Source organism: Leptosomus discolor, chromosome 5 (genome assembly GCF_034619465.1).
Source record: "Leptosomus discolor isolate bLepDis1 chromosome 5, bLepDis1.hap2, whole genome shotgun sequence".
NCBI lineage: Eukaryota > Metazoa > Chordata > Aves > Leptosomiformes > Leptosomidae > Leptosomus > Leptosomus discolor.
In genome coordinates this window covers 55,736,773-55,808,861 of record NC_141395.1, presented here as the reverse complement: position 1 = coordinate 55,808,861, position 72,089 = coordinate 55,736,773, and the positions used below count along the sequence as shown (strand labels likewise).

The 72,089-nt window shown below is 39.1% G+C and overlaps 1 protein-coding gene across 1 annotated transcript; it reads left to right on the top strand.

The window, feature by feature from the left end:
• The first annotated feature begins 16,838 nt into the window (after nt 1-16,838).
• Nucleotides 16,839-55,549, top strand: TRIQK (triple QxxK/R motif containing). Its single transcript, XM_009961939.2, has 3 exons — nt 16,839-16,899; nt 45,705-45,790; nt 55,436-55,549. The coding sequence occupies exons 1-3, from the start codon at nt 16,839-16,841 to the stop codon at nt 55,547-55,549; spliced, it is 261 nt and encodes an 86-aa protein (XP_009960241.1).
• The last annotated feature ends 16,540 nt before the right edge of the window (nt 55,550-72,089 follow it).

Genomic DNA, 72,089 nt, shown 5'->3' with positions numbered 1-72,089 from the left:
GGTTGTAAACCCTTACCACGGGCTCTCCTCGGCGAGGGCTGTGTTCGAGGCCTGGCCTGAGCTGACAAGCCTGCGATGCGTCCGTGTGAGGACACACCATGGCTTTCCTTCATGAGCTCAGCTCCTCATGTGCTGCCCACCGGTGCAGCGTGGTTGCGGGTGGGTGTGCGTGGAAGCCCGTCCGTGTGGGGTTTCTGGGTGTCTGGGAGCTAGACAAACAGCTGCTCTGTGTGTGTGGGTGGGTGGGTGCGGGTGCCGTGTGTAGGCTGACCCCCCACACGCAGTGAGAGCTGGATGTGTTTGAGCTGCTGTATGTGTGGTGTGTAATGGGGCTGTACGTGGTCAGCCGGCTGTGCGTATGCAGTAAATCTGATACGGCCCGGGCTTGCTGAGCTGGCTATGTTTACCTTGCAGGCGTGATGTATTCCGGGTACATTGGACTCCTTTGTGTTTTCTGCAGAGTGCTGTCATGCTTATGCTCAGAAAATCCTGGGCAGAAAAAATGGGAGTCGCAACATTTCTGAAAGTGAAGTGTTGGCAGGGATTTCTGCCAGCGTATTTATGTGGCTCTCAAACTGCCCCGCCTTACGTCAGCGTACATAGGAGGACAGAGCATACCAGAAAGCCTGTTTAAAAGCGCTTGTGGTATAACTGGGCTGTATGTATAACATACGTAGTCACACACAGTAATTCAATTGCATGTCATAGGGCTCAAGTTCTTTGCTGTTGGGAACCAGGCTCGTTCCTAAAGAGCTAGTTGTAATGCAGGGGTACCTGTTACTAAAGACGTATTGACTTCCAGCATTTGCTACTGATGCATGACTTATGTAGTGGAAAACTGTAGAAAGTGGTGTTTAAGGGATACACAAAAATCTACAAGTGTGGGGAAAATCGAACCATTTCTTAAGTAGTGCTATTTGGCATGTTTTTCCTGGCTGAATCGCTTCACCTCTTGGTACAAAACAGGCTAGGGACGAACTTCATTGTTCAAAAAATAGCTTGTCTGCTCACTAAGGAAAAATTTGGCAGATACTTTTATTGGCATGATTATCTTTGGTCGTGAATTAGCACAATTTACCCGACTAGGACTTGTTTTCTGTCTTTGTAGAAGCCGTAAAGATCTAAGTCTACTTCAGGTCAGTACTGTAAGTGTGAGCATAGAGAAAACAAAGAAGAAATATTGACTTTGAAGTAAATTAATTGCACCAATACACACAGTTGACTTTTTTTTTTTTTAGGAAAGGTCAATTGCTCACTGTTTCCTGTTATTTTGCTCCAATATGTAAATCCTTTTTGTAATTGATTTTATAATTTATAATTCTATGATTTATGTATAGTCTTCTAGCTGAACCTGTTTGAGCACAGGTAGATGAGCCCAAGTAGATTACCTCAAGAGGTCTCTTCCAACGTCAACAATCCTGTAGTACTGTGAGTTTGATATATTAGTTTAACCAAGTAGAGATTACAACAATGTACAATAGCCTTCTTAGTCTGTCTAAAATTGTGGTTTGTATCTGCAAAAGCAGTATAGACAATATGCAGTTGTTTCAGCATAGGTATGGGAGGCCTTCAGATAAGTTTGTTTAAAACAGAGATTCCTATTGGCATTGGTAAAACTCTTCTTACAATTAACTTTAAATCTTGTATCAATATACATAGAAACACATATATGTGTTTCAATTCCATAAAACCAGGACTATCCCTTCCATTTCAGATGCAAGCAGCTGAGTTCCTGAATTCAATTACTGCATCACATTGAGTGAACAGGATTTTTCCATACGTGTTTACTTAAAAACAGACTTTAGCAAAAGATAATACGCAACAAGATACCTACCTTTCTTAGTAAAATCAAGAATAAAGGCAGTTCTTTTATTAGTGTTTTTTTTTTTTTTTTATTTTGATAAACTTGAGGTATACAAAGTAAGTTTATATGCATTGGAATATTCACATGCACTTCTGCCAGTTCCCTCATGTCGTAGCTTTTTCAAGCTAATGTTACAAAATGGGGTTATATGTTAAAAAGCCCTAAATCAGTTTAATATCACCTAGCTGAGAGATGATATTAAGACAGCTGAGTCACTCTAAGTACTTATTCATAAGTAAATTTTTATGTTTACATGTTATGAGATATGTAAAGAGAATGAAACATAGACTATTCTAAGGTGTAGACAAAGAAGCTAATGATTTCAGTGTACAGTAGAAGTCATCTCAATCCCCCTGACTCTCTTACAGTACTACTGTTGTAATGGAGTTACTTCTGGGAAACAGGACTGTGAAAGTATATGTTTTCTGACGCAAACTCTGCTTTAATTTTTTCTGCTTTTGTAGATTTTTTCATTTGCTTGCAGGTTTTACTTTATTGAGGAGAAAATGTGAAGAGATTTACAGAATGCGTACAAGCTGATAAATTTTTTAAAGTAAAAAATGAAGTACTTTTGAGTGAATGGCTATGTTCATTTCAAATGAAGTCTGCAATGATTAAATATTAAAATGATCGATGGCTTAAATTAATATAAAAACTTTTCAGGAGATTATTACAAAGATTAACATTTTTAATGTTTTAATACTTCCATAGTTTATCAATCACAGGCACAGTGAAACTGTTTTTAGTTACCACACTGATGATCTCATATATCATTGCAATATTATGCACAACATAAACATCATGGTGTTGTTGGTAGAGGAGATGAAGAAACACAATTTTATGTTATGGCTCTTTAATAATCAGTTTTAGTCTTGAAGTATTTTTTGACACACAGAATAAGCAGGTAAGAATTTTTTTTTTCCCTTTGGAAAGATGATGAGAAGGAAAGATTGTTCCAGAAAAACAGTGCTGTTTGCCATTTAGGAATGAACTATGTTTCATGTAGTGACAAACACTGGTACTGCTACAGAAGAAGAAAAAGCGCTTGCCTGTGTTTTTTCCAAGTAGAACTTGCCTTAATGCAGCTTGACTATCCCAAAATTATCTGCAACAGCCTACAGCCTATGATTCCTGATACATTTTTATTCATTAGAATTGTGTTTGAAGGTCATGGGAAAATGTCAAAGCACCCCAGGTGCTTTTGTATCACTAGCTGTGCATAGATACCCCTGTAATTCAGTGGGTTGAGTAAACACTTACTCCAGGCATTCTTGACATGGACAGTGCTAATCCCTTTGTTTCCCGTTTCTTCTGCATCGTTTTAGCAGCAAGGCTAAAAATCAGCATTAGTGATTTTTAGTTTTGATTTTACCTCTGTAACCACATATTGCAGTGATACAATGGAGCTTTATACAATAGTTTATCGTGTCCCAGGACTTTTTGCAGTGTTAAATATGACAATTCATACGTCAACAAAATATTGTTTATTCATGTTTTGAGGTGGTTGTTGGCATCCTCCTTCATCCAATATATTTTTCCATCAAAAACAAGACAGAATTGGAAAGACGTGGTGTGATGAATTAACCAATGTAAACTACTGAATAGCAGGTGTAACAAAGGATGGGAGACAGTCAGGAGAGGAAGGGTGAAATAGAAATCCAGGAATAGATGTTGAGCTGGTGAATTGAAGAAATGAGTCAAGACTGTTCTGATAGGAGAAGCTTACAGTGGAGAAGTCACTTATACCAGAAAGGGCAGGTATGAGAGGGAAAGAGCAAAGGTTAGCACTAGGTTAACGTTGAGGATGGTATTGGGAAGTTAAAATCCAGAGGGCAAACTGAAGCATGCCATTTTGTACACAAGTTTGTTGTCAGCTACTAATGCTGTTCATTCTTAAGTAAGACAATAAAAGATAGGGTTACATCGCCTGTAGTTGGTTGCCTGCAGCCAGAAAGCCGAGTTTATCCTCACGTATTTTGATTTAAATAAAGTAAATAGTGGAACAAAGTAACCTTTTATGTTGTGAACTGTTTTTTGTAGTGGGGAAACAGATTGGGTTGGAAATGTAGTAGATTTGAAAGTTTCAATTGTTTTCTCTCTGGCTGTGCTGTGTGCTGTAAATGAAGAAAAGGTTAAGTCTACCCATGATAATTCCCTCTCATGTTTACATTATCAATCAGCCTTTGTAGCTTTTTGTGCTTTTATCTATTGTGTTTTCATTGTAATCTTTACATATGAAGTTCTCAATTCTACAAACTCTTATGCTCAAATTTATGCACAAATGGCTCTGACAGATGTGCTCTGGAAGCCTTAGATGCTGTGGTTTGAGATGCTGCCAGCTGGTCACCTTCTCCCCACCCCTCAGATTGCAGTCTGTACGGAAGAGCCAGCAATACCTGCACTTTGCTTCGCTTCCCTCGCTTTGACTCACGTTTCTTTTTGGGTGGCTTGCGCTGATGCATAGGCTGGGAATGAGGTCCCGGGTCCTGGGGGCAGACCATACCCCCGTTGTTCCCTTTCTTACAGGCTGCTCACCCCTTGCAGGGAGGTGATTAAACACCCAGGGTCAGCAACGTCTTAAAGCCTCTCAGATACCCAAAGTTTGTTTATGAGACTCCCTAGTAGTTTCCAAGTGGAACACATTTTAAATTTTCTATTTTAAATTACCTATGTTTTCAACTTGTTACTGTACCGAGTCAGTGTGGAGGACATTTCAGTACTTGGCTTTACCATGCCACCATCGCTACTTAAACTCTCACCTCATGGTTTTGTCTGCTCTTAAAAGTGATCATGCCTAAAAGCTCATAATAAAAACCATAGATCTTTCTTCCATAGTATGTATGCCATAGAAATTGTCCAATAGGCAGTTTTAGTCTTGCACTCCATGTGCGGAGCTAGTTACACTGCCTCCAATTAAGATTAAATCACTTTACTGCTCAGTTTTACTTACATTCTTGCCAAAAGGAAACAGTTAACCTGAAGCGGTGTATTACTTCTTTTGTTTTTGTGTGTTCGCTGTCAGACTGAAAATAGACTATTCGTATAGCTAACATTTAAATTTTATTAGGTCCTTGAATTACTGTTAATCAACTAAAATTAATATTAAAATTAGGACTGTATAGTAACAATAAAATGAATAAAGAGCTGGTGAGCTGCCAGCACTCAGGAGTAATGGCTGGAGCCACTGTCAATGGATGAGAGCTTGTGGGGACTTCTCCAAGCGTTTGTGTCAGTGTGATGCTTTTTGCTGTTTTAGTCAATTGTCTGTGTGTAAACCTAAAAGCAATAGTGACAAAGGATAGATGGTTCAGTGACTGCTGGATTGATGAAAAAGGGATGAAGTTATAGCATGGCTGAGATCATGGTAACGTGAGTCTGTTAAAATGCCGTTTGTCTGCAAATGTGACGAGGAAAAAAGGAATGCTGGATGTGGGTGCAGAATGGAAGATTTTTATCTTGTAAAGCCATGACTGCAGGAACACTTTGGCTACAGGAGCTTTCTCACAAACCCCAAGGGGATTCAAGAGCAGGTCAGTGTCAAGAAGGGGTGATGCTGCCTAGTAGAGGTTGGGGGAGACGTAGGAGGGTGGTTTAAATACATTTGATAAGACCATTTCTGGAATGTTATGTCCAGTTCTATTTCTGTGAAAAACATCCTAGAAAATTTGGAAGCATGATGAAGGTCCTGGAAGACACAGACTCAGTTCTGTTAATGGTACTATGTTTTGTAGATGGGCCTGAGAGTGGGTTTAAGCTTGCCGTGGTGTTTCTGACCACATATCTACCTTACCTCACCCATGCTGGACCTCAACAAGCTCTATTAGCTAGCTATCCCACTTGGCTGCTGCAGAGGCCCTCCTACGTACACAGTGTTGAGTGTCCTAGGCAAGGCTATGCTGTATCCGTGAATTTGTCATTTTTTCCTATTACAGAGGGCATGGAAAGCATTCTTTAGAATTTTTGACATGCCATTTAATTTATGAATGAATCTTTCCGTAATTTGGAATGAAAAGGTTAACAAAGCATTCTTAGATTGCTCTTTACTTTTTTATTCTGAAAGATAGGGTAATTGAAAGCATTGATTATTTTGGTATCTTTCTGAGTATATAAAGCAGCAGACAACAGGCTAAATAGGAAGATGGTATTCTGGAAAAAAATATTATAGAGACAAAACCTATTTAAAAAAGCTTCAAACTATTTTCATTTGAAGTACACCAGTGGGGTTAAATAATATTAGTAACTTCTGTTAGAGAAACATCATAATAATTTAAAACAAAAGGTCCCAGCACACTTGCTAATATCATTTATGGCTTCAGTAAAATACAGCTGAAATGATTTACAAAGTTAAGCTTCTGGATGAATTCTTCCAGTTCCACATGGGAAGAGAGCCTGTTTATCTTCATGCATGTTTATATAGACCCATGGAAATTATGATCTAAATGTGGGTACCGTACTAAAACATAGCCATATATGCAGAGTAAAGAATTTAAAGCACTTCCATTCTGTTTTTTATTGCACACAAGTAATGTATGTTGTGTAGGCTCAGTTCCATTCTGTATCCTGACCATAGAAGGACTCCATAGAGTATGTACTGTACCTTGGGGAGACCTTCAAGGGAAGGGAATGGTGTGTGTAGGAAGAAGCTCAGGACAATGGCTCTCTGACCAAATTTGTCTCTTGTCTGGTTTTGAGCCTTCAGACTTAAGCACTGTCAGTGCTGGAAATAGTGAAGAGCTGGAAAGATGTTTCCCCTGTACTATATTGATAATACATTCCCATTAACTCAGCTTATTAAAAAAAAAAATCAGTATGGAAACAACTGGGCTGGCTGTAAAGCTGAGTGCATGGGATATAGTATTTCGAAAGTTAAAAGCAGAAGCAATTTAGCTAAAGTCCTTTTCAGAGTTGACCCAGCTCTCCTTAAGCTTCTTAAGCTTAGTTACAGGGTTGTACAGATTTTGGTACAGTAGTGGTCAGACTGAGCAGTTGTAGCAGGAAGAGAACAGACCTGCAGTTTCTTGTGGTGTTGGTGTTGAATCTGTTTGTTCTTATGAAAACCAGTCTGAACTCATTTTACTGTATGCTTTAGCAGGTGGACTTTTTTTGTTGTACGCAGTCTACAGGGCTAGATTTCAGGCAGTATATCCCCCTCCTCCTAATGAAACTTCATGGCAGTGCTGAAGCGTACATTCTGCTTTGACTCTAGCCACAGTCATGTGCAAACTCCTAGTGCTTAGGGAGATGCAGTCAGGAAACTAGAGCAAACTGAGTGGGTTGTCATCTGCCATTTTATCTCGGGCTAGAGTTTCTGAAGAAATGCTTGCAAGCTGATAGCTACTCGTTGAATGATCCCTTTTAGGAGTATTGTAACTATTCCATTTTATTCCTAAGTAGTTTGAGGTGTTGGAATCTCTCATCAGAGGTATCTTTTAGCCCAACCTTTCAACGTGTCAGAACCCAGGATCTAAAAATGTGCCATCGCCAAAAGCAGCAACCCATGAAAAAGGTTTAATTTTGTATTTCACTAATATTTTTATTAAACTACTCTATTAAAATAGAATTTCACGCGTACTGTATGACTTGAAACATCCAAAGGAGTAGTTTTTCTCAAGGTGTTAGTCTCACTTGGTGTCATCCTTTCCTTTGGCATTCTCCTGGACAATGAACCCTGCAGCAAAATTTCTTCCTTGTGACACATGCACACTGTTCAGGCGCAATGGGAATAGATGGGGCCATAGTCTCCCCCCATCCTGTGGTCATACAGGGAAAGCCTTGAAAAGAACCCAAGCAGACATTTGCACGAATGGTTGCACCTATGACATTCGGACATTCACACGACTTTCTGCTGTTTCAGCTGGTACTTTTCTGCTGGTTGATGATTTTTCCTTTTGCTCCCTTTTCATCCCAGTTGCATTCCACACTTGTCTCCTCTGCCTTAAAATGAGGCAAGTAAACAGTTTACCATATTTTCTGATGGCTATCAAAGCTTATTTTTTTCACTTAACGCATATAAAAATTTTAGCTGATTTTGAGCCTTTAATTCAATTTTTGTTCAAGATTCAGATTTTTGATAGATATCAATGATCTTACATTCCGGTTTTGCCCAAATAGTACATAAAGCTCCTCAGGAGATGGTATCATGTATGCTATTACTTTACTCCTTATCTTAAAAATCATTGCCTTTAATGGGATCTATAGGTAGGTTTCAGGAGAGCCAAGTCTCGAGCAATTTAGATATAATCTGCAGAGTGTGCTTGGCCTATTGTTTTAAACTAATTTGGAAACTAGTGAGCTGATGTCATTTAAGCCATATTGAACTCTTCACCCAATTATGGCCTAATCCTTCAAAGCCAATAGAGTAGGACTTGGTTTTGAAAATGCTGCTGCTAACATCTATGGGTCTGTTCACTAAGCCTGACTATTAAGCTTATTATTAAGTGCTGTAGGACTGGACTTTACATTTGATATGGTAACACAAAGTTATCTACTGCTTTATCCACTGGTTTTTACCTCAGACAACTTTAAGAAAAAAAATTATAAAAATGATGTATTGTGTTAAGGCTAAGGAAATGCATGTCAACTTTATCTTCTGATCTTTATGGGGAAGATTAACTGGTTATTCTGTCTTTAATCAGTTATTGAAACAGAGGAAAACATAAATGGCAAAACTACCAAATTAAAACTCCTTACACTTAATGTTTCTTTTGCCTGGTGACTAGAATAGGTTTTTTTTTTTTTAAACTGAGTTAGTTTCCTGAATGCCTAATACAGCATGTGAGACAACAAAACTGGCATAAAATTATTTTTTTCATTCTTAGATCAATTAATCTAATACTTATCGAGCTGCAGTAGTTTCAGAGAAAGGAAATAAACCCACATTCATTCTGAACACTGGATGGAAAGATTACCTCTTAAGTCCTTTTGAACACCAAGTTTAGTAATGAAACTAATAATTCAGTTTTGCTGAAGTGTTATGATTAGGTCTATGTGTACTGAAGTGTTATTTGCTGCTGTCATTTCTAGCCTGCTTTCAACTTTTGCATTCTTGCTCAAGGTATGAAGTGAGGCAGTCATTAGACTATAATCGTGGTGACCAGTTTTAGCAATTACTATGACTTGAAGTCATGTGTGATGGGTCATCATCTTATACTACAGTGAAATATGTAACAGAAGGGCACATTGCACTGCCTCATGGCTTCGTGCCTGTATGGCTCATTTGTGGCTGTTTTCTTCTGGTATTCAGTTATTAGGTTGATTGTCAAGCAGGGATGGACTATTTGCTGAGAGCTGGTTTTCTTCTTGAGTGATAGACAATTTTCAATGCAAATAGAGTCAAAATAGATGGGATATCAATATTAGAATTAATGGGGAAAAATTAAGCTGAAACTTAGCCTAACATACTTTAAAAAGCATTTTTTTTAAAAAACATGGTGAGTGAAAAGGAATAATTCCAGCAGTTTCAAATTGTCTTGTTTTGATATATTACTTCAAAGAAGCTATTTAAATTTTGAAATAATTCACTCAAAAATTTTATATTCTTAATGGTCCAACAGAATGCAAGTGAAAAAAGGGCACAATAGAAACAAATACGGAATTACTTACTGTTCCAATTTTTTTTGTGTGTGAATAACTTCCAAAGTTAGAAGATTTATTCTCACCGAAGGTCATTATCCCATTTTGCGATATTGAAAACGTCGTGAAGCAGACTTTCTGTGTTCTGGATGGTTGTGAACTGTAGTTTAAGATGGATGTGTTAAAGGGAAGTCTAATTACTCTGTAAATATTTCTTCTCACTTAAGGAAGAAATAAGAATTTTATTTCAGTCAAAAATGAGCCTAAGCTTAAAGTCTACAAATGAGGAATTAACAAGTGCATGTAATTAAAGCACCCGGGCTTATAGCAAGCTATGACTTGTGGCAGTCCCAGGAAATGAGTAGCATCTGGAAAAAATGGAATTTTTTGTCACTTCCCAAAACTAAAGGGAGGAGAGAGTAGAGGAATTATTTTCTGATTTAAAGAAGGGAAAGAAGTTGCTCTTCCCCTGCTCTAACACCTGGCAGGGCAAATCAAAGTTTCTGAAGTTTTGGAATAAGACCTCGGTGAAAACACATGGTGTTCTATTAAATTCAATAATTGTAACTTCTGAACATATTGGAAGTGAAGTGCTTAGGCAGACTTAGCTGATTTTGAAATTTAAGGTCTATGACCTCTAGCTTTATACCTGTAACTTAAATTATTCCCTACTTCATCAAAGGAAATGAGTGCTGAAGGAGTGTGTGTTGGGGATCAAAGAGGGAATAAAACTGCCTGGATTTAACTGAACCACAAAATGTTTGCTGCTGCCACTTCAGTTACTGAGATGGAGCAAAAGGGTCGTTGCTTTTGACTCTATGAACTCTTAACTCACGAGGCAGAGAGTGTGTGCTTCATTTCTGTCTTGTGCAGTCATGGTGGTGGTGGCAGTGTCCTCCATACTTACCCTCAGACCACCAAGGTGACTGTACAGGATCTGCCATCGCTCCCACGGAGGCTGTACTCATCATTGATGGATGTACCTCTGGGCACTGGGGTGGTCTACATGCCCATTCTCTACCCTCCCTTTTTAGCCCTGATATCTATGATAGTCCCCCCCCCCAAAAGTTTAAACAGATTTGGTTATTTTGAAGAATGTTATTCTGAAATACTGCATATGGTGTCATTTATTGTGTAATTTTCCCTTTAGCAGAGATTACTTTTTCCTCTGGGAAATACTACATTTTGAACTGTTTGGCAAGGCAAAATCAAACCACATGTATGCTTTCTTCCTTCATGAACTTCTTTAAGGATATTTTCTTGACACACCAGTGCTGTCATATATTCATAAAAATGAAAATAAAAGTTCATCTTTGAACGTTTGGAATTTTAAATTTGATCAGATGAAGATCTGTCTTCATATTAAAATGAATATGTTTCACAGATGGTATAGCTCTACTTGGCTCTGAAGTGAGCAGAGAATTTGGTTCTGAAGACAAATTACAAATCCTAATAATGAAAAGTAAATGTAAGGTGCATAGAATCACTACAAATAGGAATATTCTTCTGCAAAATGTCGTACTGTTTTTATAACAAGTATGACAATTGCTAAACAGATAGCTTCTGTATAAGTCATGTTTTTATATGTGAGTTTTGGCCTAGTGCATTTTGATTCTTCCTGTAGTAGCTGTGACAAACTGTACTCTACTGGGAATGGAAGGAACCTTTGATATTTTAATAGCCTCTTTTTGCTTAAAAAAAAACAAATTTATGTAAGTTAGAAGTATTTTTAAAAAATTTTAGTCAGGTTTTTCACTTTTTTTTCCTGGCTGTCCTGAATACATTTAATGATAATCTTTTCAACTCTTCAGATGTTTAAAAACATTTTACATCTAGCAAAACTAAGTAGACTTTGCTAGAGGAGCAAATGCAAATATTAGGGCCTAAATGATCCCACCAAATTTTAGGTACTATGGGGAGGTTTAGGAGCATAGTAAGAAAGCAAGATTGCCAAAGGCAATTTGGATTCCTTACCATTGCTTTTCTTTCCTCATTCACTGTAAAGGGAGTGGAAGTGGCCTCCTGCATAACTTGGGTGTCTCACCTTCCCGAAATTAGGTGGAACTAATCTGGTTTGTTGATGAAATTTATTTTTCATAATGCATTGCTTCAGGATTGTGAAACATTCAGGAGAATATGCTGAGCATTCATATGGACTATTACCTGTGTACTGATTTTGTTAAATAAATTTAGAGGTAATTTCATGGGTTTTGTAGGCACTGTATGACTAACAAACAACAGAGCAGCTCCTTTCCCTAGAGTGCAAAGGGCACTTACTGGAGGTAACAATGTGCATTTTGTTCTTAGTGCTTACATGAGGCTACGAAGCAGCCTAATATATGTCAGAATAAAAGCTGTAATTCCTAGATAGTTTTAATCTTGTGATATGTTATAGTGTTGTCCTCATGTAGAAAGTTGAAATTATTTTAGCAATATTTGTTCCAACTGGAGTTATGGATCCTATGTGTTTTGATTCATTTTCCCAAACTTAACTGAATTTAAATCACCTCTGCTGCTTTTAAGGTTAAATTAAGTAAGGAAATGGTAAATTCCTTTTATTAAAAGAAAATGAAATAAATCCTCAAAGAAAGTAGAGCTATATCCTGCAAGAAGCACCATGGGCAGGTGCTCTTTCCTTTGAAATAATAGTCTCATCCTTTGAGAGAGACTTTGCAGAGGAATAGTGAAGACTACTGTAAGACTTACCAATAGAACAGGAACGTCTTTTTTATTTTTTTTTTTTTTGTTTGTTTGTTTGTATGGGTTTTTAAAGTAGTAGTAGTAGTAAAGATTTTTAAATTCTTTCTCTTGGCTAAAGTATGGTTAAAGTATTCAGCTGCATTATTCTTGCAATTTTGGCTGCAGGTTACTTCCACTGCTGTGGTCTGTACGGACAGACCTTAGTTGCTGTACTTCAGCGGTACACCAAAAAAAGCCAAGGAAAATAACCAACAGCAGAGATTTACAAAAATACCTACATGCAGACAGCTTCCCACTTGAAATGCAGTGCTACCAGTTCTTTGGAAGTGAGGCCCAGTGGAATGATTTATACTTGATATAAAGAGTATGTATACTTGATGTATACAGAGGCTCTGATGTGCTCCTTGGATTTTACCCAAGGAGGATAAAAGACTATTTTTGCTCTGTTTAATATCCATTATTTATTAAACTATGAGCTATGGAGTTGACGGGTAAAAGACCAATTCTTTCACTGGCATCAGTAAGCTTTTAATCATATTAAAAAAATATTTGGGTTATGAGTTCAAATTATCAGCTTGCATTGCATCTCACAAAACAAAGCAACAAAAAAAGGATTTTCAAGTTAGATAGTAATTTGCAATTAAGGATAAAGTACTTCTGTATATATGCAGATATTCACTGTGCATTCACCTGCATTTTCAATTACAGCTGAAGACTTGGTCCACTGCTTTCACATTTTGTAGTGGTTCTTTTCTATCTTGAACTTTTACTTGCTTTTCTCTCAACTGACTAGCTATATTTCAGCTACAAAACCAGTAATTTCATTGATTATTTTTATTTAACACGCCCCTTATTAATATTTAGGCAGCTTATTGTTGAAATGTACAGACATACTATCAAATATCACCACTAAGAAAGTTTGTACGCATGCACATATGTTGATCTTTGAGCGTTCACTGGTTCATACTTAAAGCCTTATCACTGTTATTAATCATTTGTATTGTGCCATAAATGCACAGAGTGCAATCTTTGTGCTATATAGTTGCTGTACTTATTTTTTTATTAATATTTCTAAAGTAATTCACAGTATGTTTCTATTTCATTAAAGTAACTGCTTTAAATTTTTTTTGGTTGATACAAGCTGTGTATGCATCAAGAATAGTGAGTTGGGATTTAAACACTCTTGTGGCTAGACCTTGCATGGACATTCAGAACTGTTTTTTATCTCACAAAATGCTATTCACAGTTGGAGGTGATAATAGGCAATTTATTGTGTGTATTAATTATTATCAGTCGCTATCAGCTTATGAATAAAAGAGGAGGAAAAGAAAAATCATGTGTTCTTCTGAGGGTGGAAACCTTCAAAGGTGAATTACTAGAGGAGAAGAGAAAGAGAAAAAACAGTGAAGGGAACCACAAAAACAAAGACATCTTTTGACCTTGTAGTATCTCTGAAATAGCAAATTAACAAAAAAATCGTTCCACTGGGCCTCACTTAATTTTCTTAAAACTATCTTTTGTAAAAGCTTGAAAGTTGAGGAAGGCTCATGTTGCCTTCAAATGATCTGAAATTACTCTTGAAGTATTTTTAGTAGCCTGTAAAAAGAGCAGTGACAAGCTCCTTTACGTGTTTTTTAAAATGGTTAAGCAGTTATTAAAATTCCAGGGACCTGAAGGCTGCTTGGGGTGCACACAGCACATCGCGCTGCCTATTGCTTCAGTTTGTCAAAGAAATATAGGAAAAGCCAGCTCCTTCACTTGCTGACATACGAGGCAGTGGAGTGCCCAGATAGCTGGGAAAGACTTGAGTGCAAATGTGCAAATTTTGTTTACAGTAAAGTTAAGCTGACCAATTCATCTAGGATGATCACTGCTGTTTTAAATAAGGGAAAGGTGCTTTTCAAATTGTTTCATGACTCATAAAGGTTCCAGGTTTTTTCTTTATGGAAATCTGATCAGAATGTTATGTTGGAAACCACTCCTACAGCAAGGTTCATAAATAATAAATATTATCTCTTATTAATCCATATTTTAGTTTAACTCTGGCTCGTGGCAAGTTGCTTCCTCAGGGAATGCAGGATTCTTTACAAGAGAAGGTGATGAGACACAGTCCCTGAGGGATTAAATTGTGAAAACAATCTCAGTTTCATACATGCTAATATAGATCTGTTATTCCCTTTCCACATCTATCACAACACATTCTAAATTGTGGCTGATCTTTTATGCAAATAGCTGTCTTATTAGACATTGCGGCTGTATGTGCTAATGTCTCCATGGGTTTCTTTGGCGTTTGCTATCTAACCATCAAAGCAGTGGAAATGAATGATGATCACGGCATCCCTTTGAAGAACAAAGAGGAGTCGAGGTTCTAGATGTGGTAGTCGGTGACACTGAGCCACACGGGCAAATGCGAGCATCTCTGTGGCTCGTATTAAGTCAGGAAATAATTTTTGCCCATGTTTTCTTCCTGTGTTTTGTTGGCACTGCTAAAACTGTGAACATCTTTCACAACCGGCGTTTTGTTACAAAACATTAGTAGGCTATTGAAATTGCAAAAGGCAAGTCAAAACAGTTGTCTTAACATTAAAAAGCCGAGAACTGGTTTTGCAGTGTAAAAATGTATCTCCTCAACTAGCTGAAAGTTGAAATGGTACTTTTATTTTGCACTCTCATTATTATGATGTGAACATTATGTGAGGAATACAACTCAGTTGAGAGTATAGCTGGGAAGCATAATAGAGGGGAAAAAAACCCAGTGGATTACAGTTCACTGCCTATGTGTTTGACATAAAATGGGAGTATTCTGTGAATTAAACCAAAGTAATGTGTGGAAACATTAGCACACTACAATTGAGTTTTCAGTACGGATTAAAAAATAATGGCAGTCTTTTATACCTTGTTATTATTCCTGAATACCTTTAAAAAAGGTTGCTGATTTTTGAGCACCAAAGTTCATTTTATGCCCTGTGTCCCACACTTCAAATTAAGGAGCCTGGATTTGTCACTTGACATTAAATACCAATTCTTGTAGGATAGATATATACAAAAGGAGAAACTTTTGGTTTTAAAATGCACAAATAACTGGTGGGAGCATTCCTGCAGCTATACTTTAAACCTCGTTCAAAGCTATCAAGCAAATAATGGTGGATGTTTAAGGTTGGGATGCTGACAGTAGCCCATTCAGCAGTGCCTTGGCGTGCATTTTGGCCCGTGGTTTGGCATCACGGTACCTTCGAGGGCAGTGCTTCCCAGACAGCATGCCTTGGCAGAGCTCGGGAAAGCTTGTCTTGCTGTAACGCAGCTGGTTATGCCTAACACAAAAGTAAAACTCATGCAGATGCTCCAAGGCCACGTGCACAATCTGCAGATGGTCTGTGGCTACCTGGGACGGTTCAGCCGAAGTTTGCCCTTGGCACTGTGCTCGCTAGGGCTGGTTGGGAAAAGGCAAGTGTTGGCTGTTGTGCACCTTCCGTGCTCGAATGGTAAATCTGACATTTCTGGGAAACGTCAGTCCTCTTGTGAGCACAGGGGTTGGTGTTGGGATACTTGTGTCGTAGAGGTGGTCAAATGGGGAGGCTTATCATTGCTGTGGTGAGTGATGTCTTCAGCCCAGCCAAAATGGTTGAAAACCGCTGTTTTGAACAACAAGCGTGACTATAAAACCCAGGTATTTTTTGGCTATGGAAAAAGAGGCGCAATGAGCAAGTTTGTAGAAACTTACAGTATCTTTTGAGTGGCAGTCCTGTGAGGGGATGAATAAGGGACCGTAAGGATTTGCACATTAAATGGGTGTATTTCAAGTTTGCTAGAACACTACTCAGATGATGCTTGCTCAGTTACATGGATGGTGCGGGAGCACCAAAGTACCAAAAAGAGCATCTTTGGATGAATGATAGCGCAGTTCTCTGTGCAATGCTAGTGTCTCCTGGTTGTGCTGTACAATGTGAGCAGCCCATTCAAAAAAAAAAAGCCCATTAGGTTGTTACCTAAATGCATTGAAGGTGATTTAAACTCTCAATACTTTGGTTGAGAGGTGTAAAATGGACACAGCCCCAGCTCTCGTTTTTATTCTCCACTTTCTTTTCATTTGCAGATCTCTAGAGCCTGTGGCAGGAAGGTAGGAGAGTGTGGGGTTGCTGTGTTTTAGGTATCTGTTCCTCTCTTTTGCTCAAGGTGGCTGGAGGGCTATATCTGCAGGTGGGTTTCCTGAGCAGTTACATCTGTGGGTGCACACATGCCTAGTCCTGCCTCAGACTCCTGGTGTAGTGTAAATGTGTTTGCCAACAATAGAAGCAGCTCACAATAGTAAATTCGCTCGCTGGTTTACCAAAGAAAAAAATTATATAGGGATGTAATTCAGTGGTATCAAATGCTGAATTACAGTGCAATCAGTTTAAATCCCCCTTTTTTTTCCCTTTTTTTATTCAAGCTAACAGGCATTCCGTGATGTTAATAACCCATGCAATGGCAAAAAAGGTGTGTTTAGAATTTATCTAATAGTCTTCAGAATAGTGATGATTAACTCCGGTGTCTCATTGTACTCTGGGAAGGCTTATGTCTTTGTGTATAATCATGTAAATGTTGCTTGTTGCAGTTTTTTTCTGATGTTGTAAGTCATTGATTTCCTTAGTAACTTATTTAGGAATAATGCTTTTTTTTTTTTTTTTTTCTGATACTGACAGTGATTTTTGAATTGAAAACGATGGGTAGAAAAGATGCCTCTACAGCAAGGACTCCTGTTGACCAATACAGGAAACAAATAGGTAAGAGATCTGAAGAAAAGTTCGTGTGCTTGAAAAAAATCTCTGTGGTTTTGTGGGTTTTTTTTTTCAACCAGACCAGTTTGTGTAACAAAATGTATTATTCCTTTTCAAAAGCTTTGTTTTGCTTATGAGTGGTGCAAAATAATACACGCTCCAGGGAAACATTTTTTTGTATGCTGTTGACTAATTCATTCAGTAAAACTTTTTTTGAAGAAAGTGTTTTGAGTAACTTTAGATAAATTCCATGTTCTGTGTTTGGAAATACTAGTGAGATACTGCAGTGCAGAGGCTCCACAATGTTTCTGAACTATTGGAACTTTCCTGATTTTCTTGTTTGTCTCCAGTTTAAAATAAGGGCATTTCTAATAAAAAAACCTCTCCCTGCTTTGTAACAATTTTTGATACAGTGAATGATACAGACTTTACCTTGAATAACTGCATTTGTTCTTACGCTACTGCAATACTTTTAACATTTTAATAATTTATTTTTCTAGGTTTTTTTCCCTTATGTATGTAGGTAACTTGTACACCAAGTAACCTGCATGTGCACATAAACAAATGCACACAGGTACGCTCACAGATAACTACACAGACTCAAATCCCTATTTCTTTGCTTAAATGCAAAGTTAAGTGACTTATTTTTGAAATCCATATATGAGGATTCTGTCTGTCTAGGTGTTTAACGTTGTAAAACAGATATAATGTTTTAAAAGTACATATATAAAATGAAGTACCTGAAACTATACTCAGTTATTTAAGTAAAAGACTTTGTTTTACAGTTGCTAAGCATCCACATCTGTGTTTAAATATGCAGAAAAATAGTAAGTGTCTGGGTAAAAAAAGGCTGTTTATGATGTATATTCTCATAGCGAAAGAGCTAGGCGTATGCAGACAACATTATTTTTGTTATATCTTATATTTTTTTAGCACTGCCTTATTTAATATAACTGTTTTAATGGTCTTTTCTTCATTTAAAGTTGAAAGTAAAGGACTATTTTGTATTTTATTTTTTTTTAGATAGTTCTATGTGGAATGCTTTACATTTCCTGATCTTGCACAGTTTGTGTGACTGGCTTCCTAAGTTCGTTCTCTGAGATAGAAACGTAGCTGAAAACTTCCAAGTACTTTACAGATGGGAAGCAGATACACTGGAAAAATGTTTAAATAGATGGGCTCTCTGCTTTTGTGTGATTTAGGTTACGTGTAGAAAACTTTGCAAGGAAACTATTACCCAGCAGAAGATGACACCACAAATATTTCACCCAAATTGTTTTGGTGAGAAGTGGGAGCCCTGCAGCTCATCTTCAAGACAACTTGTTCTGCGTAACTGAGTGTTTGGAGAGAGGGTGATTGCGTCAGCTTTCTGGCATTTTCTCCACATGTTTTTCATTGTGGTCCCTTCTTTTTCAGCAGGCAGATAAACTATATAACCTAGGAGATGTTTCTGTGATTGTAGTGTTCCTTAGAGGACAGAGAGCAAGAACTAAAATAGACTATCCACTGTCTTTTGCTCTGATGAGGCTTGTTGCAGCTCTCTGGTCATTCACTGATGTATCCATAGAGTTTGCCAATGGAAATTAGTTCTCTGAACTTAATGAATGGGGGTGGGGGGGGTGTTGAAAACTTATGGATATGGTTTTATACTTCAATGTTGCAGGAGTGTTTGAGTTTTATGTATAAGTGTTTTAGGCTAGCTTTAGGCCTGGTAGCTGAGCTTAGTAGGGTGATCCCTCTAGTCTCATTATGCCTTTAGGTGTATTACAGGACAAATAGGTATATTATTGACAAATATTGTCCAAAAGCAAACTTTTCTTGCCATAACAGAATCATAGAATGGTTAAGAAAGAGTAAAAAAGTTTTTTTTCTTATGTGTTTCATTGTGTTGCCCATTGCCTCTGGTGCTGTCACTAGGTGCCACTGAGAAGAGCCTGGCTCTGTTGTCTTTGCACCCTCCCTTCAGGTATTTATATACATTGATGTGGTCCCCCTTGAGCCTACTCTTCTCCTGGGTAAACAGTCCCAGGTCTGTCAGCCTTTCCTCATAGAAGAGATGCTCCAGATCCTTAATTTTAACTCCTCTTGATATAATTCTTCATGATCTGTTTTCATTCGGATACTTACTAGAAATTATGGAGAAAGAATTTCAATTTTTTCTTAAAATCCATTCATCAGACCCTGGATATGAAGGTACATTTGCAGGGATGCTTTAGTGTGAGGCTGTTCAGTGAGGCATTCAGAATACAGAACACTGTGATGCTCCAGGATCATCTGTTTTGGAGATGGACATTTGATCACCCTTTCCCAGACAGGTTATATCTAGAAACAGTGGGCAAAGGGAGGCTGCATGGAGCCTAAATGCATTTAAAATTCTAAATCCATGCTTGGAGTGGTCGCTGTCGTTCCTTTCCAGGCATTTGGTGTCTATGGATTCTTGAAAATATTATGGTGGATACCGGCTGAACAACTATCTCTTGCTCACTAATTGGGTGGTACTGTTTTTTTTAGTTCACGATTTAATGTTTTCTAGCCTTGCTGGCTAGAAGATAACCAGATTGAAACGTTTTTAATACCTCTTTTTTTTGATGGAAAATGTCAGTCTTCAAGGAACAACATGTCACAAAGTCATGTCAGCTTCAACACAATTTTCAGTTAGATGTTTAGTGGAGTAATTTGAAATAAAAGCAGATTTTTAATTTCATTTTGTTCCAAGCTTTCTGTTTTGTTCTGAGTTTCCATACGGCATGCCACATGTTTGCCCTGTGCCATGGTTCAAGTTCATGTTGATCACTTCAGTTCAGCCGTTTGCCTTTTTCTCTGCTCCATGAGCACAGAATCGCTTGTGTCTTGTTTGCCACTGTGCTGTTAGCAGTTGCTGTTTGCTTCAGTAGCATTTTCAGAGGATTCCCCCGGCATAGATAGTGATATTGCTCTTCTCTGTCAGCTGGCTTTCAGCCATCTCTCCTGCCATCAGCCAAAATTTGTCTGTAGTGCCTCTTGTTCAGCAGGTGCTCCGGCATCCGACAGCGGCACTGCCTTTTCCTCAGGGAGCAGAGGCAGCTTTTTAGTTATCAGACCAAACTGGCACTGGCTTCGTGAAGACTGTCCCCAAGTGGGACAGGGAACAACAGCAGCAACCTTTTCAAATTGGCTTAAGACTGTGCCTGGAGGAGGGAGGATGGTGCTGAGGGAATCTCTCCCTGTTCAGTTCCCCATGGGCAGCCAAGGCTCTGGAGAAGGGATGAGGAAAAGTAATTTTAACGCTCTTTATTCAGCTTTCTGTCACATACTGAAACATACACCTGTAGTGCAGCAGCAAATGGGGCATCTCTTCTGCATAGCGTTTCCTTCTCACTGCTGCTGTTTGTGCTGCTGCGCTTAATTTGCTGGGATCAGAGGAAAGGTGTGAGGCAGTATGCATCTCTCTGCGTTTATGCAGCTTTGCTCTGCAAATGCTGTGAAAATAGCAACAGGTTTTGCACCATATTTGCTTTGTTTACTGTTATGTGTGCTTTAAGTTCCCAGAACAATTCCACATGTATATTTTCCATCCTTCTTCATCTGGTGTGTTGCTTGCTCGGCATGGAAGCCGCAGGATTTGTGGGTAGTGTTCATGACTCGTGTGATTGCGGGATCCTAAGCAGGCATACTGAGAGGATTATAGCATAACTAAAACCTGGTCTACAAATCAGGAATAGACATACTTTTGGCTCCCATTACTATTGTGTTGCTGTAGCATAATTTTTCATGAGGAGAGGTTGTTTGCCAATCATTCAACCTCCAATTTGTAGACTCAAAGATCTGCTTATTGTCTGCTCTGTATCTTCTGACTTGCTGGCTTGATCCTTTAGGGGCTAGAGCTTTTATAGGCATAGCCCAGGGGATCTCTGGAGTAAACAAGGCTCCTCACATCCCCCAGGAAGGAGTGTAAGTTATGAATGAAAATAAATTCTCTTTTTGTTTTAGGAAGCAGAAGGTGCTAGACTAAACGTGATGGCTCAGTGGTGGAGGTGGTGCTTGTTGGCATAGCAGACGCAGAGCGATGGGGCAGTGAAGGAGAGATGGTGGGAATCCTGAGACACACCAGCTGTAGCAGCACAGGAGAGGAGAGAGGACTGCTCACCTGAACTGACAGATAAAGCTCTGTGGGTAAAGTTGCCCCTTATTTAGAACTCCCTGATGTGGGGAACTGATGACTTGCCCAGAAGAAAGACACCTCATCCTAGTGCCAAGCATTATGGTCCAACTGTAGCCCTGATGAGATGGAGAGGATCTTGTCTGTTAGTGTGAGTGTGATGGGCAGAGCTGGACTCTGTTGCCTCCCAGCCTCCTGCATAGAGTAGCTCAGCCGGGTGATGTGAAAGAAAGCAGTCCCAGTCTCCCAGACCAGGAGTCATTTGTGGCAATGCACTTGCAGTGACAATACGAGGGAATAGACCTTGGCGAGATGGATGGATGGATGGGGACTAGCGGCAAGAAAGTCTCTGGGGTTCCTACCTCCACCTACTAGCTCACTTGCAAGCATGGACCTGTTGCCTCCCTGTCTCCAGAGGGAAGCCCTTCTTGTGGCAGATTGCCATCTCCACTTGCCCTACTAGTAAAAAAGTGTCTTTACTCTCTACCATCTCACCTTTTTCTCTGTTTCCTGTTATGGTTTACCTTTTCTATTTTTTACAGAGTTAATGTCCCTCCACCTTCCTTATGCTGAGTAAGTGCCATTACACACTCAAATCAAACTGACTGCTAACAGTCTTCCTTTTCAGCTCAAAAAAAAGGGAAAGGGTTACAGTTTGATATTTTATTCTGAAATACATTACATACTTTGAAGTGAAATGTGATTGTTTTGTTTTGTTTTGGATCAGGAAATGTTTGTTATCAGCATCAAAATTCTAGTTTTCATTTCTGAAACAACGGCAACAGCAGCAACAGCAAAAAATGTTTGAACTGAATTTGTGCTGAAAATTTCAAAATCGCACCATTTGTCACAATACGGGAATTGCTATATCTTTTGTTTGTTAAGAAAAGGCACAGGACCAGAAGGCAGCATTTATATCATTGAGATTGCTCTCTGCTGTCACAAGCAAAGATGTAGCAGGACTGATTGATGTCAATGGAATTAAAATTCTCCAACCTATTTTTTTAATTAGTCATTAGTCATCTTTTTTTTTCCCCGTTATTTGATGTCAGTCACCTATTTCTTGGGGGAAAGATAGGGAGGGTAAAGTATAGAAACAAATACTTGCTTTTCTAAGTTGAGACGAAAGAGGAAGAGACCTCTACTACTATTTATTTAGAGTGTAAAAACATCTCAAGAAATAAGCAGTTCCAGTGCATGGTGTGTTCTTTTTTGCATATGGAACATTACATTTAGTCTCTTGAATTTTTCTAATAAAAATGTACTATTAAGCACATAATAAAGAGAACTAGAAAAAAAACCCTCCTTTTGCTATTATGTGTGACTGTTGGCAAGTTTTGGAATCTTTTCCTATGCTGAGTTTTGTACTTCACAGAGATATGCCATGGATACCATGTGTAGTCCCTTTTCTTTTGTTTGAGAGGATGTTTTATGAAGAGTGAATTTCTTTGTCACAAAAATCAAACTAGATCTTTTGGTCAGTGCTGTTTTGATTTCAGTTTTGTGCCAGTGGCATCACTTCTTGGAAACTGAAGCAGGAGCAGCTGAGGAAAACACTGCTGTGAAGTGAAGCCTAGTCTGGCTGTACTAATTTAATCCACATTTTGTGATGATTGGGATGTTTTAAAATATATTTTGTGAAGACCGATGATGGATTTTAAGCATTTATAGTATGTAATCGCTTTTTTTTTTCGAGTCCAAAGCAGTAAAGCTATATTATATTGCCTTGCCTTAGAGCATAAAAGGTGATGGTAGATGTGGATATGTGCTTGTGTTTGTGTGGATATTACTTAGTTTCATTTGCCAAGCATATGCAGCCCCAGCCTGAGCAGGGATGGGAGGGGTGGCTGCAGAGCCAGGGGGCTGTGGGAGCATGTACACCCACCGTGCAGAGATGCTAAGGAGGAAGGTAGTGTATCTAACCCTTGGCTCCCATCCCCTCTCTACAGCAAAAGAGTTTCTCTGAACTTGTTTGATTATACTAGATTTACTGTATGTTTATACTACACTTGTTTAGTACTTTTATACAAATGGAGGCTCATAGTGTCCTCTTGCTTTAATCTCATCAACAATATCACCATTTCACTCAGTGGACTCGCTACGAATTTTTTTATAGGTGTAAACAAGAGTGAAATTTGACATGGTGTTTCCAATTGCTAAACTGCATTTCAGCATGGTGTTACTTCAAGCACTTGCAATTCCTGTAAGGTATCTGGTATCTACAGAGTTCTTGCAATGACACGTATTTGTGCTTGTACTTACTGTCAGCTTCCAATCTGTTCTTCATCCTTTCGATTAATTTCTGTAGTCAAAAAAATCAACCTAAAACAACTTCTTTGCATCCTCTCCAAAATACATAAAGTTCTCTACAGACACATAAGCATGTGTATATTACATTCAGAGGCAAAGTAGTTTAACGTTTTTAGAAATTCTTCCACCAGGCTTTGAAAATCTTAGTTCATGTGTGTGAAGGGTGGACATCAAAGTACTCCTATCTCAAAGTGAATCTGTAAATCTAACTTTGGACTCCTTTCTAAAAAATTCCAGACATAATTTTTCTATGTATACAGTGTTCATATATATGCATTCTCTGCATGTGCTGCACGTGCTTATATTTGTAGGTAATATTTCAATATAAATGCAAGGAGAGTTGGGCAGTGAACTACAAATCTGATTTCCTCTTATTTCATCATAAGGCAGCAGTGCAGAAGGCATAAGAATGAAATGCCCGTGCACATGCATCTTTCAAGATGTGCTTGGTAGATGTTTAAGGTGGACATAATGCATAGTTGTAGCCGCCTTTCTTCAGTTACAATGCTATGAGATGTAGTGCTGGTTTTTTTGGTGCAGTTAAGTTTTGTCCAGCCATTGTCCTGCAATGGAGTGTGGCAGTCTATTGAACCTCCTCTGCTCTTCCGCTGTCTGGACTAGCAGAAATGAAGGCAGCAAGGAGTCTGGCAAGCATTGCAGGAGGCACTGGTTTAAGAAGAAAGACATAGAGTCGCCTTGGCTCAATTCATGAGGTTTAACTGAAGGGACGTTTGTATTTCATGCTTCAGGATATGACCGTGTGCATTATGTAGTTCAGCAGGTATTGTACCTCTTTGTGGCCTTAAAAAAAAAAAAAAAATTAGGTATCTGTGTTCAGGATAAGCATGACCACAGAACAGTCATCTGGCGTTTGGAACAGATTTGTTCACATTGGTGATGGCTATCATGTAGTTCATTAATTGCATGTTGTTGGGGATTTCTGTAACTGGTTTGTGTTAAAAATATTTTTTCAGTGGAAGCTTTTGCTTCTATTATGCCTTATTTTGGAAGAAAGTTAGGAACTGGCTACATTGTGGTTTTCAAGGTCTTGAACTATTTATGGGATTGTCTGCTAGGCTCTGCATATTACTTGCAGGCTTTAAACGTTGGATGGGAAGTGAAGTAACAAGGCAGCAGGAGAATGATCTTAGTAAGCTCAGACTGCTAGAATTAAAATATAAAAAGGCAGAAAAAATTTGAATTACAGTTACAGAGATTGCAAACATTGTGCAACTAGCTTTTGGTTTTACTGGATGGTAAAGGCTGATTAAAAATAGGCACTATTGAAAGTATTCACACATTCAAAGTTATTTTGAGGTTTTTCGTTTGTGTAACAGTTGGATCAGTACGGCAAAGCACCATGAAGTGAACAAAGAGCTCCACAATACAAAGTGGAATGTGGGAAATCAAATACTCTGCCCTGATTGAGTGCTTTTGTTGCAGTTCGTAAATTTACAGACAATATAAGGAACGTCACTAATCTGTTGTTTAATCTCTGAAATACTTTACTTGAAATCTAGTCCTTGTCATCATCCGGCTATGTAGATGCCCTATTTACCATGGACTGACTGAGTGAGTTTTGCTCTGCTTAGCTATTGGTACTGTTCTAAAATAACTCATATATTAAATAATAATGTTTTCAAGAGTTTTAACTGTGTGTTAAATAGGAAAGGTGGAAAAAGCCTGCCTTTTCCTTAGTTTATTTTCTGTGAATATCTTATAATTATCACCATATCTGCATTGGTGCTTGGTGTAAGATTTGTAGCAGTACTGATATCCTTGATTGTGATATTTGATTTTTCGTTAACAAAGTAGCAGTAATTTTAGGGTGCATGGGGTTTGTTGTTAGAAATACTTTTCCTATGGTATTTTAACCAAATACCTGTGGGCTTTCTTATTCATAAGAATTGGTGTTTGGATGATCTAGGGTGTGATAGGTAAGGGGATGTGACACAGCTAATCGCTAAATCACTTGCTCAGGTTCAGCCTAGGTGATAGTCATGGGAAGATGGTAACTGCCTGGCAGATGTTGGGTGGCATTTATGATGCGATGTTTGTGCATTCAGTTCCTAGTGGAGAAGTGTTGAAAAACATCATTATTTGTTGGCAGTCAAAACAGAGAGGAGCTGGATAATGAACTAGCATATGGAGTGAAAGTGTCTCAGCATTAGACGTGGTTCCTTCAGCTCAAGGTTACAGAATACTGATGAGGGTGTGGCCCAGATTGATTGAAGCTGTTGTAAATCTGAACTCAGAGGGTGCGTTAAATCCCTCAGCTTTGGACATCTTGAGCATAGTGCTCGTGTTGGCCTGCCCCTTAGCAGTGCTAATTAACTTGGCCACAATGCTGTGTATTATGGCAGTGCATCTCCTGATTTGAAGTTGGGTTGCACCTAACCAGCTCACATCACAGCCAGAATGAATGTGCAACTGTGTAGACCTGGCCTGAGGGACCTTCAGTCACTGTCACTGAAGAGTTTCAAGAAGTTGTAAGTTAAAAGTAGAATGCAGGTGTGGCCTCCTGGAAGTTTTGCAGGCATTGAGTGGGGATGTGTAAGAATCATCTCTTTAGGCTTCTGTTCTAATGGGTGAAAGGTCTGAGTTTGGGCTGGTGATGCTTGTCTGTGCTTGTAGGTTAAACAAGCCTGGTACTTCTTTCTGGCACAGAGGCCAACTGGCATCAAATGACCCTGACCATACCGTTAAAACTCTTTTATCCCTAAAACAGAGTGGCTGCTTGCAAACTGCTTATTGAAAATTGCTCCAGGCCCATGTTAACTCTTGAGCCATGTGTAGGAATTGCTTGGGAGAGGGCTACTCTGGGCACAAACTGTGATAGGGACTGTTGTAACAATTGGAGTGTGCAGACCATTGTATTCCAGTTCCTGTTGGCGTTGTATGGTATATTGGTACACCTGCAACCAGATAGCCAGAGGGTACAGTTTGACGTTATAAAGTGACCTTTAGCAACACCTACCTCTCTCTACTTGTTCCTGTCGCCATGTCACATCCTCTGGGATGGCACAGCTGTTTGTGTGCCATTTTGATCCAGCTTGAAGAAAAAGATGTTCTGGGCAGTTTTTCAGTTGAATCAATTCCCTGATCTACTTCATCATCTGGCTGATGCGCAAACTGAGCTAATATGCATCGAAGAGCAGGACGGCACACAGCAGGGACTAAAGTATGTGGCAAAATGCCGGCCAAGTGCCCTAAGCCAGTATTGCTGTTGAACATACTGCAAAGCCAAGCCACACCTTAAGTGAGTCTAGGAAGAGTTTTTTTCTGTATGACATGCAGATTGAACAGATTAGGAAATGTAAAAAGGATTCGTTTCCTGTGTAGATTTCCCTCAACTTCTTAGGATCACTTTTGATTTGAGTCCAGTGGTCGCTGTAGGTCAAATCAGTCCTACTGGCTGAATTACTTAATGAATAACAACTACTATAGTTTAAATCCATGTATTTTTAGAGGTATTTTACACTGCCTGCAGTAAACAATGATGTTGTCTTCCATGTGGAAGGCACATCAAAACCTGAATGCAGTTCTTTTTATTTTTGGCACAGCCTTTTCCATAATGTTCAGGTATAATACAGTGTATTTTGCCTGTTGAACATCAGGAAGAAATGGAGTGAAGTGACTAGTAGGATTATCTCTGAAGAAATACTTTTCCAGAAAAGATAGGCTGCAGTCTGCTGTGTCTTTTCTGGAATAGATGGGGACTGTGCAAACTGGAATGAACTGCACAGGGAGAAACATTGAATAAATTGCAAATCAAATAGAACTGAAGGTACAATCCTTAACATACTTCATAGTGTGAAGTGTCTCAGAAAATCAACCTGTTAAGTACAATACCAGATGGAAACGATTGGTAGAGTTACAAAAAAATCAGACTCATGTCTATAACACAGGAGGATCCGTGTATCTTGATAGGCAGCTTGGAAAACCACAGACCTCATACTATATATTCCATGGAAGAGTTTCTGTCCAAATGGCTTAATGGAAAAAGCAAATATGACCTGTTGTGCTTGTACAGAGAGAACTTTCAAATTCTAATGAGTGATCATCATGAAAAGGACAAAGGGGGAAGTGCTTTCGTGTACTCTTCAGAGAGAGAGAATCATATATTTTGGCTGTGGCAAAAAATATATTCCATAGAGGACTGTCTTCCCCATCTTCTCTCACTGATGCAAAAAGATACATTAAAAACATAGTTCAGTATTAACTTCTTTCTTTATCCAGCTACCTTTCAGGTAATTTTTAGTCTGAAGAGAAACACTTCCTACACTCAAGAGGCCGTGAGTAGGTTATATTTTATGGTGGTGGAGCTTTGGGACAGGTATCACACTACTGAATTTAGCAAAGTTATTTCAGATGCCCATCATTGTAACTGGGAGCAAAATCCAATGTGTAAGTGTGAAGGTAAAATGAATAACATTTAGATACTGGAAAGGCTTATTTTATTTCTTCATTATTTGTTTGTTTTCTGTTGTCAAAATACTATCAAAGAATTATGCATGTTGCTAACTTAGTAATAATTTTGGTGAAGTTTCATGATAAAGGAGGCTAAGCACTAGTACAGATTGCTCAGAGATGGAATTTCCATCTCTGGAGATTTTTTAAACTGACTTGTATGAAGACCTGAGCCGCGTGATCTATCTGTGAAGTTAGCCTGGCCTAGCTTCCGGTTAGAGTAGTTCCCTTCCCAGAGTTCCCTTCCATCCTGAATTATTCTGACGTTCTGTGCCATTATTCTCATTTGTGTCTGAAATGCTGGGAATGTTTGCTTAGAGTGGTACCAGCACAGAGTCCTACCACAGAAAATGTTCTCAGAGCTGCTCAGTACACTCCTGTGCACAGGCAGATGAAGAAACAGAAAACTGATGATATGGTACTTATCATACATTGCTATATGGGAATGTCAGGGTGGGTTGCATCAGCATCTTAAAACATGGCTTATATCTTTACCAGCTATCTTGCTACCAATGCAGTCAATTCATCAGCCAGAAATCTTAGAGGAAAGGTCCCCTTGTGATCACCCATGGTCTTGAAAAAAAGTATTTTATCCTTGTATGTGTTTAAAGTAGAGGTAAGAAATAGTAAAGCCATTAAATAGGGCACTGGAGACAGTGCATTTGAAGTACTGAGTACTGCTTTGCTCATCCATATTTAAGAAAGATGAATTGAAAGAGATGCTGAAAGAACTACTAGGGTGACCAAGAGCCTAGTTTAGCACCTCTGAACACAAGTAAGACAAATATGGTTCCTCTCAGTGAATGTTTTCGGAATAAATGCTTGGGAAAGACAACAGTCTATATATATCCAGTCTGTAACTGTGCATAAATTGTCTGTGAAGAAAAATAGCTGGAAATTATAAGACAGTTTGTTACCAATAGGAGTTTGAGCTTTTTGAGTAATGTCCTACTGGTAGGCTAAAGACAAAAAAACCCACACAAAGCTCTAACTTGTTTTCCAACCGATCATTTTCTATGATCAGTTTTGATATGGATGCCTTCACTAACAGGTTACTGGATTTCAGTAGTTCACCAAGTCCTTCCTAGTCATATGTTCCATATGGACAAAGTTTCACTGTGAAGTGGAGCAGCTTTCAGAGATATTTATAGGTAGAAAATGCATTTGGAAGGATTACCATAACTTTCTGACTGTAGTTTTACTTGTGGAAAAATTAATACTAAGTATTTTCACCAAAATCAAGATTTCAGGAGAACCAAAAATATAATCCTGAATTTCACAGAATGAAAACATTCACTTGCATTTCATTTCTTGATTTTCCTTTTTGTTGAAGGGAATATGAAATTTGTGCAGAAAGTCTAGGCTAAAAGGAGAGAGATGAGGGAAGTGGGGCACATTTTGATCATAACATTAACTTTCATTTTTCAGTGGCTGTGCTTTCAACATAATGTGGTGAAACTATCATACATTTCCACAGCATCGTCTTTTCCTGTTTATTTTGTTGTGGTTTTTGGGGTGTTTTTTTGGTTTTTTTTGTTTTTTTTTTTTTTTTTTAGTAAACTGCTGGGTGTGCATTTGGCATTGCTGCTTTTCTTTGTTCTTGTATTGTAGAAGTGCAGTACTTAACAGTCTAGTAGTAAGTATAGTGTGCAATTTCTTGGAGGATCCCCAGTTATACATCTTTGACAGGACTTTCCTATGTCACCCTTTGGCCCTAGCTGTTGCAGCATGTCCCACTGGTAAGAATAGGATGTGACTCAGGCATTCCTGTTGTCAAAAACTGTCAGTGGGAAACTAAAAAATGATTCGTAACAAATACTTCTAGCAATTAGCTCATCTCCGGGGGGCAGAAAAAGAGAAATGCATAGTATTTTTAAGTTGTCAAGGAGCCTGGGAACATACTTCATTCAGTAAGTAAATAGGAAGAGTTTAGAAACAGTTTACACCAGGTGCCAAAGGTTGTGGAATAAGGGCGTGGTAATATGGGCTGTCTCCACTGCATACATTGCTGACTGAAGTATTTTCTTTAGGTGAAGTTTTTCTTCTCCACCTATCTAGTTATTTCTTGAGCAATGTATGCAAACTCAGTAATTTCTCAAGAATTATTTTAACTTAGCTTACTACATTTTGAAAGAAGTGCATGTGGGTGTGCAGCACTAAGCGTTAGTGAAATCTTTGGCAAAAATTGCTCAGATCTTGGAAGTGCATACCAGTATGGGGGACACTGAAAGAGCTTTGTTCTCAGTAAATCTTGGAATAGGTCAATGTATTGGCTAAAGTGGGTTGCATTTGGGTAAATACCTGGAGGTAGAAAGTGATCAAGGCACATGTATTTACATGGACTATTGGTCACTAACATATCACAGGGACATATCAGCTAAGGCTGCTATTTGTTTGTGGCATGGCATGCTGGCCTTGGGGAAGAATGAGGTAAGACTGTTCCGATGTTTTACCTCATCAAATCTTTGTACTTTTCCTAGCCCAAAATAAGGAAGACTCTTATCTGGGGCTGCTTGCACATTTGATAAATCAAAACAATGCATGTCTTGTCCAAGGTCATACCCAAAGTGTGGCTGAGAGAAGAAAAGATATTCTGGTCCTTGTCTATTACCCTAACCATAAATGCGTTTGTCATCTTCCATTGGTCCGTTGCCTCGTTCACTACACATTATACAACTTGATCAATGGGTCTTATTGTCCATATTTACATAGCTACTGAAAGAGGAGGGGGCTTATGAGTAATGTGCTTTATCATAAAATGATAAAAATTCATTAAATTCTGTATTCTGGTATATATGTTAGGAGCAGACAACTTTATAGTTATTCCTTGACCTTTCAATGCCTGCTTTGAACTTGCTATATCTGTTTTAAAAATACAGGTGGGTGCCTAAAGATTTTTCCTATGATATTTCTGTGGAGAAAAAGGAAAAAAAAATAAAGCACTAGCACACCACGGAGTGAACTGTCAGTGAGTCCTCTTGCTACAGTCTGTAGCCCTTTTATCATAAGAAAAAAAAAGTACTGATTAGAACATGAGCGTTAAATTAGCATTGAGCTTCTGCCACACCTTTGGATTTTACAGCAAGAAGAACTAAGAGGTAACTTGATGTAAATCTTCATTGCATGCATGTTTCACTCAAATATTAGTTGCCGTAACTTTGTTTTAATAATTTAGTGTCCTCTACTCTGCATATGCAAAATCCCTTTGCTAAATTCTTAGAACGTGACATAATCAGATCCACTGGCTTTTTCTTGGATCTGGGAAACTTATGTCTGTCATAAGGACTGTGTCTTTACTGAAAATGAAGTTGTGTCTCTTTTCTTCCGAGGAACTAACTGTTGAAAAACAGGCCATAGGGAGGGTGTATGATTTTGTTCTGTGTTTCTATATCCATCTATCTATGAAATGAGACATTCAGAAAAACAAATCACTCTGTGAGAAGAAACCCTAGGTTGTGAGGAACTGAAAAATGGCTGAAAAAGAAATGCACTGAATATTTTTCACTCTGCGTGCTATATATAATAAATGTGTCCTTTCTGGTATGTTTAAAGAACAGAATTGATCAGAGCGAGAAGTGTCAATAGAGGAGTGTTCAAGTAGTTTACAAATAGCCTCTCTTATCTGTCCTGAGCAATGCCTGTCCTGTCTGCTGGAAGCCCACCGCCATGGGAGGTGAAGGGTTCTCTTTGCTTATGCTGCACATCAGGACTGTCCTGTAGGAGATGCACTTGAACTATGACCAAGTCACCGGTCACCTAATGGTGTGTGCATGAAGTTCTGTCTTGTATCACGTGCTAGACCACACTAGGTGACTCTGCACAGAGAGACTTCTTCAGCAAGGGAATAGAGAGAGGGTGTGGGGTTACATAGGACCTTTGTGATCAGAGCAGTGTCCGTATAAACAAGTTTGTGAGTAAACAAGCATAGCTAAAAGTTACGTTTTGGTTTAATTACTTTAATTTTGTATGCTTTTAATTCCAGAAACAGAAATTGCTTTGTGCATGGGTTTATGAATATTTAACATGCATTTTTAATGAGTAAGAAATTGACTTTAAGGGTCGGTAGCAGTTTTGGTTATTTTCAGGTACTTTTTTTGTTTCTCATTATATTTGTAAATGTAATTTTAAAATCTTTAAAAGGAAATTAATATAGGCCATCAGAGAATCATCTCGAATAGATAACCTTTACAAGTGTTTTTTCACTTCTGATACACCTTTAGACCAGAATCTCAGAGTTTTTGATGAGTACTAAAGTCTTGCAAGGAAAAGAGATTTCCCAAGGTCATACAGTAATTTTACAGAAGATTCAGGAATAGAAAACAGCTCCATGCTTTATCTGCTCTAATTGAATGGTTTTCCAGATGGTAGACTATTTTCCTCAACAGTCTCCCCAGCTTTGTATGTTTCCTACAAGAGGCAGCGTACTTAAAAGATCATCCTGTGGAATAAAGTTTCAGAAAAAATGATGCTGGGAATGAACCTAATTGCCCTAATACATGCATTTCACTATTTAAATTGTTTATAATACAGTCGTGTTCAAAATAAGACTATTACTGAAACCAACTGACTTTATTCATTAAAACATCAACAGAGCACTGATGCTGGTGCGAATGACGAAATAAAATCAAAAGGTCTCAGATAAACTCGTTACCATCACTCTGATGGCAAGGTGAGTGGAAACATACAGCATTTAAGTTACTTGGCAAATTTATATACCTAAAAAGAAGGTGTGAAGTACAGCGTAGGTATTCTTCATTATATGTTGAAGATTGCAGTATTTGTGAATGATACCAGACATTCGCCTGTAAGACAGCAAGTCCAGTCCTGAAGTCAGGAGTAAGATGCCATTGTTTTACATATTTTAATACACTACACGCACACACACATAGTGCCTTTTCTATGAGCCTTCAGAACGAGGAAAAAAAAGGATGGAGTAGTATATCTGGAAAAATAAAGGTAAATTTTAAAGTTAGCCAGGCCCCTCTATCCTATTATCTTAACACAAACACAGATCTCATCACTGGCTGTAGCCCAGTTTGGCTTTTGATGGTAAAATTGTGTCTCCTAATATGCCTTTGAGACATTATTACACCTTTAGTTCTGAGGTCCATAGACCATTACTCTGGGTGCTCATAAATATACATTTCCTTTACATGTTTAAATAAGCTGCTATTGCTGTCATTCACTTTTAGTTAAGACCTGTCAGGTGGTGTTTCTGTTAAAGGAAAGACATTTAAATTATGGGCGAGCTGAAGATACATAGTTCTTAGTAGTGCTAAAATTATGAGTTGGAGAGATTATTCCTCACAAGTAATTTTAGGATCTCAAGGGATAATGGTGATGTGTACAAGAGATGTTCTCTTCTCCGCTAATTCCATTAAAAGCCTCTGATTTCTGCATTGCTGGAGTGAGACTCCAAAAACCTGCTTTTCCATCTTACATAATCACTTTCACAGTATCCTGTAACATCCACCTCTGCTAAGACTGTCAGTGCATTGACTTCTGGAGTGACAGTGATATATAGGTCTGACAAAGCATCCATCGCAATATGCTTCGTTGAAGTGAGAACTGCAGATGCTGACAGTATTACTGGAAACCTTTTACTTAGGCAGAATTAATAAACTACAACTTGTATTTTGGGGTGGTCTTGTAATATACAGCTGGTCCAGAATGATATGACTTACTAGTAAGGAATTACTGCATCTTGGCAGACAGCATCCAATTTATTTTCAATTCTGAGAAAAGCGTTATCCACTGGATAAGACATTGGATCGGGAGTTAAGGCATTCAGGATCACAGTTGTGCCATTCTTCTGGTGCCTGACCTTGTGCAGGTCTCTTCACCTGGATGTCTTTTCTTCCTTCTGCTACTCTTTCACTTTTTAAACATGTCTGTCATCATTCACAGGGTGTCCCCCTTGGGTCTTGCAGCTTCTCCACTCCTAGAATGCTGTGAATTCCATACTTGGACTAAATCCCTAAATTTAGTCCATCACCCACAAGTTCTAGCTCCACTCCAGGCTTTGTTTGGATCAGACTTGGGAAGCTTTTCTTAAGCAGGTTGTGACCAGAGGCAAATTACTGGTGAGTCAGTCTGAAGCAAAAAATGTTTTTAATCTTGGCAGCAAGGACACAGGCTAATGTTAAAAGGAATTTCAGCTCAACAAGGCAGGCGTTAGAGAGAAGTGACCCTAGCTTCTCCTGAGCTGCGTCGTCTCTGGGGCTCTGTCCTTGGTTCATCATGCGACTTTGTCAATGTTCTTTGCTGCAAGGCTCTTTTTGTTTTTCATAAAATCAGATATATGGTGTAATGCTGGGTGATGTACTAATACCATTCAAATACTGCGATCCTATTGTGTGTGAGACTAGAAAACTGTGAAGCTTAGGAACGAATGTGATGTGGTATCTGCAGTGGAAGTCCTGTACTCTGTTCCATATGACCTCATCTGTTCCCTGAGTTGGTTGTGTTTTCTGTGCCACCCCCAAGACCTCTCTGTTCCAGCTGGGAAAAAAACTGCTGGTGAAAGGTTTTGTCCTTCCCTTCCTGGGCTAGCTGTTACCATCCCCACTCTAAGCAAAGTCCCACAGCAGAATGGCTCAGGTATGTCTGGGGAGGTCTGTGGCTCCTGGGAGGATGCTTGTGGAGGAGCAGGGGCACAGGAAAAGGGATGACTCCAGATCCATGTGGTGCCACAGTCCCACTGTGACATCCCCCAGAGACAGCCCCAGTCACCTAATAAGGTTGGACACATCAGGTAATGTGGGGTAACTACAGCAGAGGGAGAGAGATCCTCCTTTCCTGAAACACCACTGACCCTTTATCCAGAAGGTTTAATATTATTATTGCAGTACTTGGTGATGTGGTGCTTATTCAGCAACCACTGTTGTGAATGACTCAGTGATGTTGTCTGGCAGTAGCATGATGTACACCAGAGTAACTGGGAATAAATTTCAAATTACTGGTATTGAAAACATTTTTCAGGCAGCGGTTGGTTTGGGCCTGTTCGTATGCTCAGGAGGTTAAACTTTTTGCCAGAGACGTGGTCTGGAAGAGTTTTGTGCTGGTTCAGGCTAGGCTGTTGAAGGGGTTTTCTTCAGTGGGGAAAGACAGAAGGGGGTATTGCTTTCCTTTTGATCATGGTCCTAGAATCATTTACATGTGTGTTGTTTTTTTCCCTAAAAAAAATACCCTAGTAGGGAATCTTTGACTTCTCCTGTGACCTTGGTTGCTCCTGTTCTGTTTAAGGTCAAAAGAAATTAATTTGTGTAAGACAATGGGAGAAATTCCTGGCTATGCAGTTGCAGGGTTAAGAAGAACGGAGAAGGTACTTTGTGGAACATCTGTAACATGGATATGCTTTATTGTGGGCAACTGAATGGGATGACCTGGTCATCAGTCTATATTTTCCTTTATTGTCTTTAAGTGCTCTCAGTGGAGAACTATTAGAAGTATTTTCCTACCTTCCTGCCTAAGCACGGGCTAGCTTTTATATTACCTCTAGTAATTATAAAGCCAACATCATAATAACAAGCAAACAGATGGGACATACAATATTCATAAATTATTGAATGCAGCTTCTTCATCCTTCACAGTAAGCTCTTCAGGACAGGGACAGTGTCTTGTAAGCACCTACAGTACAACAAGGAGGTAAGCAACAGCCAACATGATTTGTCAAATCAGTTCAATTTTCTTCTCTGACAGAGTAGCAAACCTTATCGATGGGGAAGAGGAAGAGGTGCCATATTTTGACAATGTATTCTGCTAAGCAAAGTAGAGATGCATGAATATGAAGCTACTGCAAGATGGGTACCAAAATGATATGAAAGCTGTTCTTGGTAGTTACTAATGGTTTATTGTCTGTTTTTTAAAGGTGTAATGAGGGATCCATAGTGGTCTGTCCTGGACCCAATATTTTAATTGCAAGTGGGATGATTAATTTACTTTGCAAATTATACTAGTATGGGAGGCAGTAAAGAGATAAGAGTTTAAGATTAAAATTCAAACTGAGTTTGAGAAATTGGTGAAATGCCTTGGAAAAATAGAATGTAATCCAACAAGGAAAAGGGCAAGATTCTTAACTTTGATATAAATAATCAAACTACAGACTGAGTATGGGTAAGAAATGCTTAGGCAATAATTTCAGAGAAAGGGTTTGTAACAGTGAGCAGAGTCACAGGCAGACTATGACTGAATGTCTAAGGAAAGTATTATATAAAAGATACCAGTAAGATGAAGCGCTGTGTTCAATTTTGTACAAAAAACAAACAAACAAAAAAAAAAAGTCCAGAGGAGAGCAAGAGGAGCCCAGAAAACAGACTGAAGAACTGGGACTGAAGGTCTGGTTCAATCTGGAGAGCAGAAGACTTGAGAGATGTAATGGCAGTCATTAAATATATAAAACGCTTATGCAAAGAAGAAGGGAATAAATCAACTGTCCTCTAAATCTGTGGTGGATATGACAGAAAGTAATGTGCTAAGAGTTCAGTATGGGATATTTGACTTAGATATTAGACGTGAGGAAGCTTTTCATGATAAGCCTAGTGAAGCACTGGGAGAAAGCTAGTGGGGCTGTGCCATCTCCATTTTTAAGGACCAGTTTTCTGTGGCTTTGTAGTCCCTGTGTGGAACATAGTGCTGCGTGTGTCCTCCAGGTCAGTATCTGTGACAACAATGCAATCATCTTTTTTTCTCTTGTCTTTGCTACTTAGCTTCTATCTGTCAGTTTCCCTTCTATTCAGCTTTTTCCCCATTATGTGAGCTATGAATACACCTTCAAATGGGATATATTAAAAAAGGTCTGAGGCCTCTAGGGACAGAGATGGCAAAGACCCGAACAGCAGACTCAGGACTTGTGCAGCTCTGGAACCATGGCACTGTATGCTACCTCCCTCTTCCTAGAAAGCTCTGACCATGAGTCTGTTTCCACTTATTTCAGGGTATATCACGTTTTCCTCTATTTGCAGCCAACAAAGTTAATAAAATCGATGTAAGCTGGGCACAGTCTGTCTCAGAAAGGCAGAAAGACTCTTTGTGTGCTCTGCGTTCCTCTTACCATGCCTTACGCTGCCTTTTTCACATGTCGTCAAAGAAATAGTACAATAGGTTCCATTGTCCAAAAAGCATCCAAACAAATGTTTGATAAAAATATGGCTTTTAATTGCATTAATGGTGGGTACTTCACTCCTAAGTGGTAGTATTTTTTTTTTGCTTTTCTCATTTTCAGAATTTATAGTAAAACATGGTTGTTCATAAGAAAGTGCAACTGCTAGTAGTTGTTCCATAGCAAACTAATAAAAATGTGCACAAAACTACATGTGTACATCAAGGCATGTGTATATTATGTAGGTGGAGAAGAAGCAAAACACCCACCCAGTGATCTAGTTCAAATTAATTGTGTTCATTTATTTTTAAGAAAGGTGTTTAATGTTTTCATAGTTGTCTGTCAGAGTAGGAAATGTTAAGGAGATTGTTGGAAAGGTTAATTGAAGAACTGCCGTCATGTGTGTTGAAGATACTCCTTTTACATGGAACTATTACTTTTTCATGGCTGTAGGCATGCACCTGTTGGGCTTGAGCAAGAGTTTGTAAAAGATGATTTAACATTGAAAGATGTGAAAAAGGGCTGCCCATCAAATGGTATCTAGTAAGCATCAATATTTTTAGTGCTGTTCCAGATCTTTTATTATGGTCTTGCAGATAATTGAGTATATTCTACAAGTATTGAAAACAATGAAATTACCTGACTAATTAGCTGATTTAAAGTATTGATGTTATTTTTTGTTTTGTACATTATGGAGAACCAGTTTTCTGAATTTCTTTTCTTAATTGCTTATATAGACTTTTGAAATATTCCTTTAAAAAAGTGTCAGTAAAAGTGCTAATTCAAATATGTTCTTGATTACTCATTACAATCAGTGTATGTCTACTACAAATTTTAAATATATGGTATTTCTTTAACGAAATGCTGCTTTTCGTGGCAACTCAGCAAATGCTGAGGGATTTTCTAAGGGATTCTGTTTCCAGTCAGAATATTATATTTAACAAATATTACCAACTTCTGTTGTGGAATCAGGGAAAGATAGCAATAATTAAATTGGTATATTTTGGTATACTTAAGAATGCTTTATATTTTGGATTTTTTGTAGCATAAAAGGAACTTATTCATTTTAATGCATCCTTCTTGTTGGCTTAAAGCTGAAATGTAGTTGCTTGAAAATTAATTTACCCCTCATGAATGACTGGTTGGATTATCTTTGTAGCATTAAATGTCAACCCTGAGCTCAGAGCACATTGTGTCTACGGTAAAAAGTTGTCCCTGAGCACTTAATGTTGTGTTAAATGATGATGTGTCCTTTGCAAATGTATTATTAGTGTCAAGCTGTTCCGTCTCTCAAGATTGAAAAATGGTCAGTGATTTGAGCTGCCATTAAACCTGAATAAAATAGAGAGAGGCTGTGGGGGGTTTTCATGCCTTTTCTGAGTATAGACATGCTCTTGAGTAGTTATAAGACATATCAAAATTTTTCTGTTAACGTAAGACTCCAAAAACTCTATTTGGAATCACAGCAATTAAAAATAAGGAAATCTCATGTCTGCTTCTTGGGAAAAGAGTGGTCGTTGAATACGCCTGTGTGACGCTAAAAGCACAAAACCCAATAACAAATACTCGAGGGCTTGGTCTTGTTTCCATAGATGTGAACTAGAGTTCTGTCGCAAATTCTCAAACATAGATTATAACACTGTTACTGATGTGTGATTTCCTATCTGATTTTAACTGAGGATAGGCCTGAAATTCATGTGGAATGTTGTTTTTCTGAAGTTCCGCTAACATCCTAAATAAATAGCTATTTCCAGTTTTGGAATTATAGTGTTATGGTTGAGGCACACATGTTTGAGATGTGTCATGTGTGAGTAGAGTTTCACTGGATTGAAATTCTGTTAATGAATATACAGTGACTGGTTGAAAATCTCTCAAAGATGTTTAATCATATATTCTGTACATGCACCTTAGAAGCTAGGTGCCTAGGTGCCTTTATGGATCTGGGTGATGTTACAAAGCACTTGAGAAAACATTTCTTGCCCCATGCCAGACACCTAACTTACTGGCATTAATAAAGGCACTTAAAGAAAAATTCTGCTACTGTGTATGAGATGGTAACGCCCAGTTTTGAAGAGTCCTGTTAAAAAACAAACTGCTGTGAAGTTATGGCATTTGATTTGAACTTTTTAGTCCATTGACTTGCTGTTTACAGGCCTTACTGAATTCCATTGGTGCACTTTAGTTACATTACTATAGTTATATTAAGGTATTTCAGACAATGTGATTTTATGATCAAAGTCTCCCCGAGTTGTCAGCCATTTAGCTGGTTCCAGGGAAGTATTCCCTGATGACTGGAAAAAGGAAAATGCCATGCACATCTTCAACAAACTAGAAGGAGGATATGGACATACTAGAATGAGTCCAGTGAAGGGCCAAGATGACTGTCTGGAGCACAGGATATACAAGGAGAGGCTGAGAGAGCTGGTTTGTTCAGCTCTGAGAAGGCTCAGCTGAGATGTTATTGATGACTACAAATATTTAATAGGAGGCTACAGACAGGGTGAAGCCTAACTTTTCTCAGAGATGCACAGTGGTAGGACAAGAGGCAGGTTAGAACATGGAAATTCCAATTAGGTAGGAGAAAAATGTTTTTACCAGAAGGATGGTCAAAAGTTGGAGAAGGTTGCTCGGAGAGGTTTTGGCATCTCTATCTGTGGAAATACTTAAAAGTTAGCTAGACAAACTCAACCTTCAGGTTGGATCCAGTTTAGAAGATGGCTCTGTTCTGAGTGGAAGGTTGGATCGGATGACCTCCAGAAATCCCTTCTAACCTAAACTGTCCTATGAGACTGTAGCTTAAAGCCCCAGGGACAATAGCTGGTACACAGGAATGGTTCTGAAGAAGCAGAGCGATAATTATGGTACATTTTCACAACAGTGTCTCTGTAGTACAGACATAGCTAACCGACTTGGGAACAACCACAGCATAGCTGAGGAAGGGTGGAATTCAAGCCATGATTTTAGATACATTTTACAGTCCCTCCATGGCTCTGTGGTGTTCTCTCTATAGTACTAGTAGTACTTAAGGTGTACTTCAAAGGTAATTTGGCCATGTCTGCAAATGTCCCAAGAGTCCAGATAAAATCATGTAGGAAACTGTTTCTCCTTCACTTGTGCTTTAGATGTAGTTTCCTTGGCTCAGATTCATTCTGCTTAACCTTGGAGCTGAAACCAGCCCACCTGAATTGGGTGCTGAACCTGAATTGGGTGCTGAACCTCTCTAGGCTCTCTCTGTTGTTGATGACAGTAAAATAGGTGCTGCCAGGGAGCTTTTTAGGCTGTCTTAAACTGCTGTCACTCCTTCTTTGGAGAAGTCTCTCTATGGGAAGTAGAGACACCTATACAAGCAGTCATCTAAAACTGAAGCCAGGTTCAATGGCTGTGACCTTCGCTGTCTTGTATGCAAGGACGTTGTGGAGGGTAGTTTGACTGAGCTTTCCTCCATCTTGGACCTTCACCCCTTCCAGTGAGATCTGACTTTTTCTTTCCCCTTGTTACAGCAGGGAAAAGGAGAGGATGCTCGAAGTCAGACCATGGGAACTTTGAAAAGGCCGGAGGACTGTTTTCTTGTTCTGTGTTTGTTCTGTGGGGTTTTGTGGAGAGTTCCTGGAATCTTCGCTAATTCGGTTCAATAATCATGATAAGAACATTGATTTCAGCTTAAATAGGTGTGTGATTTCACACTTCTAATTTGACAGTAAAGCTTGCCACAGTCTGTGTCTAGCTTCTAATTAGGTATGCGTACATTTTAGTATGGGTATCAGTGTCAGTTACATTCATGTACTTTAATTAAACTACTACTGGTAACTAAAATTTACCCAGTAGTTATAGTTTTATTACACCTTAAAAAACACTTTACTGTATGAAATGGATTGCTAGTGTATGGAAAATATCTTACCAATGTTTTGATTATGATTATAATACCAACATAGAAAGATTCAGGACAGCAGTTTGTTGGTTGTTACAAATTATTGTGAAAGTGTTGAAAGGAATTTAAAATCTGTAATGTTGATTAGCAATTTTTAGTATCTGTCAGGTTTTTTGGCATGCTGTAAATAACTCATCTTCAAATAATTTGTCTGAGTAATTAAATTTAGATTGCACATTTCTCATTTCAAATATTTTGACTCTTATCTATTTGCTTTTCCATTGTGGCTTAATTGGTGTGGTCTATATAAACGGACAATAAATTTATATACCTTTGTTATAAAGATCAGTCAGTGAATGGAACTTGGTATTCATCCCAGACAGAATTATGATTGAATGTATTTGCAAGATTAAAGCACTGAATTTACTTTTTTCTAATTAAAGGCAATTAAAGATTTGCAGACACAAATAAAAGACAATGAATTGAGGAATAAGTGTAGGAGCAAGTCCATTTGCAGGTGAAAAGAAGTGCCTTTGAAGCAGAACCAGCTGTATTTTCATTGAAAGAATAACAGTTTAGGAAGCTTTTCTGCATGTGCTTGCTTGATAGCATAATGTACTCATAAGCAGCTTATGCAGTACAGTATTCAGAAAATAGCAGTGCATTAATTTTTAAAGTAGCAAATGCAGGCAAAGAGCAATGCTGCCACATGATGATAATGAAGGTGGATATTGTAAAGTCTACTGAGAGAAAAGAAAGTAGGGAGCTCCTGAAATGTGAACATTTATAAAACAATAACTAGATATTCATATGATAATAAGCTTGGACAGCAGCATCAACAAAGGCTAAAGATGCAGTCCTGTTGCTGCTTAAGCCTGATGAATTGAAAAGCAGAGAGGCAGTCTTTAGTTTGTTATTCAATTCCAGTAATGAGCTATTGTTAGAATGAAAGAGTAAATATCTAGAAGTGCTGGGAATCTAATTTTTTTTCTTGTGAAGTTATTCTATAGATTTTTCCAGGTTGTATCTTTACAAACAGCAGCATCTTTAAACAGAGTATTATATATAGCCAGTTTTCTTAAATATAGTGCTCATCATGTTGTGTTTTCAGTTACATCTATAACAGAGCTTGGTATGTGTGCAAAAGTACAGGATCTGCAAACAGGGCACAACTGATACTGAGGTCACTTTACCACCAAAGGAGTGGAAAAAACTGCAAGAAGGATGGAACAAAAGGATGGGATGAAAAGTGAGGGCAAAGGCAACTTCAAGCACTGAAACAGAAGGATGGCTGATCTTTGCACCTGGTCTTGGGAGGGACTGGCAGGAGGCAGGAAAAGCAGGGAGATGATGGCTGTAGTCAGTAAGGTAAGTTGCCTTATTGTGGACTAGTTCTTTGGCCTTAAAAATTGAAAGAAAGTGATGGACTTGGGAAAAGTTGTGAAGAAAGAATTGGCAAATTTGTTAAAAAAAAAAAAAGCAATTAGGGTAGTTATAAAAGAAAGTATAAAAGAAAGTTAAGGAAAGCTGACACTGGAGTTTGAGAAGAGATGAGATGACGAATTGATAACGCTAATGAGAAGTAGAAGAGGAAAGGATTTTGCTTAAGTAATACAAAAAGTAAGATTTGGTCTGGAAATTTTCCAATTCTATCTTTTTGGCTGCTGCTTCTTGCCTTTGTACATCCCCTCAGGGAAACTCAGTGTCTTGAATAGACATTGGATAAAGCAGACAAATGGGGCTTTGTCTGATGAGTCCGTCTTAACTGGCTTTGACGGTCCCTTCCTGGGAAGAAGAAACAGCTTAAGCTGATGACTCTGACAGATAAATGTACAAGAAAGCTTACAGGATAAGTGAGATAAAACTAGAAGACATTGGGAGTGTGAATATACATATTCCAACTGGTTGAATTTTCAGGCCGAAAAGAACGTTGGGAGTCTGTATTATTTATTTCTGCTTGTTTTCCAGGTGGTAATGATCAGTATTCACATGGTAGGGACTTTGCATTTCATAGTTCTTTGTAGTCCTGTAGTGCAGATGTCTTTCCCAAGGCCTCAGAAAGTTCAGATGTTTTAAGAGTCTTTTAGTACAATTGCTGAATCTGGTTTTCATTACGAAGAACTCCACAGATGCCCTTTTTAAACTTTTGCACTTGGTGGACTCAGACTGTTTCCCTACCATTTTTTTTTCCTTTTGGCTATCACTTTTAGCAAGGAGAGTGGTAAATTAATGGCAGGTGCATAGATTTGGAGAACTACCAGCTCTAGAGTCGTTATTAAAATAGCCCATTTGTTATATAAGGGCGTTAGTTGTTCCTATCAGATTTAATATAAATCTGGAAGTATCCTTTAGATAAGTAGAATCCAGTCTTAGCCGTAGCCATGATACTGGAATAAACAGTAGCAGAGTGCCTGAAACCAAGGGAAAGAACACCAATAAGCTTTCCCTTTCTTAGGAATAGACTTCATCTTGACGATACATGTAGCACAGACTGGGTCTCCTGTGCAATATTTACGCCTTGCTCCTGTCACCTTCGCAGCTGAGCCTTGGAAAGGAGGAGGGAGAATGAGCAATGGGAGGAACAAGAGGCGGGTTTCAGTAGCTGACTTGTTTCCCATTCCTAATGGGCCTTACAAAACTTTCTAGTTTTCATTGTCTAATGCTGTTGCATCACTGAAAGGGAAACCTCTGACTGTCCTGCTTTATTTACCCCAGATGGGAAAGCAGCAAATCTGAATTACGAGAACTGAAATTGAACTTAGGCCTTGTCAGTTACATACTTCTAAATGAAGGTATTTTTCATGTTTAAAACATCTCAGATGGATAAATTTCTATAGTTTGTTCACAAGTAAGTAAGAACAGCTGCATCACTTTGTTGAAAGTTGGCTCCTAACAAACAAATAAAAAAATTCAAGGTTGGGGTATATCTATGCCAAATTTCAGCCTGGAGTGAATTTTTATGAGTTATAAACTCCTGCCATTTATAGTGGAAATTCTGACAGCTCTTTAACTATTTCATAGCAAAAATATGACTGCAGTACTTCCCCTAAAGGGCAAAGAAACATGTTCTCTTTCTGGCTGTCTTTGTCTTATGACTTAGCCATTATGGTGGTTCCTGCAATTCTTTCCCTGTTAAAAAAATTAGTGTGCTCCTGATGCATCCTATTATCAGATATTATTGACTTCTGCTGAAGAATAATGCTGCAATGGTCCTGTCCTGCAAATGAGATATGTTGACTGGATGAATATATTGGAGCATCAGACATAAATAGTCATTGTGTCATCTTTTCTTCACTCCATTCTCTAAGAAGGTTCTTTGGATATATGCTTTTTTTTTTTTCCTTGGTAATAGACATGGTTTCAGTTATTTTTCCTTTTGTTACTGAATATTTTCTAAGTTATTTCAGGTCTTTTATGAATAATATCTGACCAAAGGATAATACAGAGACCTTCACAATATATAATCCCTAGGGTTGAGGAGAGATTATACAATGAAAACAAATTTGTAGTGCGAGTTCAGCATCCACAATCTGCTACAGAGAGGAGCTCTGTATTGAACATGAGCAGAGTGACAGAAAAAAGTAGACAGAGGTGTGTTCCATAAATCCAGTATGTCACTGGAGTAGACCCTTCTTTTCCAATTTACATTTCAGAATTTCACCACTGCACTATAATATCCCAGTTTTGAAGGTGACCATAAAGAGAAGATTGCACTGTTGATTATGAATGTAAGATCACATCTGGTTGAGCAAATAGGAATGTTGCATATACAAAACTACTGGGCACAGTTTTAGAGGAAAGGTTAAATTATTTGAATGTAATGATAATGAAAGCTAGTGTACAGCTAGGTAAAATTAGTAGTTTAAAAATGCCCCAAAATTTCTGCTTTAAGCATTGTAGCTCAGCTTTGGAAATAGGCAAAAAGGACAAAAAGGCATGTATGCATTAGGGGGTAAAAAATGGAAAGGACTTTTTTGAAAAGCCAAAGCAGTTGTACTGAGGCTTTACCCCTCTGAGCAGTTTCTTCACAGATTCCTATTTTCCTTCTCGTTTTGTGACTGTATCTGTACCTTGACTTCTGTTGACTTAAAGAATCTGTGGTTAATAGTACATAGTACAGCAGTAACAGACCCTTCAGACAGCAAAAATGTCCCTGAGAAATATCAAATGTTTTATGCTTTCTTATTGAGTTGAGATACATGATTCATGCCATTTCTAAGGACTTGCATGTCCTCCTCTGAACTCAGTTCGTATGGACTCACAGTAATCAAGCACTTGGCTGCACTCTTCATGGCTGCAATACAGTGTCCCTGTAACTTTTAAAAAGTCTGTCTAAGCCACTTCTAGAAGATTCTGTGTAACAAGTTTCTACAAGCAGGTGGTGTGAAGCAGTGGTTTTATTAGCACTTACTTGGACTGACTTGCATGAGTTCTGATAACTGCAAATAATGTTCCGGTTCAGAATGATAAAACATTTACACTCACCATAATGTCCTGTATTACACATTAATATATGCATTAGAGATGACTAACCAACATAAATCATAATGAAAATTTTGTTTTGATTGAAATGTGAGGGCAAAACGTTATCCACTTTTAATCTACTTACTTACTGCCTGATGCTTACTGAACAATTTAATAAACATTGTACTAGTGGATGGCTGTCTGTACATGTATTTTGATGCCCCTCTGGAGTAAATAGGTTCTATGCTGATTTGTCAGCTCTTGCTTGCTGCGATCATCATCTGTGCTAAGGACCATTCTTCCATGGATCGAGCCCCTGTCTTACACAGTAGCTCCTGTTTGAAGTGCTGGACAGTGGGATGTTTTTAGAATGTTAGATCTGACTTTTCAAGTGAAATAATTGCTGACATTCTTTATATTCTTTTTGCATCATTTTCATTAAATGTGTTTTTCTACTCTAGGAAAACAAGATTATAAGAAAACCAGGCCCATGTTAAGAGCTACAAGATTAAAAGCAGAGGCCAAGAAAACTGCACTAGGTGTAAAGGTAGAGATCTGTTTGATAGCTTATACCACCTTTGTGTATATGTTGTTTCTTTTCCCCATAGATGTACTGTGTGAATATTGATTTCTGAGAAATATTGTTTATGACACTTCAATATCTAAGTGGAATGCCAGAATCTAAAATATTTATGATGGATTGCTTTTATTTAACCCTAAAATAACTAGAATATTTGAAATACTAAAAGATTTTAAGTAGTCCATGTCCTTGTTATGATACATACTTACTTTAAGGTCAATAAAGCACTGTATACTTAGAAAATTGATGTTTACAGGGAGCATCTCTACACACAGAATAAATGCTTTAACGATTTCATATAAAGATTACAATAAACATCTTCCTTCTTCCTTTTCCTATCCTATACCCAGAAGTAACTTAGACTGGGTTTATTAAGTATTGTAAGTTCTCAGCATTATTGTCTCAGTCTACATCCTTGTGTACTTGGAAAAAGAAGGCTTAGCTAACAGCAAAACATGTGGAAAGGTACTGAACTTTATTTTGGAAATGTCGCTTTTTCAGGCAGGTATGAATAATGACTATTTGATCACAACTGTGCATATGAGCAAGGACAACAGTTAGGAATATTTTGTGCTATCTACTACTGAGTGTGTCATCATTATTTAAGTTACATCCAGTATTTTTCCCTCAAACTTATTTTAAAATCAAACTGGTATACAATTAGCTTAGCAGCAAGGGTAAAAACTGTGCAAAATAAAAAAGTGGATCAAGTATCTGGGTATTCTAGTAAAAGAAACTTCAGAAATATTAAAAGGAGAACATTTTCTTGTTTCTGGCAGATGAGAAATCAATTTTTTCAAGTTATAGCTTATAGCAAATGCCAAGGTATTACTACCAAGCTGTAACAGCTGTTGAGCTGCCAGATGATGTATTTGGTTGTCTTCCAGAATTTGCTATTATAATCACGAAACAGTGCTTTCTTTTTGCTCCTGATTGCTGATCTCGATCAAGCATTACCATGCAATGCAGTATGTTTTCACAACATAATCTCCTCAGTTAGTGCTGTGTGTCAGGTTTTAATGAGAAAAAGTAGATTGCCTTTTTTGTTTAAAGGATAGATTATTAACCTTTTGAGTTCAATGTTTTTTCCTTCCTTTCTTATTAAATTTTACTTTTCATTTTACTTTCTATGGCGTGATTTTTTGGAGACTTTTACTGTACGGCCTATTTCTTTTAAAATGTGCAAGTTTTTTGCATGTCTTTCACATGTGAGAAAAATATGAACCTTGGTCCTTCAAAACCTGTTCTGTTTCCTTATTTTCTTAAGTAATTCTTACTTAAAAATGAGGGAGAATAGGAAAGCATATGTGTAATCATATGTGTCATGAAGAATCAAGTATTAGTGAGTAAAGAAATCAAGAACAGTTCGTTTTGTACAGATATGTTCCTGCATGTTATAACAGAACACCAGCTGACTTCTAGGTAAGAATGAGTTTTTCCATCGAGGCACACATGTACTCTCCAGCTCATGGGATGTTGTGTTTCTGAAGTTCTGCTAGCTGCAGTGTGCAATGTCTCAGGTTTGCAATTCTGGCTCTACCTTTAAAAAAAAAATTAAAAAAAAGAAAGAAATTCTTTAAAATATTGTCTTCCGGCTGTAATTTTTTTTTGCACACCTGGACTTTAAAATATGACTCTGGATCATCCCCAAACAGATCACAGACATTTTCTTTGCTTCCTAATTGCTGAGAAAAGCTGAGAGAGCTGAAGCAAAAAGGAAGGTAAGTTGGGCACCTTTCCCTTCCGGGATATGCTTGTGGGGGAAGGAAAGCAGGGCCTTTGTATTTATCCTTCTCACTGAGCCCACTTAATGCCAACAGCCTCAGGCTTACTAAATGTTACAATACCTCTACCAGAATATGGGCATTCCCTGTAGAATAAAACTCTGCATTTCTACTGACAGACTCTGCAGCGCTCTGTGCGGAAGCAAGGCGTATTTAATGTCTCAGGGTAAATTTGCACCTCTTCCCGTCTTGCAGTGACAACTCTTCACACTGCTCTGTTCCTCCAGTTCAGCTGAGCTTCACCACGGGCAGCGAATGTACCTGGAGTGTCTGCAGGGAAATCGCCCTCCCTGCCCCAGGAGAGGCTGCTTAGTTGTGAAGCCTTTTGACCTCTCCCTCTCTCTCAGGCAGGGCTTGTTTTGGTCAGTCCATTATTAAGTTTCTCCAGCTGTCCGAGAGCAATCTTCTTATCTTCGTCCTCCACACCTATCCTGGATACTCCTCTGTTGTCTTCTGGATAAATTTTGAAATAAGAATTTCTTGAGGTCTCCTGCTTAGTGTCACAGCAGGGTGTTAAAATGCTTCTTGTGTCTGTGGCTGTCAGAAGAGTCAGCAACATTGAGGTCCCGTCAGGTTATGTACCTTCATGAAACTATCTTGAGGCTTGAGTGTGAATCCCTTTAGTTGTTTCCTAATAGTCAGAGCTTTTGAGCGTGCTTGAGCTCTTCCTTTGGGAAGGTATTGTCACAGTTGTCACTTCATATTAACAAAGTTTTCTGATCATGATAAGCGACATGATTCACCTTCCAAAGGCTGGGATTTTAGGCTTTTTATATGATGTAGGCCCTGATTCTGTGCTGTGACAGTTGATTAACTTCAATCTCTGTTAAGGAAAAAAAAAGTGATGTAACTACAGTGCAATGTAATAAGTAGGCAGCACTTTAAATAGAAATATCCAAAGTTCTTGTAAAGCTTTGAGAAAACACATATATATGTGTATTTACCATGTATTTTACCTGTTTTTCCAGGTTTCAATACATGATGCAGTATTTCAAAATATATTAACATTTTCTTATAAAAGCCTAGGTTGCAGTTAATAAAAATATTGTAGATGAAGGATGTCCTTATCATACATCTAAAAGTACAAGCTCTCTGAGAAAGAGGAGTATTTTTCTGTGAAATACCTAACACAGTAAGTACCATACTGCCACTTAAAACAATAGGATTTTTTAGTGCTCATTGATACCTCTGGAGTGGTTTTGCAGAAGTGTCCTGAAGAGCTGATATTCTTGCCTGTAAACTAAGACTTGCTGTAGTATTGGGGGGGCGCGCAGTAGAGGACTGGAAAATGGTGAAGGGGTTTTAGTCCTTAATTTATATGAAGATAATGAAATTCAACTGTTGTGTATTTCACCATGAGAGCTGACAACATTCGCTTAAAAAAAGGCCCTATAAATGACATCAAACTTTTCAGAACCAATCCCCTGGAGATCCTTCACATTTCATCGCTGGCATACTAATTAGCTTGTCTTGTCAAACTTTGATTGCCTTGTCATTTTAATGCAAGGTTTAAAGTAACAAAGTTTCTTTCAGTCACTGGCACTTAGTGCTTTTTAATTTCCCCAATGAGAGATTTTATCCGTGTTGATAATGTCAGAGAAGCAGCTAAGCACTAATAACTATCAAAAGTTAGTTCAAGGAGGTTGATGACCATAATAGTGTTTGGTGTGTAATATTTGCTTTTTAAACATGTTTAAAAATTAAATATTATAGCAGAGCTATTGTGGTGGAGCTGTTTGTGTATGTGACACTGATGCACACAGTGCCAAAATATACGGTGTCTCTTCGAAAAGCAGGACCCCTGTCTTGAGAAACAACTGGGAGAGAAAGCAGTATGTTGTACATCTCCTGGTGTTTGGATAAGACAAAATTCTTTGTAACAGTACCAAAAAAGGGAGCCTGTGAATCTTCTCTGTGTGGTTGTTTTGTTGTCCCCTGTGGGGAGCTTGTGCTGGTGGAAGCCCACCTGCTGGCCTTTACCAGGTGGAGCAGCAAGGGGTTTGTGCCATCGGTGCTAAGTCTGCTCTCAGTGGGTGAGGTTGAGGTGCCAGCAGGAGGGTGGCAAGAAGAAAATGGTTTGAGGAAGCTCAAAACCCAGATAACTGGGATTTGGTATGCAGAGGCCAAAAGTAATGGCAGTTCTTGGGGAGGGATTTTTAGCATGAGTTGCAAGAATGAGTCAGTGGTCCCTGGGATAGATGATGAAGTTTTCTCTCTGATTGAAAGGTAGACACAGATCTGAACAGTAGTATTTTACACCCAGTAGAAAAGACATAATCAACAGAATACCACTCCGTCAAGAATTATTAGCAGCACAGTACATCAACTGAACTAAGGAAAAATGTTTCCGTAAAAAGTGAGAGCTTACTGTCTGTCCTTCTTCGGTATATCTGCTTAATCTATTGTGTAGCTAGCTAGCTCACTAGCTAGATGAGTTTATCTCATCTGGAACAAATTATTTATGAATAGATAACAAGACATTCCTAGTGTATTTTGGCAAAGGGTATTCTCTGATTTCACAGTTCATAATCTGCTAAGTTAGTGAAATACATTTACCAAGATAAATTGGGAATATAGTTTCATAACTTTGCAGAAATTAAGACCACAAGGGACTATTAGATCATTTGATCTTGCCTTCTATATGTTACAGATCATAAAATTTCATCCAAATACTTTCTAGGAAGTCCAGGCACTTTATAATGGCCAAAATACTGGGTCTTCAAAGCAGCTTACGTGCCTCACATAAAGAGCAAGGCAGCTTAATGTACCACCAATGAACAAAATGTGATATTCTCAGTGACCCCAGTATTCAGACTTTGATCCCTGACCTTAAAACGGAAGGGAGGGGGAAAAGCCCATACAAAGAGAAAAACAAAATCAGATTGCTTCCATCTGACCCTGGCTTGACCTGTACACCCAAGTACAGTAATCATGGTGGTTTCAGGGTGTGAACAAGATGCACCAAGCGGGAGCTTAGGAGGATTTTCTGTACCATCTCAGAGCAGTAGTCCAACTTTCTTGGGCTTTGGTCTCTACTTATGACCAATCTCTTAACACTTCAAAGGATAGCTGACAACAACAAAACCTCAAATCCCAGAAATGAAATCAATACAGTTGGAAGAAGATGTCCTGAAAAAGAAGGAAACTTCATTTGATCCTATATAGAAAAGTCTGAAGCACTGAAGCAGTCTGGAGGACTCCAAGGCTGGCAGACAGGACCTCCTTTTCACAGAAGCCCAAGCTGAAGTATTCTTCCCAATAGCTAAATGTACTTTTTTTGAGACATCTGACCATAAAAGACTCACACCCATGGAAGTCCCTATTTTCCCCAAGAAGTAACTGGAATGTTCAATCGTTCTTGTTCCTGGGAAATAGCATCTTATTTCAAGACTGAGCTTATCTAACCACAGCTGGGCCTTGAGAGGTTCTTATAAACAACACAGAAGGACCTCACACTGTGAAGCGCCTTACTTAAATCCAGGTGTATGGCATATATAGTTATATGCTGTAACCAAACTACCTCTCATTCTTCTCTATGGTAAAATAAATACCAGTCATCTCCCTACTGGAAATCCCTCCACCTTTGCGCATCCAGAGATCACACTGAGGAAGTGGTTACCCCTTAAATCCAAAGACCCTTTTAGATTCATGATTTTTCAAGGTAGAGTCCTCCACTTTGTAAGTGCTATCTACATCTTTGATACCTGTATATATTATCTTGCATTTAGCTACATTAAGATGAATCCTTTGTGATCATGTAGCCAGGCCTTTTAGATGACTCTGTAATAGTATGTTGTTCTCATTATTTGAGACAATGATATTTGTTCCATCTGAAACTTTAACAGTAAAAAATGTATAACATAAAAATTACTGATAAAAGTTAATAAATAACTTTTGTTACCTTGTATTAGATGTAGAATGTCCTGCATTAGGGAAGCAAACATCCATTTTTAAATAGGATTTTGTTGAAAGTCTAAAAAATGGTCACAGTGAATGCCTGGATAAAGTATTCTAGTTGGAAATTATAGAGGATAAAAAGGTTGAATATCAAGTCCATGTATGCTTGTTTCATTTCTGCAGGTATCCTTGGTCAGTGTGATTTTCTTTTCATCTCTACAGAAATAGCTAGGGATAGTTTAGCATTCAGAGACAACAATTTGTGATACTCTTTCACTGAGTTTTAGTCTGGTTTCAAGTAAAAAAGGTATGATTCTCTTGGGAGGAGAATAAGAATACATAAAAAAAAAAAAAATTTCCTTAAAGTGTTGTTTTTCTCTATCATGTGTAGGATATGATGCTCCCATACACAGTGTCCAGATTTGTGTTACTACAGCCAACATTTTTTTTTCCTCACCCCTATTTTTTCATCTCCTGATTAGTCTTGTTTAGATCCCACTCTGCAACTTGTTCCATCAGGGTGAATCTGAGGACATTATCCAAGTATTTTGGCATGAGAGACATAAAACTGACCAAAAAATGATTGGAGAATTACATCTATGTTATGCTGTAATAGCATGTATTTCCTTTTTGGAAAAGTTTCTGAAAAACTTAACCAAGCTGAAATCAGTAGGGTTCTACAGACATTATTCTAAATATAAGAGGATATAATAGAAAATTCTGTTCCTTTTAAAGGCTTCTTTGACTGTGCTTTGGGATTTGAGAGTTTTTTCCTAGTGTTCTGTACCATGTTATAAAAGAAAAAAATGGAGAAAAAGCCCTGTGATCATTTTAAGTTTATTTCTATAGGACTTTTTCTATATTGTTTAATTATTCATGGTGAAATCCTCTGAGTAAATGGTTTTTGCAGAGGGATGATGGGGATGATCCATAAAGTGCAAGAGAAAAGGAGCTGTATATGCCGAGCGGAGAGTATTTTAACATTTCATTTCTATGCATGGCTTAAAATACAAATAGCAAAGCCTGATAAGTATAAAACAAATTAAAATGACAATATATACTGCCGTTGCAAAGACAGTATAGTGGTGTAGCATCTCATTTGCTATTTACATTGCAAAATTTATGTTTATAAAAGTTCATAAACTGGATGCAGTTTTTAAGAGACTGCATATTCCTAGCTGAGAGCCAGGTGTCCTTTGTTAGGCAGCTTATTTTAGAGTTTTGTTACCTACTTTCTTCAGTAATGCAAAATTAAGGTTCTTGCCTAATTCTCAGACCTGGAATTTCAATAAGGTTTTCATTCCCAGAGTTAATAAATACTGATCCAGCTACCCAGTTCCTAATGCCTGTGTAAGGAAAGTAGTATTGTTGTCTCAGTGTTATTTGCTGTGAAACTTAGGCAGAGGAATTAAAGAACTACTCCTGTCAAAGCAGTTACTGGACAGCCTGAGAATAAAAATCAAGATTTTCCCAGTTCCACTTCCTAGAAAACAAATCTTTAATGCAAACGCTCCCCAAAATTTTGCTGCTGCTACCACAGCATTTCACAAGGGAGACTGAGGAGGAGGGAGAGGAAAGGTGAACCTATTGTAAAGCAGAGAGCATGGCAAGCATGGCATCCGAACAAGGGAAAAAACTTTTTAATACTGGAATGAATTTGCTCTCTGTGTCAAGTGTGAACGGTGCCTGCATTGTATGGTTTTGTTGTCCACTCTCCTGAGCAGATGGAGCTTGCGGTTGTATGTCACTTGTTTATTACATCCTCTTAAGATTAGTAGCTGTGTGGCCAGATGGGTCTGGGAGCACAGCTGTGGATACAAGGAAATAAATGAAACCTGTCTGATGCTGCCATGCCCTTTTGTGAGATACTGACGTGTTGCAACTGCAACAAAGCAAAAATCACTTTCCTTTAATATATTAGTGAATTAGATGTACTTTCTTTTTTTTTAATCAAATAATACGAAATCAGGAGGATGAGGTTCAGAGGATGATGTGATTCTAAGAGGAAAATACAGATGAAACCTGTGGCAAACAGCCTCACCAAATTTACAGGAGCAATTTTAATGTGGTAAAATAAATTTAAGGTACATCTCAATTAATTATCCATATAAAATCTAAAGCAAAGGTTTCTATAGAACAAAGAGTCCTATAGAGCGTATACCAACTAGATGGTAATATTTCAAAGTTTATTAGATGACATATGTTGAATTATTGATCCAGCATTTTGATAAACTATATAATGCATTCATGTAAATGCAAATGGAATGCTGCTCTATAGAAGAATGCCAGATTATGGGCTAGACTTTAAAAAATGAAGCTAACACAATTTTAACTCCTTCATGGAAGTGGACACACAAAGTTGGTCACAAAGACACCACCAATCCAGTGATACTGGGTGGAATTTGTCCTAATGTGCAGGTCTCCACGCCAGAGATAACATCTCCATTCCCCTTCTAGTCTAAGAGGAGAAACAGACATTTTTAGGAAGAATTCACCTGACTTGTTGTAGAGGACAGAGTGAATCTTGCACCAAAGAGGGCCAGGTTCTCTTCTTGGATAGTAAATGGTGTATGATTGTCTAGGTGTGGTGTAGGCATCTCCTTTCAGTCCCACTGGCAGAGTAGATTTGATGTACCAATGATTTCTGTACCAATTCAGATTAGTTGTTATAAAGTCACTGAACTGTTTTTCTTCTCTCCTTTTAACTGTGCAGCTGGATTGTTCTGATGCAGCTGGTTTGTAGGTTAACATGGAGCTGAGATTTGGAGGGGAGGTTGTTGCTTCTTGTTGTAAGGGGGAAAATGGTTCGGGGGGTACAAACTCGCCTGTTCCTTCTAAGCAATGTCAGTGCATGATTTTAGAAATAATCATGATGATAAGGAGTGAAGCAGTGCATGTTGTTACCTATGGAAGTGGCACTTTCTGTGAGCTGAAGGAATATAAGAATTTTTCTCAAATTTATATTTCTTCTTTCATTGTCTAGCAAAATGAGAATCAACACTATAGGAAGTGCGCTCTGCTTTCCAGGAAAATAAAAATGTGAAATACTGTGACTCTGAAAGAAGTAGTGCTGTAAAGAGGGTGATCATACTATGATTTATTGTATCTGAGATCTAAAGTTGGAGCTTAACAGAGTCCAGCCTTAAGATAGAATATGAAGATAGGCAGTCACATAATGAGTATGACGTGTAGTACAAAAACATTTTTCTGCTTCTGAAAGCTGCTATAAATCATGTATACTTTGGAAGACTCTTTTATGTTAATGAAGGAAGATGCAGCAAGTTGCAGTATTTTATGGGAAGAGAGGCAAGTGCAAGTGCAAATTGTTGTGCTTTTTGCCTTATTGCAGAGGGGAAGGAAGAAAAGTTTCATCCAATTCTGAAGGATTTTGTAGCTCCATATTGTAATGCATGCCAGGAGGTTGGGAGGTAGAGGTAGCAATTTTCATTGACTTCCACCATACTGTGTTTGCTTCATTAAAAAATTACAAATTTGTTGGCAAAAAGCAGTAACATATTGCTAGAAAACATCAAAATTCACAGTGTAAATTCATAACTTGAATTTGTGTTCAAAACTGTGGTTTGTGAATTCTGTCTTTTCTTTTGAAAAAGGAGGAATAGCATAATAAAAGGACATAAAGCTCCTATTTCTAGGTCAGACCAAAGACCTTTAAGCCAAATATCCTATTTCTGACAGTATGTCAGACTCACCAAAATCTTTATTAAGTGAATGGATCTTATAACAATTCTGAAATGGTAGTCACAAAGAAGAAATCATTAAAGTATCAATGCCTTATGGAATTATATATATCTGATGTTATTTTGATATGCATTATATAATGGAAATAATATTTATTCCTGATTTACCTGAAAATATGGTACTATTTCTAACAGGTTTTGTTTTATTTTTTTTTTCCCTCTTATTTCTACAGGAAGTTGCCCTTGTCCTTGCAGCTATACTGATATTTTTGTTGGCTTTCTATGCTTTCTTTTATCTTAACATTTCCAATGAAGTTGACCTTGATCTGGATCCAGATGAAAACTAGCAGATGCAATGAATCTATCATGAAGATTTCTTCAGCTTAATCAAGACTACGTAGGAACACACAGTCACTTCACTGTGAGACAGTAAATGATGCCATTCCTTGCAGTCCAAATTCATAAGGAAGTTTTGCAATATGTCAGTCACTTTTACATTCCAGATCTCCAAAATAAGAGAACACTCATGCCCAGCAAGTATATTTGGTTAACACCAAAGCCAGGAGCAGCCGTACAATACATGAAGTTTATTGTTTACATTATTTTTTTCTCAGGCAGAGAACTTTGATGTCAAAAGACAGGTGCTATTATTATCATGGGTATTGATGCTGACTTCACAGGAGGAGAGTCTGCCTTGACTAAATTTAGGAATCAAAGCTTCCTAATAGCCAAATTAGGTTCCTTTTCCTTTCCCAAAAGAAAGCAGAAATACCAAATAAAAGTCTTTTTCTTGATTTGTATTTAAAATATATCAAAACCCCCTCATCCTTTCTCTCCCTTTTAATCTTTCTCGTGCATGTGTGCACACACATGCACACGAAGATGGAAGAAATTGTAGGAAAAAATATCTTTTTAGAAGCAGTCTGTCACCTCCTATATGGACTTAATTTTATGTCATCCCAGATTCTGTGTGCCTGTATATCTGCAGTAATCTTTTTCATTCTTTTGCCAACTGTTCAGCACACATGTGTTCTGTCAGAAATGGCACCTGGATGACAGAAGCTCTAACATTCGCATATGCCTCTGAAACACAGTTCTTTGCCTCCTGTGCTGTCTGAACTAGTGTAAATAGAAAGTTCAGTCGATGTTGGTTTTAATTAGTGTATTGCTTTATTATTAATGTAAAGTTTTAGTTATACTCTTCCTGCTGGTTGTGGTATCAACTTGCTCTACCTGTTAGGGGGAGGTTGTAAAAAAAAATTTGCTTTCTAGTTATATAATCATTTTAATCATCACACTAATGTGAGAAGCTGTAAGTATTAAGAAATCTTTTTTTTCATGCACGCTAATAATTGGGAAAATCTTTGCTCCATGATATCCTTCAGTTCTTGCAAAGTACCTTTCAGAACATGCACTGTAGATAACATTTCTGGTCCCTTTGATAACCACAAGCCACTTGAAGAAGTCTGTATGTCAAAGCAGCTGCAGGGAGCTGTAAAATTCTGGCTTTATCCTGTTCTGCTTTGGCTTTGGCATATAGCTGAGCTTGTGGTTGTAAAAGTTCAGTTTTGATCCTTTTAAAACTGTGATCAGTCCTTCTCTAGTTTGGATTCACTTTGATACCGAGAAAAGCATAGTCATTGGTGCTGAATGTGGCAAGGAAGTTAGGCAGATTGACTTCCAGAAAAGTTACTGTAATTCTGAAATTCTATTAGCAAACTAGCTTGGCTTTTATCTTTGATACTAATTTCAGGGCTGAATGTTAGGTTTAGTTTTAACTGAGGTATTTACTGAATTGTTCCAGAAATGGCTGACTAAGATTTCTTATAGTGATTTTGAAGACAAAGGGATACAAATCGTAGCAAATATTATAATGGAAAATATATTTATTTTAAATTGACACAGTCCCATTATCACCACTTAAGGAACTTCGATCAATACAGTTAATTTTAAAATCATACAGTAACTGACCATATACATTATGAGTCTCTGAGGATCCACTTCTTATCTGTCATACCCCTCCTTCACTCTATGTAATGCAAAACAACTCCTCTAGAAATTCAGAGTACAACAGTCTTCCAAGAAGAATATGAAGGAGAAGCATAAACGTATATGTGCAAATATTTCTCATTTTTTAATTATGACTGTTACAGGCACAAAATCCTAATGTTTATGCATTCATATGACTTATAGTCCGCTAATACACACATGGCCAAATGCTTAGCAACATGTTGCATTTATGGTGAAGCATTATCTGACACATGGCCTGACTTTCAGTGGAAGGAAAAGCATATCACAAGCTGTCTCCTTGGATGTGACATGCCTTTCACTTCACCAGTGCCACACCACATGTCACATAAGCTGCAGACCTCTCCTGTTACTTTGCATGAGCAATTTTCTTGTTCCATAAAATACTGGTAGAATTGCTTTCTTAATGTCTGCACATAGCTCTCTGGATGATGTGTGGCCTGAGAATGATGTGTGGCTATCCCTTCATGCAGGTTGTCTTGTAACTTGCTTTCTGAATCAGTTACATGAAAAAGCAAGCTATTCTTACTGTCAAATTTATGAACATGAAGTTCCTAGAATAGGAAGGTTGCGTTTCCCATAATTATGACTCATAGACAATCTGAAGCGCATATATGTGTGATTGAAGCAGCTTCCCTGATTTGTGGGTTATCAGTCCATATTGCCCACAAGTTCCATAGCTTGCAGTTTCTTGGCTTTGTTTACGTTAGGCCGTTTCGATCACATGAAAGATATTGTCATGTAACAAGAAAATTTCTTTTTGCGTAGATGAACTGGATAGACTTCTCTTCAATGTACATAGAAATACATGGCAAATATTGCAGCAAATAGACTTTTTCTCTTATCAGTACAATAATCTCTAATGGGACTAAGTCAATAGTTTTTTAAAGCTAAAAGCTCCCACTTTTCATGAAATTATGCATCCTTGTTTTTTTAAAAGGCATAAGCACAACAATATTAGCAATGACGACTGATTCTGAGCTGATTTATGATTTCCCTGTGTTCACTGAAATCACAACTGATTTACTCCAAGGGAAAATCAGAATCTGACCTGAAGTTGGTTTTGCTTTCTGGAGCGCTACATTGTCCATTCCTGATATTTTAAAGCAGAGACTGATTTTAATTTTGCAAACGTGTGGCTTATTTTGCCCTTAATTATATCTGAGATTGAATGCCTCTTGTTTTTTGAACCACCTATCTTTGTATGAGTTGCTCAGTGTCTATTTTAATAATAAATGTATATTTACTATTTTTGTGCTCTTCTTAATGTTGAATGTGTCACACTGAATTATGTATACATTTGAAAGGACATTAAAGCCATCGAAACAGCACAATGTTCAAATGTGAGCAGTGATACCAGTTTTAGAATATCTGGATTATTCTAGGCAGTTCTGGCCCCTAAGCTCATATTAAAACTAAGTATAGCCTATGAATACTTAAAAGACAATAAAGAGAACTACCCTTGGCATCCTACCCAGTACCGATAGAGCGGATCTCCTTCTGCAAAGTTGTTCCATGTACCTCCATCAGCTTCAGATGGATTGACTTCATTGTAAAAGTAATACTTGTATACATTTGTTTCAATGGAAGATTGCTGATCAAACTCTTTACACAACAGCCCTGGCTTAATAGGGCAGGTTTTTTCAAGGATGTCAGCTCTGGGGAAAGGGTAGATGCCAGTACTATTGTTGCCCTCTCCTTGTGGAGTAAACTGAATTTCGTTCCACCAGAGGTTTTGGAGGAGATGCCTGTACTGAGTCCTTATGCTGGGGGTGGGAGTGGATGTCCCATCTGGAAGAGTCTCTGGCTAGGAAGGCATGACAGTCTTCCAGCAGTGATTTTGCTCAGTAAATCTTTCCTCAGCAGTTTTCCTTTTCCCTCTGATCCTACAAAAGCAGAACCAGCATGTAGACCATCTCAGGACAGAAGCCTCAATATAGTAGTTTTACTAGTGCTGCTGGTGAACTTTGCCAAGGAAAGGCTTTAACTCTTATTTCCTAGAGTCCATAAATATAGTTTAGTGGAAGCTTAGGAAGCATGTTAAGCATTTCCCTAATGGACCCTCGAGATATACTTAAACTTTTCTTGAAGAATGCTTTATTTAAAGTTCACTGTTGCATCTCATATAGATATCATGTGATTCAGCATCTGTCATAGCTCCTTCCATGCATCAGACCAGCTGTAACAGGGACAACACGTAGACTGTGAGATTATGCAGCTATATGTAACTGCGAACGTACGCAACGTGAGCAAACTCATCTGTTTAGGTGTCATCTAGAGTAGCTGACCTAACAAATTGTGTTTGAAAACAAATGGTTTTTAAACAACCCTGCTAAATGAAGGCATAGTGAAAGCCCTGCAAAACCACTCATCTCATGTCCATGAAAATTGCTACCATGGAAGAAGTTTATTTGCTGACTTAGGGCAAAGTTTTGAATGTTGCCCTTTTGGGGAGGAAAATGTTGCTAGCAGTTGCTAGCAGCTCCCGGTAGAGTGATGATTCGTTTTGCTCTGATACGGGATTGTGCCTATAAGGCACAACTGAGCCAGTTGGTGAAGGTCAAATGCATTCAGGACAATGCTCAGTAAAGGACTGTACTTGAAATGCAGACTAGGCAAGTTAGAGTGCCAACAAACAGGATACTACAGATCTTGATCGCATTTCAAGTTTTACTTACAGTAGCATAATAATTAGCGATGCTTATGACTAAGAAAATAACAATATGGCACATCAATAAGACAGCAGAAATGTGATGTTGGAACTGCTTCTTACAAGATTTTGTAGTGGATTATGCCTGCACTTTGGGAAATGAAGCCATGAGATGGATAAACTGGCAAAGATTGTCTGTGATCTTATGCTGACAATATCTTTCCCTGAAAGAGCCAACAGAGATATTTTGCAACAGTTTCCCCATCATCCACTTAGTCTGCTGCAATGTATTCTTTTGTAGATGTATTTCTACACCTTTCCAAGAGTGGAAAAATATTTTTTGTAGTTCATCAATGCATTTAATTGACAGAATCCTCTACTCTTTCTTTCCCCCCCGCCTTAATCACAACCAAATTGGTGGGGAGACAGCCAAAATGTTAGGTACCAGTGTCTCTCAAGCAGATGTCACACCACTATTTTTTAGCTTGTTTAAATGGATAAACATGTTAAACTGTGAAGTATTACATTTTAGATTTTTTCATTAAAAAAAAAATGGGACAATCTGTTTACTGTCCTTAATTGAGACAACAATCCTGGTGGTTGCCAGTTTTGGCAGTTGTAATGATGAACTATAAATATTGGGACAAATCAACTAACTGGTGATTGTGGAGGATAGTTCAAGTAGAAGCCTCATTCTGCATGAATACTTTTTTCAGTGCTATAATTTTTTCTAAATTCTATAATTGTTATACTGGTTTTGCATGTTAAAACCACAAATAAATACATGACTAGTCAAACAATAGGCTTGATTCTGTTGTCTTATTCTGAATCACTAAAAAAAGCAGATAAAAGCTGACAGTCCTGCAGCACAGTTCATGCCTTGGCCAAATTCTCCCTAAAAAGGTGTTTGTTCAGTCAGTTATAAATGTGAGCTACAAAGAGCTTCATTTTGCTGAACCTTGGAAAACTTGAGGAGCATATAGGTCTTTGGGTGTTTGCCATTTCACAAGGGATTGTAGGAATTTTAAGGAGTGAAGCCACAGGAGGTAAGTATGGAGTTTGGTGACAAACTGTCATTCTACTATTGCAATTCCTCTGGGAACAAGAGTGGAAGAAAACTGAAGTAAAATAGCCAGTTCTTCCAGGAGAACCACCTCACAACTCAACGTGTTGCTCCAGAAGAAGAGGGTGGAAGAAACGCTAATTCTGATATCCAATCAGAGCTACCTCAACTTCTTGTTTTTCATAGGGCAAAAAAAAAGGCCAGGAGGAGATAAAGATGTCTAAAATGAAGCAACTCCTCATTGGATCAATGGTTCATTTATTTAAATAAGGAATAAAGAGAGTTTGGGGAATTTACATAAAACATAAGTCAGGCTAATTGCTGTTGCCTTCATGTATAAAAACAAGTCACATTATGCCAAGATAGAGTAGTTTTGTGTTTCTGTTACTGACTTAAATGTAAATGTACCGATACTGGCTATGTCCCCATTTCTCTAGAGACACCTTCTTCTGCTGTGATACTGTTAGCAGAGAGGAGGAACAGGGAGGGAAATGGCAGGTGAGCCCTTTTGCTGATTCTGCACTCCTAAAGCATCACCACTGCTCAGTGAGGAGCTGCCAGTGTTTAGGACTGTAGTCCTGGTTTGCTTTGGACAGGCTACAACAAAGAACAGAGCAGAGCTGAGCCTACATGGTGAATCTCCCACCCTTGCTGGTGCCTAATTTGTTACCACAAATATACAGAAACTGAGATGTGAAGGCTTTTTACTTTTATTTATTAGGTTCTCAGGGAGGTGCCAGAAAAGTTGTCTTTTGTTGTCCTTTTGAAAATTGTTTCTGCATAGTTTTTTTCCCTTAGTGTCTGTGGGACTGCTTTCCAGTCAAAGAATGCCACGCTCATGCCTACTGCTTTTGGTAGGAAGGCTGTTGACATGATCCTTTTGCAAGGAGAAGCTGGGGAGGGGACCTGACGTCTCCCCTGTTCTCTCCTGGCTGAAGCTGAAGAGGCCTCAAGTATCTGTTTCTGTGTAATATAGTAAGACTTGCTCTGGTTTGGGAAGGACAGCAAATTCTGAATTCAGGGCAGCTTTATTTAGCCTTTCCTGCCTGAAGAGACTTCTGAGCAGCCCATACGGTGAAAACCAGGGTTTTGCTTGCTTCCCTTTTGATGGCTCCCTTCAGCTTCTCATTTAAAAGATGAGCTAAGGTGCTATGGTTGTCTGCTTAAAGCAGGGCTGTTTTAACAACAGTATCATGGTTTCTTACTGCCCTAATGAGCTCATGACTGTTCCTTCCTAAAAGGCAGACAATCATATTTGTGTTTATATCTGTTCATTAATCATACCTGTTCTGGAGCTGCTCTTCTCAGGCAGTACTTTACCTCTATGCCACTGTGTCTCTGCTGCTCCAGCAATAACGGGATGTGCTGAACGGACAAGGGAGTGGAGCAGTTTCTTCAGATCATTACCAAAGCCACAAATTCATTTAAAGTTAGGCAATGTACGTGGAGGAAATTTTGCCAATGCACTGTGTAGATTTTTACTTTGAAGAGCAGCCATTTGTTCTTGTGAATGCTATTTGACAGTCCTTGCCCTTACACATGAAGGCTTGTGAGTTCACGTTAAAATAAGACGTTATAAATTTGATTGTGTTATTCATAAGAATACGTCAGATTTTTTTTTTCTCATTAACTAGTCAACAGCTGTTTTTAATTTTCAACTTGATATCATGATGGAGTGGGTAATGCCTGAAGGACAACTGAAAAGAAAAAAATAAATGCATAAGAGACTCTTCCAACCTCTTGTATACACACTGCTGTGACTGGACTTTACAGGGTGATGGAGAGGCAATGCATGTGAGTCAATCTACTTTGCTTGTGATTGTTGCACCCTCAAACTCACAAGGGCAAGTGTGTCTGATACGCTGTTATGCTTTCATACTCGGAAGAGATGTCTCTTACTAAATGAATTCCTATGTACAGAAGATAACTTGTTTTGTACATCTTCGTGTAAAATATACAGACAGAAGGAAGAAAAATGCTCCCTGTGAGCAAGGTCATTTGGAAACAAGAAGCAATAGAAAGATCCAGTCCATAAATACCTGGCTCTGAGACTGGTGCTACAGGGAGGGGTTTGGGTTCTTTGATCATGGCTGGTTTTATAAGATACCAGGCCTGATGCTAATATGTGGAAAAGGCTTATCTTGTAGAGGGAAAAGGGTTCTAGGGCAACAATTAGCAGGGCTCATACACAGAGCTTTAAAATAGATTTGAAGGGGGATGGGGTTGTAGCTGGGTTTGCACCGGCGGGGCAGCGTTCTAGTATTAATGAGGACCAGAAGGCCTCCCATCCCCCTAGGGTGAAGTCAGCATGCTCAGCTTGCTCCCTGAAATGCCTGTACACCAATGCACACAGCACGGGGAATAAACAGGAGGAGCTAGAAATTTGTGTGCGGTCAAGGGGTTATGATCTGGTGGCAGTTACAGAGACATGGTGGGACAGCTCACATGACTGGCATGTGGTCATGGATGGCTGTGTCCTTTTCAGGAAAGACAGGCCAACAAGGTGAGGAGGTGGAGTTGCTCTTTGTGTGAGAGAGCAACTAGAATGTATGGAGTTCTGGCCAGGGGTGGATGAGGAGTGGGTTGAGAGTTTGTGGGTGAGAATCAAGGGGCAGGCTAGCATGGGAGATACTGTTGTGGGTGTCTATTACAGGCCACCTGATCAGGATGAGGAAGCTGACGAGGCCTTCTACAGGCAGCTGACAGCAGCCTCTCAGTCACAGGCCCTGCTACTCATGGGGGATTTTAACTGCCCAGATATTTGCTGGAAGGCCTACACAGCTAGTCATTCACAGTCCAGGAGGTTCCTCCAGTGCATCGATGATAACTTCTTGATGCAAATGGTGGATGAGCCAACTAGGAGAGGAGCACTGCTAGATCTTATATGCACTAACAAGCAGGATCTGGTTGAAGCGGTGAAGGTTGAGGGCAGCCTTGGCTGCAGCGATCATGAGATGGTGGAGTTCAGGATCTTGTGCGGTAGGAATGGAATACCAAGCAGAATCACAACCTTGGACTTCAGCAGGGCCAACTTCGGCCTTTTCAAGCAATTGCTAGGGGAAATCCCATGGGACAGGGTACTAGAAAGTAAAGGGGCCCAAGAGAGTTGGTTTATATTCAAGGACCACTTTTTCCAAGCTGAAGAGTGGAGCATCCCAGCGGGTAGGAAATCAAGAAAGGGAACCAGGAGACCCACATGGTTAAACAGGGAACTGATGGGCAAACTCAAGTGGAAGAAATCTATAGATCTTGGAAGGAGGAGATGGCCACATGGGAGGAATACAAGACTGTTGTCAGAGGATGTAGGGAGGCAACTGGGAAAACTAAGGCCTCCTTGGACTTAAGCCTTGCAAGGGAGGTCAAGGACAACAGAAAGGGCTTCTTCAAATACACTGCAGACAAAAATAACACTAGAGGCAATGTAGGCCCACTGCTGAATGAGGCAGGTGCCCTGGTGACAGAGGATACAAAGAAGGCTGAGTTACTGAACACCTTCTTTGCCTCTGTCTATGCTGCTGGAGACTGTCCTTGCGAGCCCCAGACCCCTGAGGCCCCAGAGGAAGTCAGGATAAAGGAGAAGTTTGCCTTGGATGGTGAGGACTGGATTAGGGATCAGTTAAGCAATCTGGACATACATAAATCCATGGGCCCTGATGGGATGCGCCCATGGGTGCTGAAGGAGCTGTCGGAAGTCATTGCTAGACCACTCTCCATCATCTTTGGTAAGTCGTGGGGAACAGGAGAGGTGCCTGAGGACTGGAGGAAAGCAAATGTCACTCCAGCCTTCAAAAAGGGCAAGAAGGAGGACCCAAGTAACTACAGACTGGTCAGCCTCACCTCCATCCCTGGAAAAGTGATGGAACAACTTATCCTTGGTGCTGTCTCTAGGCATATCAAGGATAAGAGGGTCATTAGGAGCAGTCACCATGGCTTCACCAAGGGGAAGTCATGTTTGAGCAACCTCATAGCCTTTTATGAAGACATAACCAGGTGGATAGATGATGGTAGTGCAGTGGATGTGGTTTATCTTGATTTCAGTAAAGCATTTGACACTGTCTCCCACAGCATCCTCACAGCTAAACTGAGGAAGTGTGGTCTGGATGATTGGTTAGTGAACTGAATTGTGAACTGGTTGAAGGAAAGAAGTCAGAGAGTTGTGGTCAATGAGATAGAGTCTAGTTGCAGGCCTGTATCTAGTGGAGTCCCTCAGGTGTCAGTACTATTCAGTATATTCATCAGTGATCTGGACAAGGGAACAGAGTGCACTGTCAGCAAGTGCATGACACAACTGGGAGGAGTGGCTGACACACCAGAAGGCTGTGCTGCTGTTCATAGAGACCTGGACAGGCTGGAGAGCTGGGCAGGGAGAAATTTAATGAAATACAGCAAGAGCAAGTGTAGAGTCTTGCATCTGGGAAAGAACAACCCCATGTACCAGTATAGATTGGGGACTGAGCTGTTGGAGAGTAGCGTAGGGGATAGGGACTTGGGGGTCCTGGTGGACAGCAGGATGGCCATGAGCCAACAATGTGCCCTCGTGGCCAAGAAGGCCAATGGCATCCTGGGGTGTATTAGAAGGGGTGTGGTCAGTAGGTCAAGAGAGGTGCTCCTCCCCCTCTATTCTGCCCTGGTGAGACCGCATCTGGAATATTGTCTCCAGTTCTGGGCTCCTCAGTTCCAGAAGGACAAGGAAGTGCTGGAAAGAGTCCAGCGCAGAGCCACAGAGATGATGAAGGGGGTGGAACATCTCCCTTATGATGAGAGGCTGAGGGAGCTGGGTCTCTTGAGCTTGGAGAAGAGGAGACTGAGGGATGACCTCATTAATGTTTATAAATACGTAAAGGGCGAGTGTCAGGAGGATGTAGCTGGGCTCTTCTTGGTGATGTCCAATGGCAGGACAAGGGGCAATGGGTGCAAGCTGGAGCACAGGAGGTTCCACATTAAGATAAGGCAAAACTTTTTCACTGTGAGGGTGACAGAGCACTGGAACAGGCTGCCCAGAGATGTTGTTGAGTTTCCTTCTCTGGAGACATTCAAAACCCGCATGGACACATTCCTATGTGATCTACTCTAGGTGGTCCTGCTCTGGCAGGGGGGTTGGACTAGATGATTTTTCCAGGTTCCTTCCAACCCCTAACATTCTGTGGTTCTGTGATTCTGTGATCATTCCTGTGTAGGCATAAAACATGTTAAATTTAAGATAATACAAATACAGAAAGGAAGTTTTCATTACACTGCACATTTATAAAAGATAAAAGTAGGCCTCACTCCTCTGTCATATATTCCTCATTCCTTACAGTATTGATCTCTAGAGTAGTTTCCACAAAGCTATTGTTCCCCCTATTCTACCACTAGTTTGGGGATCATCATTGCCTACTCAGAATGATCTTGTATTTCTCAGAATTTAAAAGAGAAAATTAAAGTATCCTTGTTAAGTGTTGAGTTACTCAGTTGCTTTGAAAGGGTCTACCAGAGGGTATGTACAATAACATATAATGCAAAGTGATATACAGTAGCAGAAAAAAATAACAACTGACTTTCAACCGATCAGCTAAGTATGGAGCTGGCCCGAGGGCCTTCAGTGATTCCTTGCTGCTTCCTTGCAAAGCCTTGAGGAACAGAACTGTCACATCCACTCATCAACATTTATCTCAGTTACCATCTTGGTTTTCGTGTCCTTTGTAAAGAATTAAAACTTCAGGGTCACTCATGACATGTGGCATTCCTGAAGGGTTGGTATTCGGACCGGCACTGTCGAATATCTTTGTTGGCAACATGGACAGTGGGACTTTTAGTGCACCCTCAGAAAGTTTGCTAATAACACCAAGATGTGTGGTGCAGTCGACACATGAAGGGCTGCCATCCAGAAGGACCTTGACAGGCTGGAGAGGTGGGCCCCTGCAAACCTCATGAAGTTCAACAAGGCCAAGTGCAGGGTCCTGAACCTGGATCAGGGCAATCCCAGGCACAGATACAGGCTAGGCAATGAGTAAACTGTGAGCAGCCCTGTGGAGAAGGACTTGGGGGTGTTGGTGGATGAAAAACTGAATATGAGCCAGCAATGTGTGCTTGCAGCCCAGAAAGCCAACCGCATCCTGGGCTGCATCAAAAGAAATGTGGCAGCAGGTCAAAGGAGGTGATTGTCCCCCTCTACTCTGCTCTCATGAGACCCCACCTGGAGTACTGTGTACAGCTCTGGGGCCCCCAGCATAAGAAAGACATGGACCTGCTCAAGCGAGTCCAGAGGAGGCCACAAAAATGATCAGGGGGGCTGGAGCACCTCCTCTGTGAGGACAGGCTGAGAGAGTTGGGGTTGTTTAGCCTGCAGAAGCGAAGGCCCCAGGGAGACCTTATAGCGACCTTCCAGTGCTTAAAGGGGGACTACAGGAAAGGTGGGGAGGGACTCTTTATCAGTGGGCGTGGTGATAGGATGAGGGGTAATGGTTTCAAACTGAAAGAGGGGAGATTTAGATTAGATATTAGGAAGAGAATTTTCATGATGAGGGTGGTGAGACACTGGAATAAGTTGCCCAGAGAAGTTGTGGATGCCCTCTCCCTGGAAGTGTTCAAGGCCAAGTTGGATGGGGCTTTGAGCAACCTGGTCTAGTGGAAGGTGTCCCTGCCCGTGACAGGACAGTTGGAACTAGATGATCTTTAAAGTCGCTTCCAACACAAACCATTCTGTGATTCTATGATTGGTCTAGAGAAGGCCGTTTTTGATCTTTGCACCTATATCAGGCCTTCCAGCTTTCTCAGGTCAAGGCTCCTTGGCAGATGTCTTCCAGAGACCCATGAGCAGTTTGAAAAGACACTGCATACTCTTCCATCAACTTAGCAATGAAATAACACAAAATGAGGACACTGAAAAAGTGACTCAGCCTCCCTTGGAGAGAGGAGTATTTGCTGAGGTTGTCTGGCAGTGGGGTACCAGATATGTCAAGCTCCATACGAAGCGAGGAGTGAGCCTGGGCAGATGGATGTCAGGATGTCATCAGGGACTGGATGCAGATGTACTGCCAGATGCTTCTTCTTATGCACTCCATCCTCCAATGGCACACACCCAAGAAAACTTACGAGACAGCCCCAGTGCAATCTTCAGGAGTAAAAGTCGATATCATGAGAAGTGTCTCTCATGCTAAGGATGATGAAAAAGTTGATCAATTCATTGACAACTCAGGATTATAGGAACTGCAAGTGCTAAAATAAACCTTCCTTAACCTAACAGCAGGGGCTCATTTGTAAATGAACCTTTGTGACAGTCCAGGCACATTGCAGACAACCAAACAGTTTCATACTTGCAATGGGGAAATCTATGCAGCTGAATATGAGAGAAAAAACACTTCAATGAGAAATATGTTAATTCTGTTCCAGCGGAACTACAGAGGCCCTAGCTCTGATGGGGTCTGAGGAAAGAGTTATGTACACTAGTGATATCTGCCTCCTTTCATCATGTGCTAGTAACAGGGTAACACATTTTTCCACCCAGCCAACAGGAATATTTTCATTAAGTAAAACAGGATTACAAAACACCAGGCTACCTAACTGCCCCGGTTTAGAGAGCTGCAGAAATAAAGCTCTCAGTTCATTAAATTAGAGCTTATATAGATACCCCACTATTACGTGCCTTACAGACAAATATCAAAACCAGATCCACCAGCAATATGTTCACGCGCTGTCAAGTTCTCCTGTGTCTCAGAATTCTGGAGGAATACAGAGACTGTCACATGTGTGAGAGATTTTGTCCTATGTTGCTCCTCTCACAAGGTGTTCATTGACCTTAGCATAGGCTGAGAGCTGAAGTTGGCAGGCTAATGAGGAGGAAAAAGAAGATATTTTGTAGAACTTCTACTTTATGCTAGTCTCAATCATTTAAAGGCAGCTGTCACAGCTGTCATTGGAGGTGGAACTGGGATAAAATACTCTGGGAAAGATCCTCTTTGGAAAGCACAGTGGAAAAAAGCTTTGGGTCATCTATGTCCCAGCGGAGGAATAATCAGTGATGTGGAGAGCTGAACAGATAGTCCTGAAATGAGGACCAGCAACTAGCAAATGGAGCATCCCCTTCTTCCAGAACCTCAAACCCACAGCAGTGCCATGGCCCAAAGGATCAGCACTGCCTCTCCATCTGAAGCCCAAGCCTTCTGGCCAGCTCACTCTGCCTGGGAGCTTGGAAAAAACAAACTTCTGTGACACTTCAATAGCAATTACACAGGATGTCTCTCCAAGAATGAAAATTTTCTCACACAGGAGAAAAGAGCTTGAAAACTTCTGCGTAATACTACCACCCACCAACACCCAGTATTTGTGAATTATATCACTGGCTTTTAACCCTCTGAAAAACAAAGTTCATTTGACTAATACTGCAATGTTCCTAATGACTTGGTTTTTGGATATATGGCAGCTCTGTTTTTTAAAAAAAAAAAAGCCCACACAGATAGTCGCTTAATTCATTGTGGCTGGCGCAGTTGGCCCTTGTTTGCAGAGATGAGTGCAGCACCTCCATGCAGATTGTGTTGGAGAAGGCAGGAGTCTGTTTATGATTATGCCTTTGAGAATTCTCCCAGTGGTATTGCCTGCTCTGGGAGTCCAGAGTCCCTTCAGGGCCGGGGCAGCTGGTGGTGCTCCCTGCTGTTACATCAGCCTCCCAGCAGTTTAAGCATTCATAGGGCTTATCTGTGAAGTAGACCTGAGCAAGCAATACCCTGGAGGCAAAACCAAGGCAGGAATGCACTTGGGGGAGGAAGAGCAGAAGCCCCAGGATACACAAAGCCTATATGCTGTCAGGAGGACAGTGTCTAAATCCAACTCCACTCAGAAAAGAAGGGAATTTAGAGGCTGGTTTGGTTTGGGGTTGATTGTCAGTTGATGCTGATTGTACAATCGAGAACTGCCCAAATCAGAAGTCTCTGGAGAGCAGAAGGCAGTCTGGAGTTGCAGCTGTGTGAACACGCCTCCAAAGGGCTGCTGCCCTCCAGGCTGTCTGCTCCCTGTCCACAGTGGGACCACAGGCGTCTTTTGCAACAACCTGTCTGGTAACGCACTGGCCCACTTCGCACCATGGCAATATTAAATTTACTTCTGAGTGTGCTCAGGTTTGCGGGCCCGTAATCTCTGCAGGGGTGTCCCCAGCTGCTCCCAGACAGCCAGTGTTTGTTGCCTGTGTGAAGGGTGAATGTGCATGAATATGCATGAATACTGCATTGAGAAAGCCTCTGTGGGCACATTCAAAGTAATTCAGCTTTTGGTGTAAATGTTCTAAATTTGCTCTGGCATAATTATATCCTTTTTGTTTATGACTTGTGACTTTTTTTCTGATGCTTTTCACACAGCTGTATCTCTAACCACTGCTGAGATTTTAGCAGAACTTTGGGAGACTGTATCACTTTCTGTCTCACTCTCTGTTTTCTTGGGCTGCATTAAATAAGGTGTTTTGCACTCATTATATTTTGCAGGAAGCCAGTATAGCAAGAGTTGCAACTTCTGAATAGTTCTGAATTGAAAATATAGGGAAAAGAAAAATAATAAACCTAGCCCCTCATTTCCAAAGAAAAAAAAAAAAAACAAAAAAAAACAATAGTTGTATACATTATTCAGTCATGGATTAAAATACTTATTTCTAATTATTAAATCATTAATAATTTAAATACTTTAAATATTTTAATTAAATCCATGATGCTGTATAATACAAAATTCATTAAGATAAAAGCGATAGGCTGGGATGAAAATAGGCGTCTTAAAAAGTGGTTCACTTCGTTCACTGCATGGTGCCAGCAGGCTTCATCCTGAGACTTGCTCAGAACTCCATCGGGAAGCTGCACTGCTGGTCTGTCATAAGCAGGTTTTTCCTTCCTCCAGTATGGTGCTGGGATAGCTGTATAGCTTAAGATTTTGCCATTAGGATGAGGCAAATCTCAAAAACCTAATAATTACTAAACACCCCGTAGAACTTTTCTTCAAAGCTAGGGGTTTTTAGCTGTAGTTTTCCTACAAACCTCAACTCAAATAATTTTCCTTGCATCATTCCTTACTTATAGTACTTCTCCCTTCTCCTGATCCTAATCTATCACACAACATTGATGTTTTCCATGTTTAAGCAGATGTTGTGATTCACTCCAGAAATGGCTGTGTTTTGGTAACTGGTTAAAGTGGTCCCACTGCATCATTTTGCAAAGTTTGTAGAATGATTTGAGAGGAAACATTCTATTTAAATGTAAATTATTTTACTATTATTATTATTATCATTATTGCCAATACTAGGAGTGAATAATAAGAATTTATTTATCCACATTTGGAGTAGAAAGAAACATACAGAGGAATACAGCAAAGGCATTTGTCTGCCTATTCCTTAATGTGAATGGACTCATAGTTTATTATCAGTCTTATAGTTTTTGTCTTGACTCAGCTAGCACTAAATGTAATGAAAACAGTTTGGAGGTATTTGTATGAATTCAGTAAACGAATTGTTTTAAACAGTTTTGAGCATGAATTTCACATTACAGTTTCATTTGTCTGGCAGGCTTTATTATTCCATTGTAGGACATCATTACACTGACTGTGTGAAGCACTCAGAAAAATGGTTTACAGGTGCATCTCACCTGTTGCTTATTGTGACATGTTTCATTCCATTAAGAGAATGGCTGTAAAATGTTATACGTGGAAATCTGCTACCTGATTATCTAAACATGGTGCATACAATTAATTCCTAGTGAAATCTGGATCAGTCTTTGCTAACATAGCCTGTTCTCCAGTAGGGAGAAAAATACTTGTCCTTTGTACCTCTGAAGCATGCTGGCTGATGGCAGAAAAATATTTGGAAGCTCCCAAATATAAACCCCAGGGTTTAAGAGGATTCAAGACTAATGAAGGTTTTACCCATCACAACACTATACCATTGCAGTATGGAAGTATTGAAGTCAGGAGCCCATCTGAAATCCCATGCCCTTCCCCACTTTTGAATGGCTTTTTTATAGGCTTTTGAATTTCTGTGCCATCATGAAGACTTGTCCCTTTCCCCACCATCTAAATGCTGTCTTGATGGTAGATGCCTAAACCTTCTCTGTCAAAGGCAGAGCAGCTGTCACATCTCTAAATAACAGTTCTGATGGAAATTACCACTCCTTTTCTGCGAGAAAGGATGAGAAAATCT

What these genes read in the sequence shown, in the direction of transcription:
- TRIQK (XM_009961939.2), top strand. Translation starts at nt 16,839, where the DNA reads ATGGGTAGAAAAGATGCCTCTACAGCAAGGACTCCTGTTGACCAATAC. An exon ending in CCAATACAGGAAACAAATAG is followed by an intron (nt 16,900 to 45,704) that starts GTAAGAGATCTG and finishes TTTCTACTCTAG; the next exon opens with GAAAACAAGATTATAAGAAA. An exon ending in AAACTGCACTAGGTGTAAAG is followed by an intron (nt 45,791 to 55,435) that starts GTAGAGATCTGT and finishes TTATTTCTACAG; the next exon opens with GAAGTTGCCCTTGTCCTTGC.